Source organism: Ochlerotatus camptorhynchus, unplaced genomic scaffold (genome assembly GCF_037179485.1).
Source record: "Ochlerotatus camptorhynchus isolate MF236.1 unplaced genomic scaffold, CSIRO-AGI_Acam_v1.1 ptg000201l, whole genome shotgun sequence".
Lineage (NCBI taxonomy): Eukaryota > Metazoa > Arthropoda > Insecta > Diptera > Culicidae > Ochlerotatus > Ochlerotatus camptorhynchus.
This window is the reverse complement of record NW_027040691.1, coordinates 925742-997830: the sequence shown is the minus strand read 5'-3', so window position 1 is coordinate 997830 and position 72089 is coordinate 925742. Positions and strand designations below refer to the sequence as shown.

Sequence of the window (72089 nt, the reverse complement as noted above, 5' to 3'; positions counted from 1 at the left end):
TACTTCTGATCGATTGGTGATAAAATTAGTGAAATTGGTCTAGGGGCAGCTGAGTTATAAACGTTCAAAATCTTTCATAACTTTGTTACATGTTCCATTTTCGGTTTTCACAAAGTTTTCCCCCATATAGAAATCACAGACGTAGTCCTTCGTCAAAAATCTTTGATGAAGATGACGACTAATTAGTAAGGGGCTGTTCATAAACTACGTAGACATTTTTTTTGGGATTCTTGACCCCCCCGTCCCCCTACGTGGACAATTGTCCATACAAAAATTTTAAAATTTGTATGGGCCTTGGATAATTGTCAACCCCCCCCCCTAAACTGTCTACGTAGTTTATGAACAGCCCCTAAGGATAATGCTAGTGTTATACAAGACAAAGAATAAAAATATAAATATTTTTGTAAATAAATTCACCTTAACTGAAACCAAAACGATTCTAGTTCTCGAGTTATGCAGAAATTTATGTTTCATTTGGATGGGAGTCCACCCCCCTTACAGAAGGGGGAGGGGTCTCAAACCATCATAAGAACCTTTTCCGACCCCAAAAACCCTGCATACAAATTTTCACGCCGATCGGTTCAGTAGTTTCCGAGTTTATAAGGGTCAGACAGACAGACAGACAGACAGAAATTTCAGGCAGATCTTATTATTTTCCGACGGAACAAGTCTGGGAAATCTAGAGTGTAGAAAGATGATGACCTGGGTCTTTGCCACGTTGATACGTATCTTCCAGCTGTTGAAATATTCCGACAGGACGTCCAGGCCACTCTGAAGTTTGGCAGTCAGAGCTCCGATGACCCTACCCTTGTAGACGATGGATGTGTCATCTGCGAACAGAGACAACGATCCACCATCAGGGAGAGCCGGCATATCGGAGGTGAACAGGTTGAATAGGATGGGGCCAAGGATGCTTCCTTGTGGAACCCCGGAACCGATGTTGAAAGCATCCGATGTGATGCCATTCAGAGAGACTCGGAACGTCCTGCCTGATAGATAGTTGTTAATAATCTTCACTAGGAAGATTGGAAGACCGTAGTGCTGCAATTTGAACACCAGGCCATCATGCCAGACATTTTCGAACGCTTTTTCAACGTCCAACAACGCCATGGCATATGTTTTTGAAACAGACTCGTTCCGTCTGAGAATGTTCGTTACTCGAGTCAGCTGGTGAACGGTCGAACGACCTTTCCGAAAATCAAGCTGTTACTCGAGTAAAAATTTTTTTTTCTTCGGCAGATATTAGGAGCCGGTGGTAGACTGCTCTTTCGAACAGTTTTGATAACTCTGAGAGAAGGTTGATTGGTCGATAACTTCAAGGAGAGGACGGATCCTTCCCAGGTTTCCGGAGGGGTATGACTTTAGCTGACTTCCAGCACGAGGGAAAGTAGCCAAGATTAAAAATCAGTGCCAGATGGTTGTAGAATCTGGAACTCAAGTGTTTGAGTTCCAGATTCAGGATGTTGTCAAAACCTGGGGCCTTCATGTTTTTAGATGATTTGATATAGGCCAACAGTTCGTCAGCCGCAATCCCGGATTCCTCGAAAAAAATATTGGGAATCTGATGGAGGTTGGTTGCGTTTTCAGCAACCTCAGCTTCGTGAGGGCTGGCGATGTTTTGTCCGGCAGCCTTCTCTTCAGGAGTTATGAGATAAACCACTGGGTCGCCGTATGGTGTTACGGAGTCTTATAAGGTCTTTGGTAGATCTGTCAAGGTTCAGAGTAGTACTCACCTGTCTGGATACTGGCACGCGTTGTTCCCTGGCCCGGGATATCGCCTCCTCGATGGAATGCAGGACGAAGAAAACGATTTGGCAAGCGTTTTTATTACCGCTGCTTTTCTCCTCCCTTCCTTTCATTGGTGAAATGGTGAGCGGTCAACCGAGCATAGAGCTCGCGCATGTGAGCATGCGCAATGTGTCGTGTGTTCAATTTGCGCTCTATCGTTACGTCCGTGTTTGGGTTTTTCCGTTACACGTCTGAATTTTGATTTTTTTTATGTGACCCAGTCCTACGTCAAAAGGTGAAAGTTTTCTATTTCAAAATATATTTCAAACTATTGATAATCCAGATACAAACTGTTTGTTTGCCTATCAAAATGTATACATCCTGCATATTTTTTTAAATTTTATTATGGAGATTTTAAGCCGTTGGCTAGTTCATCTCTTAAATTCTGCATAAGGATGAGGTGCCCCGAATCAATATCCATGAAAACCACCAACAATCTGCCTTTTACTGACTATTTGGCGTTTTCAAAGCAATTTTGTGTTTGTAAGACCATTTTTAAGATTATTTTGGAAATTTTGAAAGATATTTTTTCCTTTTTTTTTATGTTGTTTTGACATTCTCTTAAGGGCCATCCTGGAATTTAAAGCTGCTCCGTTGATTTGTTAACCATTTGATCGGCTTGCAGGCACTTATTGAAATTGAATTATCTGTTCAACTCAACAGCATAATTTTCTACTTAACAACCCAAGCACAATCAACCCAAATCGTTTCCCAGAAACGCATCGCACCCGTTCGGCAACGAACAATCGTGATTACGGAAATATGTTTATTTTTTCCGAAGGATATTTATTTGCTCGCTTCGCCCGATTGCTGTTGCACTTGCGAGTAAATTATTGCAACCCATATTCCGTCGTCCGTCGTATGATGGGTCATCAAATCCAGCCAGCAGCGGACAGCGCTGGTTTAGCGCTTGATTTATCTGAACAGACCACTTATTACCGCGTACATGCCCCCTTTTAACATGAAAACAAATCATTGGACAATGAGTTTCGCCACTTTTCTCTCTCTGGCTCGCTGTCTCTCGTCTCGGGCTCCACTTGAAACCCCATCCGAACGCATTACAAGGAACGCAACGGTGAGGCGCGAATGAGCGCGCAAGAAACACAAAACCATTTATTAATTAAAACATCATGGATATAAACTCTGCCTTATTTACAAATAAATCAACGCGTTAACATGAAATATTTATGAAGAAAACTGAAAACCAGCATGATGCTTCTCTGTCTCGCGCGTCTCGTTTCGACCTTTTTTTGCTTCATCTCGCCAGCCTACAACGGAACGGAACGGAACCATCATTTCGGTTCAAGGTGGAGGTGCCTCTGCTTGCGCGGTGCATGGAAGCGTGTAGGGCATTAAGCGGAATGCTGTGCGGGGGTGGTTGGGAAGGGAGGGGGGAGGTGAGGGTTATGCCAACAGCAAATATCGTAGGCGGGGGTGGTGGAAAGGTGATACCGAAATAAATGTTTCACGATTGCCCGCTGCTTTCGCATCTCCTGTACCGATGGTCAACCAACCATCCTTCTTGGGTTTCGAGCAGCAGATCACGCTGATTTGAAGCAGTTTTTTTTTGTTTCGCACTGACGACGACGACGACGACTGGGAGAAAATGTGTTGGCTGAATCGGCTAATTTGGAGAAATGTGGGCCTGTCAGGGGCTGATGGCAGCATGAGTTTTGTTGGTTTACTCATGTTGTTTTTGTGGCCAAACAAATGGAGCCTAATTCAAGCACATTGAAACAAGATGGAAGCGGCGGTTACTGAACCTGGTTTAGCTTTTATTGACCGTTGAATAATCAAGATGTTGGGATTCGCACTAATGACTACCAGTCTTATCGGTGAAGAATTCGCAAATTATCATGCCGCATGAAAAATAATCTGCAGAAATGAACGTGACTCCACCCCGTTAGGAAGTGATACATCATAAATGGTAATTATTTTTCTCACTTTTGACCAGTGGCCGCCGGGAGGACGGTGGTGGTCGTGGCGACGGAGTGGCTGCATTCAGCGCAAACGCACAGCATGAGGACGACGAATTACCCGTATCATCAGCATGAGCGCCTCCTCGTTCAACTGTCCCGGCCGGCACTCTAGGCGGAGAAGAAGAAGGGGAGGGGAGCTCCGTGAACTACATAGCGAGGTAAAACATCAGCAAAAGTGCGAGATAAATTAAGCAGTTTAATGGTGCAAGATTTATATTTATGTGCAATGTCTGACATAACTACCGAACCGCGCGCGCTCATCGCTACCTCTCGTAAAACGAATGCGCCGAGGCTATGCAGCACATCTCAACAGCAGCCCGTGGACATTAGGAGCCTCCTCCCTAGGAGGAATCATTTACTTTTCGCTAGGATACTGCACACTCTGCCGCTAGCTTGGGTAGTTTGTTATGGTCATATTTATTTTTTTAACTAGCAGAGTGATACCCGACCCGGGATGGATGATGATGATCATTGGAACGGTTTTGCATTGCTCTGCTTACTTTGTATATTTGCCCCATCGCCGTCGTCGTCGTCGTCGGGGCGCTGCAGATGGGGATTTTTCAGTTGACCTAGTAATGCTGAGGCTCCGATGATCCTGCTGTGAGGGCATCTGAATGAATTAACACGTTGATTCATCGTGACTGCAGCCGGGAAGGAGGTTAATTTGTCAGCTGAGAAAGCTGATGTGTTGGGTTAATTAAGGTGGTGTAGTGTTTCATGAAGACGTTTTCTTAATGTAAATTTAAAAAGTTGAGTATTTTGTTGCAGAACAGTTACCATCTGACTTCATGCATAGGAAATGCATAGGTGGACTTAAAAGAAAAGAGGAAGGATTGATTACAGTATTCGAACATTTGTTAATCGTAATGAATACGTTTGCAAGTTTTTTGATGAACAACTTCACAAAAGAGAAGAAGAAAAGATTGATACCCAAGAAATCACTTCAGTCTAAGATCTGAAATCCCGGATTATAATTGTTATAAGAACTTGAGTTTTCCTTTAATTAAGAGATGAGATGGCTGAAAGTCTCTTTAATAAAAATAAATCATTTGGAGAGATTTGGAAGGTAAGGTGAGAATTTGCAACACAAATTTGCACATTGGGGACAAAAACGTAAAAACATCACAAAATTCAATTACTCCTGTTCGCGCTGAAGGAAATTGATCGAATATAGTCTTTCTTACAGTAAAAAAATGTGGAGCTGTGTACAAGATACGACCGCATGGTTGACGTAGAGAATGAGTATGGGCATGATTGACCGCCCACGGTTGCTACTCTGTTATTGCCAGGCTAGCTGTAATTACACAGAGAGCCACTAGACGATGCTCTGGACTAGCAATCATCCTCAATGTGTAAAAACTGGTGATTTCAAACTAGGCAATAGCAGCGCCGGCCGCGCCAGAACATCGGTCAAGAAAGGAATGGGTAGGAATGTGTTGACATGACACTCGCTTTGAAGGAAGCCGAGAACACCTCTGCACTTCCACGAAGAATCACTGGGATATTGGGTAAGAGGGTTGGGATTGCAGCAGGGTTAGCTATGGTAAACGATAATTGAATTGACGTCCTAACGATTATATAACGCGAAGGAGCTTGGGATTGAACCCACGATCTTCTGCTCAGTAACAAAAAAACGTTTGCCACTAGGCAAACGAGCTCCTTTTAGATCATTGAGTTATCCATGCAGTTATATTGACAAATAAAGCGGTTGACGAATCTTGAATGTGGATGGGCCTGAGATCAGACTAATGATGCTCTTCTCAGTAAGCAAAAACGATCGCTCTAAGGCCATTGAGCTCCTCATAACACATCATACCTTTACTCGAGCTGTTGTAACCATTGGACCGCGTTCTTCTGCTCAGTAAGCAAGCCACTACAACCGACGATCTTTCAAAACCAAAATCTAAAAGCTACGAAAAAGCACTTGAGCCTTCATTAAGTTTCACTTTCATGCTTCGATTTGCTCTTCACGCATTGTTCAGACTATCGTGGCTGCTACAGTCTGACATCATAATAAACTATTACCGACGTAACGATTGTTAAGGCCATGATTTAACAAGATATTAAAATGAAATTACGTTCTCGAAAGCAGTCAATAAGGCTGGAACAAATATCAAGCTTTGTCTTTTGGGAAATAAAATAAAACTTTCAGTGTATATTATTTTTCGCAAATTCATTTGGGTAAGGATACTCGCTTTGCTAGATTTTATTATGTTGTTGTTGTTGTTGTTGTTGTTGTTGTTGTTGTTGATTGATCTCATAAATTGGTACTTGACGGCATGACAGGTCCTTGAAATCTTGTTTGGCAACTCACTAGGTAAGCCACCTTCAATCAGATCGATCTCTCTTGTTCGTTGCGCACATCTTCGTCTTGTCCCAGTTGGATCACTACAAAGAACCATGTTCAGTGGGTCGTTATCCGACATTATTACGATGTGCCCTGCCCACCGTAGTCGTCAGATTTTTGCATTCGATCTACATTTCTTAACTTACAAACCTTCTGCAATGATACTTAATGATTCACTTCTTTTCTACAGTGATTCAACAATTTCCGAGCTAAATCCAATCTTTTCAAAATTCGTTTAAAATTTTTTGAAGTGAGACCAAATCAGAAACGATTCAGGAAATTCCTTACTGAGGTGACACTTTTCAAAGCAGATTCAAAACTGAGTCTGAACTTTTTTGAAGTGAGTTCAAACTTTCGAATAAGTCATCAATATTTTTCTAACTGAGTCTAAACTTTTCTGTTATGTTATTCAATCCTTTAAAGAATTGGTTTCGCATTTTCTGAAGTGAGGCAACATTAGCTGATTAATCCTTTTCCTAGATGATTCCAAGGTTTCCTGTATTGATTCAACTTTTTCCGAAGAGATACCAAACTAGTCAGAACGGGTTTAATATTTTCCTAAGTGAGCTCTAGATTTTTGTTAACTGCTTTGGCATTTGGCAAGGACACAATCTTGCTTAGTGAAACTGTATAAAGTTTTCCGAAGTGAACCGACAATTAAATTTTCCAAATGGTGTCCAAACTTTTCTGTTGAGTGATTGAATTATATTGAATGTTAGTCTGAGCTTTCCTTAAGTGATTTGCCTAACTTTTAACGTAGATTCCCCTCCCTTAGATCCCTTCGTCGTTCTTGTGCAATTCACATCCTTTGAAAATTAGGCTGAGATTTTAAAGAATGGACCTTCGTGTGTTCATACCTGATGGTAGAATTTTTTTTAAAGCAAGCACAATTGTTGAAGAAACTGGGTTTACATCCACAAAAGTACGTATTTTTATAGAAATTTGGGTTTCTTGATCAGATAAGTTTGACATTGGCTCCGTCCTTTGAAAAACAGGCTTGGATGTTATGGAATAGACCTTTGTTAGTTCATACGTGATGGTAGATTTTTTTGAAGCCAGGTTGGATTTAGGTTCAATCTTTTGAAATTTGTGCTTGGATTTTATAGAATGGAACTTGCTGAATACCGGAAGGACGAACCTGGTTAATATTCACAAAAGAAGGTATTTTCATAGAAAATTAATTTTTCTGTTTTTCCGAACTAAATTTTGGCTTCTACCTTTGAAAAATAGGCTTGTATTTTAATAGAAGAATCCATACTTGAGGGTTGAATTTCTTCAATTTTTGAGAATACCGAGATTAAATTCAGAAAAGTACGTATTTTCATAAAAAATAGGATTTTCTGTTCTGCCAAGTTGAATTTCGGCTCCGATCTTTGAAAATAGACTTGAATTTTATAGAATGGAAACTTGGTTTGAATTTTCACAAGTACTTATTTTTGTAGAAATATTGGTTTCTTGTTCAGCCAAGTTGAATTTCGGCTCCTTCCTTTGAAAAATAGGAGTGGATTTTACCGAATTGCTGAATCCATCCGTATTTTTATAGAAATTTGGTTTTTCGGTTCTGCCAAATTGCATTTTGGCTCATATCTTTGAAAAATAGGCTTGTATTTTTAGAATGGACCTTGCTGAATCCATACGTGAAGGTTGAACTGGGTTTGTAATTCGAAAACAATTTTTTTGTGTTTTCCTTTTCTGCTAAGTTGGATTTTGATACTGTCCTTTGAAAGTTGTGCTTAGATTTTATACAATTGACCTTGCTGGTTTAACTTGACAAAACTACGTATTTTTGTTAAAATTTGGTTTTTATGTTCAGCCAAGATAGATTTTGGCTCCTTTCTTTGAATATTACGCTTGGATTTAGTTGAATAGACCTTCTTGAATCCATACGTCTAGGTAGATTTTTTGAAGCACGAACAATTGTTGAGAAAACTGGGTTATAACTATTTGGATAGGGAGGAAGTATCGAAAACAGAACGTTTTTTTTTTCATAAGAACTGTTGTGTTTGTGGTATTCCGCTTGAAGGTTTATCAATACCCAAAATCAATTGCTTTGATCCTATTCATCTACATTATTACCAATGTTCTTCCTTGAAAGGATACAAAAACTTATGCGCGAAATGTCTTGTTGATAACTCGAGTGTTACACATAATAAAGTCAACATTTCTGGCATTAGTGTGAAAAATCATGCTTCAAAGAAGTATAGGGCTAAAGCGGAGGCTAAGAAAAAATGTAAGCGCTTGAAATGTACGGTTTAGATATAATGTAAAACGAATTTTAAACGTTTTATTTTTAAGTAGAAAAAATGTGGGCTACCGTTCCCCTTACTTCACAAAGTAAACTACGACTGATCCTTGATCCGGCGCAACCGGCATCCCGCCCACGCATGCCAACACCACTACCGCAGGCGAACCATCAGCCACACCAAACACGACCCACAAAAGCACGTCCCCTCGAAAATCTAATCGAGAAATGTATAAGAACAATTTTCAACTGGAACTTACTAACCAAATCAATATATCCGGGAGCGCATTCTCAATGCGTCCACGCATATTTTCCTCTAGTCATTTTTAAAGAATTCCTCCTCCAGCGATACCAACCGCACGATAACTAGATATCACTTTCCTTTATCAATTCACTCTGTGCACAAAAGCAATGCACATCGCAAAAACCTAACAATAGATCTGCACGGTCAAGTCACACCGGCAACAAAGAGAAGCGAGAACACACACAGGACCTAAGCAACACTGGGAAAACATCAGCACAAACCCCTCCAAATCAAACCATCACGCCCGGGACACAAAACCAATCAAATGCGAACACCGAAAACTCCACGTCAGCACCCTTATCGAACAACAGAGCGAGCAAAAACCAAACTGTACTGCTTGACGGTCAAGCAGAGCTGTACAAGACACGACCGCATGGTTGACGTAGACTACGTTAAGCTGTTTAGTGATCTTCTCGTGCATTTTCCATGATATTGATTTAAATTACAGTAGAAGTGACCAAAATATCACTTTGGCTTTCATACTTAGTAATACTCCAAATTCTTAACTTCATAAAAATGCGAATAAAGGTTGAACACGAAAAAATCCGGACTCATTAAAAACGCTGTCATTAGGCATTTTTTGAATATTTTTTTTTTTCAAAATTTCACTTAATCAAGCTAAGAGTGTATAGAATCACATTGGTTGTCAGGATCAGATCATCTGTTTACATCATGGCTTCCTACATGCTCGAAACGTAAAATCCCGGCAGTTTTCGATCAAATTCCTGGCAGGAATTTTGTACCTCGTTTGACCGGAAGAATGTAAAATAAAAAAAAAGTTGAAATTCCCCAAAAAAGTTCCTTATCTGGCAAGCAATCTGCAGTTGTGGACTGTAAAACGAAACTTTCGTTACTTCTAGGATCATGAACCAGCAAAACTTACCAGGAGGAGTGCCTACGAAAAAGACTACTGCCTTTTGTGGAGCAACTTGAGGTGGATTGCTAATTCTGGCCGGACTTGGCAAGCTGCCAATACTCAAATTCCACCAAACAGTGGTACAGCAAAAATGGCGCCACTGTGGTTCCCAAGGAGATGAATCCGGCCAAAACTCCGGAACTAAGGCCAGTTGAGAAACACTGGTCAATAGTGAAGCACAATTGGTGGAACTGCACTTGACCTGAGCGGAAATGTAATTTGGCTCCCAAACAAGTGGGAAAAGGACTCGTGCAAACGATGATGGGCCATGTACGAAGAAAATTTCTAGCAATGGCCCCAAACTTGTTAATTTGGGGCGCAAGTGTTCGAAGGTAAACCTACTTAAGAGCAGTGTATTTATGACGCGTATATTTTTTTGCTTTATTAAAGAGACTTACAGCCTTGGGCTGGTTCGTCAAGGCATAGGGTTTTTTATCTAATTTCCGTTCTACTAAGCACAACCCGCGCTTTAACTCTCTTTTCCGATCGAGTTTAAACTAAAAATGGAATATTTCTGTCGAAGATGGCTTTTAAATTTATTCACCTTTCCATACGTACCGTTGGATTTGATAAAAACTCACATATTGTTGAGATATTGTTTAAAATCTAATACTACTTCTTGATTCTAAATTCGTTCTACAAGTTTCAATTCCGTCCAAACGCATTGAAACGCCATTAGATTTGCATCGTCCTACGGATAAACGTAGAAAAAGGGGATTCGCTAGAAGCGCTTCTTTTGTTTTAAGAACAATGAGCGTAAATATTGATACAATGCGCTCTAACAGGATTTATCTTGTAGTTATTGAACTAACGCATGGGAACAAACCAATTATTGATTTGTGTACGGTGAAATCATTGATATTATTGATCTTTTCTGATCGATAGAACGGAAATGCGCGATTACGACAAAGTAGCGCTCTACCGTGTACATGTTTTTTCTGGTTTGGATTGCTGTATCAGTTTGGACGTAAGTAATAGTCGACTTCCCGCGACTACGCACGACTCAATTTTTTTCATACAGTTCCAGATGTTCCCTGCAATATTGCCGAAGGTACCAAACCGATTGAACAAACATTATTCGAGTAACAGTTTTCTGAAGATAAGCTTCACATTTTTCTATAGGCCCTTGTCAAAATTAAGGCTTGATTTAAAATGGTGATCAGAAGATGCAAAATGACATTTTTGGTCATGAGAAACGATTCGTCTGCAATCGCTCTAAACTTTCTCTGAAAGTGTCGTCCGTCTTTTCCCTAGAGCACTTTGAGTTATCCTGGATGTTGATCGGTAACTTTTCCACCGGATGATTCTTCCAAGTTCTCTGGGAGTTCTTTTAAAATTGATTCCATCAGCATCCACTGGAAATTTCTCGATGCCTGATAAATTTGCAGTGAAAATGTATATCTAGCCTGTCCTTTTAACTTTTTCCCGTTTCAATGTAGATCTCATCTACTTTGAATCGGCCGTTAGCTGGACTGAATAATTTGTTTGGCCCTACTCCTCACATCAATATTTTAAAGAAAACTATGTTTTCCGCCTGCAACAATAACCACAAGCCTAGTTTTCGGAAGAAAAAAACTCATAAACTCAAATCTCACGGATGAGTTTATGCGCCTATGAGTTTTGCCTTGCAAAATTCAACGTCGCAAAATTCCCCGATAATTTTTTTATAGTTTGGCGTTATTCATTGTTATTCCTATTGTTGTAAAACTAACACAACATGCATAAGCAATTGACGTTTGCGTGGTTTTTATGAGTATAACGCTGGCATGATTTTTCGACGTTGTGAGTGTGAGTTTGTGAATATGCATGAGAATCTCAAGCGTGAATTTTGTTAGTCGCATTCGCACGCTTGTCTATTCTCGCAGGAAGGCTCAATCAATGAGATTTGAGCATGATTTTCCAATCACTACTCAAACCTATAAAAACCAATACTACTCTGACTACTCTGCCGTGTGCAAAACAACGCACACAACACAATGGACAATTTTTGCATTTTGAGAAGCAAACTATTTTTATTATGCTCAATATTCCGTCACATTTAGGATTCTGATTGTTAGCTAAGAAAATCAGTTTTTTTTTTTCAAATCTAGATTTCTTGAAAAAATATAATAATGTCCTAAAATGCGACTTGCCCATGATCGTAAGGATTTTGATACTAAGACATTTTTTAAAGAATCTGTATATCCTAAAAATTTCAAAGCCTCAGTCATAATCCAAAAAAATCAGTAGATTGCGAATGTCGCAATTTGGCTCACAATAATGAAAACTTTGGATGTCCCAGAATTATGAAATTTTCTCCTACTCATTGTTTGGGTTTAGATATAATTTTGAGCGCATCCCGCACCTTACCTCTCTTAGTGGAGTGTGGATTTTAACACAAAATGGAATGTATATAATACTATAGATGACTTCTAAATTTATTTACCATACCACAGGGTTGGCATGCTCGTTTTAATTATATTTTTTCCTTGATTTGTTTTCCGTCGGTCTTCATTTTCGTACTGAATACCAATGCTACCAACGCCAGGGAGGCAGCTCTCACATCTGGACCCTACCTATTGACCCATCATCAACTCATGGACCGGGGACCAACAGCTTTACTTCCCGTAAGGCGTGATTAGAGATTGTATGCCACAGAAAATTCCGACGGCGCGAACTGGAATTGAACCCAGTCCCTTTGGGGTGAGAGGCAATCACGCTCACCACTACACCACCGGTGCCGATAGCATGCTCATTTTGTATATGCAAATTCCTCTTTTGTTAAAATATCGAAATACAAACAACTGTATTTTACGCACCTATAGGACCCTCCAGTGTTGGAAAAATATCAAAAAATCAAATATCACCAATGCCCAAGTTCACGTTTGATTTTCGTAGACAAAAATCAACAAGCAAACATCTGCGGTTGATTTTGCAAGCTGTGATATCGCAGCTCGGAAAATCAAGCCAACAAAACTCACCAACTGCAAATCTCACCAAACTGTGGTGAGATTGACTTTAATGATTTTTGCTTTACACCCGAATATAACCGAAACATCCATAACGGCTGGCAGTCCCTTCGTGTCTGCCATCGGTGAAGAGTAAAAAGAGATAGCAAACTATACTTTCTCTTTCTAAGAAAACGATGTGGAACGGAATCATTTTTGTGTCGAGTCAGCTCTCAGCTTGATTTTTGCACGTTGTGAACAGTCTCGCAATATCAAAGGAGCTTGTAAAATCAATATCAAGCATGATATTTTGTTCCAATATCACGCGTGATATTCAGAGCGCATGAGAGCAGAAAAAATTTACTTGGTTTGATGATTTTGCCAACACTGGGATCCTCAAACTCCTTTCTAGCAGATGCTTCAAGAAAATCCATGTTTCGTCAAGTGGGTGCAGAGTTATTAACAAATGAGAAATTTGTGCGAAAAATTGAGCAAGTGAACCCTGCCTTTCCATAGATAAAAGCGTATACCGTTGGATTTGAGTCACAAATTGTTTCTATATTGCTAAAAATACAACACTGCTTGTTAGGGCAGAATCTTGGTATCGACGGGGATTTTTGGGATCACACACGGACACTAGTCACCATCAAATGGAACGGGAAAATTTGGGGGGGAAGGCACTTTCATTAAAATATATTGGGGAAATGGCTCTAATGTTGGCCTATGGATCTAAGATTGGGCCCATCGCAAAAAAAATCTGCCATTTATCAATTTTATCTAGATGAACGCGTCATTGGGACGGTGCTAATATATATTTTTGGTCGTTATTAAAAATTTAGTCGATTGCTGAATTTATTTATTGGCCCAAATTAGGGGAATTTAGGCCGACATTACATCCATTTCCCCTATATAAAACTCCTCAAACTTCCTGGTCATGGCAAAATATGATACATGCTGCTGAAGCATCGTCCTACAAAAAGGTCAGTTTTGTTCACGAAAATCATCAACTGCTATTTTACAATTACGAACGGAAGGAAAGATATCACGCTTCCCACCTAATACCCCCCGATTAGGGTTTTCCACATCGCAGACCATAGCAACATTCCTCTCTGCACGAGTTTCCAGCGGTTTGGTACCAAACGAGATCGCTCCACTTATCGCCAGCGTCTGACGAAGAATATTCAGTAATTCTTTAATGCAGGACAATCTGCAAGGGGTGGTCCTCCTGGATGTGGAGAAAGTGTTCGATTAAGTGTGACATGAAAGCAATTCTTCACTAATGTGGTTTTTGCATATACTCTGGTTCACTAGCGCTAGTGTACTATAGGGTGTCCCAGAATGTCTAAGCACGAGTTTGGAACACTTCTGCTTGTTTCAGATGACGTTTAAACAGCTGATTATCAAGCTGAATCATTGTTTACATTTCGACCAACAGTTTCGTAAATGGCAAATGTCGGTTTTTTTTTACAATTCCGTGGCAAAATGCGAAGTATTTCTCCGCAAAAGCGCCAGCAGATCGTGCACAACTCGCGTACTATCCCCAACATTTATCTGAGTCAGTTAGCGAAATTGGAAGGTGTAAGCATCGATTTGGAAGCATGGTGATGAAGCAACTTTCCAGGACAAGCAAAAATCTGGACGTAAACCGAACCCTGTTGACCGAAATCTGGACCGGAAAATCGTGTAAGCCTTCACTCGCAAGAAAAGAGCTTCGGTTCGAGACGTGGGATCCTCGAAGAGTAACGTCCAGCGGGCCATGACAAGAATGGGTCTAAAGACGTATAAGAAGCAGAAGAAGCCAAAACGGAGTGACAAACAAGCCGCATCCGTCAAACCGAGGGCTCGGAAGCTATACGACCAATTGCTGTGTGGAAAATCGGTGTGCGTAATTATGAACGATGTATCATACACACCAAAAAATTCTGAATTTTACTGGCGATGTAAACATCCATGCATGCAAATATTCATACATGTAAACTTCCTTTTCACTTAAACTAGCAGCTTGCAAGAAATGTTGCAAACAAAAGTGGACAGTTTTATACAATATATGGATTATTCCATGACATGTCTCATAAATTTACACGATCTATAATCTAAACTTGTATGATATATGACGCTCCATTTATGTGCATCATAGTAACGGAAATGTACACTATTTTTTTTTTAGCTAAGTACGTTAAAATTGATAACAGAACTCTTCCTGGTGATCAGTACTATACCGTTCGCGATGGCCGAAGTTTTGACGACGCGGATAAGTGGATTTATATGGAAAAATTCGGTAAAAAGGCTATGGTTTGGCAAGCCATTTGTGAGTGTGGAATGCTTTCCAAACCGTTTGTGACAACCGATGTTTACGTGCGTGAGTGTTTAAACAAGCGTCTGTTACCCATGTAGTGACGCCTCAGTAGTGTTTTGGCCGGATTTGGCGTCGGTTCATTACTCCAAGGACATGGCAGCCTGGTATAAAGCCAACAACAAGGTCCAATTCGTACCCAAGGAGATGAATCCGCCAAACTGTCCCCAGGCCAGACCAATCGAAACTGTTTGGGCGCGGATTTTCTACGTTACAATGTAATAGAATACTACCCTAGCAACACACTTCCGTCATAAAAAGTTGCGGCAACTTAATTGTGACCGGAATAAGTCACATAGGAGTTGCTACAACCACTTTGCGACAAGTGTGCTGCTAGGGTAAAGAGGACATGAATACGAAATCAAAATCGAATTTGCTCGAAACAGAGTTACGTTATCGTTTTTTTTAAATCGTGCTTAGACATTCTGGGACACCCTATAGAACTGTTCTAAAAAGTAGCCAGCATAACGTAAACAGGGCGTCATGAACAACTGCAATTCGTGCTAGTTGGTTGATCTGACTGAACTAGTGAACTAGCGTAAGTGTAAACAGCCCATAAATGAAGCTGGCAGGATTTACTCAATACATATATCCTTACGCTGTGTCCAAATTGCCGAGGTAAATTTAACTCGTGGTTCAAAGTGACATTTCGAAAGTTATTTTCAATGATCGAAAATCCCGGTTATCGACCGATCGGTTTTCAAGCAGAACTTAGCCACGGTTGTCAAAATTTAACTTCTAGTATGTTAGAAAAATACCACGCTCGGATTACAGGATTATTCAATAACTTTCCATCTGTCACTTTTAACCACCAGTTAAATTTAATAATCATGAAATTTCAATCGGTGTCCTGAGTCCAATCCTATATAACATATTCGCTTCGATGTGACGGTAGAAGGTTTCGACTACTATATCTAAGCGGCACCGGTGGTGTAGTGGTGAGCGTGATTGCCTATCACCCCAGTAGGCCTGGGTTCAATCCCATTCGGCGCCGCCGGGATGTTCTGAGGCATAAGATCCCTGATCACGCCTTCCTTCGGAAGGGAAGTAAAGCCGTTGGTCACCGGTTCATGAGTTGATGGGTCGATAGGTAGGGTCCAGATGTTGGGAGCTGCCTCTCTGGCGTCGGTAGCTCAGCACGGAAAGCAAGATCGACGGAAAACAAATCAAGGAAAGAAAAGATTACACAAAAAAAAATAATTTTGATATCACATCAAAGTGGATGCACTACAATCATGTCGAAAATTTCATGTAATTTTTATGACCACATAAATAAACAAATGCAGTAAAAGCAGCGTAATGTCAGTTCATGCATTGTATTAATGATAATTTTGTCCTTTTTAGCAAGTAATATTACACGATATTTTCGACATGATTGTAGTGCATCCACTTTGACGTGATATCAAAATTATTTTTTTGCTGTGTACTATATCTTCGCAAACGTTAGTGGATTCGTCACCGTTAACAGAAACCCAGAGACGACTGTCCGAAAACTACAATCAGCGCTTGACGCCCTCCATGAGCAAGCTTGGGCAGTGAACCGAGGACTTTGCGCAATAAAGTTCGTCATGGTTCTTCGAAACTAATATTTTATTCATGAATCCTATATTTATTCAACTGATAAATGATCAAGAATGGAGAAAAATTTAGAACTATTTACACGAACCATGCTTAATAAACCACGGTTTACGAGTGGTTCATCAAGGTTTTTCAAAACATGGCTTAGGTTAAATGTTCTAAATTCTTTGCCACGCTGGTTCTAGAACATTGTAGCCGTTGGTTTAATATATCCATTTGCATTGACTTTGCCAAGTGCAGTAACATTAAGCTACTCCTTTCCGCACCTTGCATTTGGTAGTCAAGTGCTGATATATGTGTAACAAATCTGTGTTCATTTTCTGAGCAAATTATTATTATTAGAAAAATTAATGTAAATTTAGGTGCTCTGAGCCTGACATACCGTTCCGATTCAAATTTCGGACACTTTCATTTTTAATTAACTATTACATCCAGTTAGAAACAAAGTAATAATGTTAGATGATCGTGGAGGGCACTAGTCAAAAAAATTTAAAATTTACAAGACATGTGAATCATATTCCACCGAGATAATTAACTTTTAAAAGTGTCCGAAATTCGAGTTTAAGTGTCCGAAATTTGAATCGGCACGGTATACGAGCGTCAATTTTGACATAAAATTTAGTCATAATAGATGTGAAATTCAGTTCAATCAAACGTACTTTCGAACTTTTCAGTCTCGGAGCACTTAATTTTACATGACATGTTTGTTTACGTCTCATCCTATATGTCAAAGATGGATCCCGTCACGTGTAAAGGCTGGCGCACAATGGATACGTTTTCAGGTTTTTTGACAGTTAGCCCATGCACACTTAGAAATACCTAATCTTACACGTGGCGGAATCCATCTTTGACATAAAGGATGAGACGTAAACAAACATGTCATGTAATATTAAGTGCTCCAAGACTGAAAAACTCGAAAGTACGTTTGATTGAGTTGAATTTTGTGTCTATTATGACCAATTTCCGTTTTTATCATTTACTATCACACGCAAGGAGTATCGCTTCAACCCAGTGTAGATGAATTGCGTTTTTTTTTAAATCTTCGCTGTTACGTACGAACGAAATGAACAAATGAGTTCATTGTACATCAACGAGTACACGTTTGTTGATATTCTCCAGTGCTTGATTATCCAACCCAAAATTGTCAAAATCAGAAATGATCCTCAAAAGCAAAATAATCAAATTCATTTTAGGCAAAATTATTATTTTAAATATTGTCGACTGCAGAGCCTAAAACCGGGATTTTATCATCAGTTCACCTTGAGGCAATAATTTGCCATCGGTTTGTGTGTAAAAATTAACACGACACGTCCTTCAGCGCTATATTCGAGTAAAATGAAAATAATCATTTTGCATTTGATCCTCAAAATCATCCCCACCAAGATGAAGACGAATATTAATATTGACAACAACGGAGGCGATAATGAACATCCTGGGGGGGGACGTGCTGTCAAATCAGCCTACTGATCATTCTTGTATGAAACTGGTTCCAAACGTAAACAAACGCTGTATGTTTCTTATGGCGTGTTTACGTTTGGAACCAGTTATGCGAGGCATGCGAGGTAGGCGACGATTGTTCGTATTTGACAGCCCCCTCCCCCCCTTGTGAACATCCAGCCACGAATGAAGGAAAACCAATGTTGACTACGATACTCAGAGGTTGCCTTGATCAAGAAAATGTTGTTATGTCAAAATTCAGATTCATGCATGTAGTTGGTCTATCTGTTAAGGTTGTCTTCATTTTCAGCTATGTTGAGTGTAGAAGGAATGATTTTTATCAGAACTGATTATGACTCAATTTTATGTCAAAATTGACGCTCGTATATGTCAGTCTCAGAGCACTTAAATTTACATTAATTTTTCTAAGTGTGTGCATTATCTGTCAAAAAACCCGAAAACGTATGCATTGTGCGCTGGCCTTAATATTAGGTATTTCTAAGTGTGTACTTCAGTATGTCTTACACTGTAAATCCAAACTAGGGAGGAAACATAATTCTCGGGTTGAAAAGTAGGGGGCGAGTGAAAAAATGAACAAGAAAATTGCAGGCTTCCTACAATTCTAGAACTTTCTAGTTACTTCGGTCGGACTGAATCGATCTTTCTGACTCAAGCCTTCAAGGAAGTTAGAAGTGGGCGGCGCGATATTACAATCGAGGTTGTCCGTTGGGTAAAAAGGCACGGCAGATGAGAGATTTTCTCGAGCGGTAAGGTCCACCACATTTCTCCCAGTACGCCATTTTAGTGGTAGTCCGACGGCTAGGACCGACCATTGTTTCGGCCACTCTGGGAGCTACACGTCGCCAGAACAAGGGCTGGGGCCATCCATTGTGTCAGCCATTTTGGGGAGCCTTGCGTCCCCTGGATAAGGCCATTGTTTCGGCCATTTTGGCTGGAAGTCACCACGGAAAGAGGCCTCCCGGTTGACCGGATCGACGGTCAGGTGGCCATTGAAGAGTGGTGGATCCACCACCACCCAGCATTACCAACAACCACCAGCACCGTAGTTCATCAGTAACATGCGTCCGTAAGTCACGACCACCACCACAGCACCCTCCTAAAAAACCGTAAGTCGCGATGGTTATCTTTTTTTTTTTTTTTTGAAAACCGATATGTATGAAAAGTTAGGACATAAGACAAAACACGAAAATTGTAAAAATTGTAAAATTGGTAGTTATACACGATACGTAAACAAGTAAAAAACGTGATCACGTAGTAGTTTGTATTAAAGTTAAATGGGGAAATAAATAATACCCGATGTACGAAGTTTGATTTTCAAACCACAAATTAGTAGCTTTTCTATTAGTAAAAGAAGATAGTCTTCCTTGGGTTTCACACCTTTTATTTGAATTCTGTCTTCTACGTTGAAAACTTCATACAAATTGGAAGTTTCCCACCCCTAGCTTTCTGAACTCTTGCCGTGGTTTCAAAAGGTAAGGGCGGTGTAATTAGGGACTAAGGAAAGTGAAAAAGGAGAGTAACAACATTTATCATTCGAATAAGCATCGGGTTCATGAACAAAAATCACACATTTAAATGAATCTGTCCGGTGTAGCCTCGGTTCACTAAACAAGTCTGCCAGCAACGCTGGAGGATTAAAATCAACGATACAAAACTCAAGCAAAAACAAAATCAATTATCTTAGACTAACATGTTACATCTTCGTTAGATAAAGGCGATGAACTGATCAAATGCTATATCCATTAGTTTGTCGGCGATCACGACTGAGCAAAATGAATAAAATTCTACTGTACAAACTTATATTTCATCCGTCCCATGTAATGTACCATGCTCTCCATTGATTTGTGAAGAGATTTTTCATAGTTGTTGCTTGTTTGCCTCGATTTTGTACCATGAAGGTGTATCTCGATCTTCTTCATTTTCGCATTTCAAGCTTATTGCTTATCGCATATTAGCCTATTGTTCTCTCAACTTAGTGTTGTTAAGTACAATGCCCAGTCGAACTCCAGACGAATCTAGAACCACACTACCGTTCATTCTGGCGACATCGCTCTGATGAGACAACGAAACCCTACCCCAAGCTCCTCCCCTTTTCCTATCCTTCGACAATGTACCCCTCTAACCTCGAGTAAGCCACGAGTATTCAGCCCAACTCCTACTAGACATAGAATTAAGTGAATTTTGTTACAAACAAAGAACAATGAATTATCGGCTCCGTAAAGCTAACGCGATTGAGCCTCACAAATAAACGAACTAGATAAAAAAAGTACAATGCCCAGGGGAATTGGAGAAATTTTCCAACCCGAATTTTTTTTAGAATGGACCGGGAATCGAACCCAGCCTCCTCCAGCTTGGTCTGCGCCTTCACCGACTTAGTTAAGGGAGGGCGTATATATGAATGATTCTTTCAAGATCGTATCATATTGAATTGGTAGTATAACCGATTTATATAACAGCTCTAGGATTTATGCATTTATTTTAGACTTTTTTCTCCTTGATTTGTTTTCCGTGCTGAGCACCAAGGGAGGCAGCTCCCACACCTGGACTCTACCTATCGACCCATCAACTCATGAACCGGGGACCAACGGCTTTACTTCCCTCTGATAGGCGTGATCAGAGATGTTATGCCTTAGAACATCCCGGCGACGCCGACTGGAATTGAATCCAGATCTGGTGGGGTGAGAGTTAATCACGCTTACCACTACACCTCCGATGCCGCTGTCCCAAATCCTAATTTGTAATTATGTTTCGCTCCAGAAGCAAGTAACTATGTGGAACAGCTCCCACTTTAAACGGTTAAATAATCAAATCTTCGATGCTTAAATCAATAAACTTACGGACTTTTTCCTAACAGTATACTTCAGTGGTCTCAAAAATTAATTATGACAAATTTATTCTACACTGCAGACCCCCAAATTGCAACCAATTTTAAAGACCCACACATATTATCACGCGAAAAACTTGACCCGTTTGAAAATAGGACACCAACTTCAACCGCCATGTAACAGGATTCGTTTTGCGTCATCCCCATATTTAATTACCGAACATTATCAAATCAAGTACCGTGGGAATATGGTCCAGTTCGGTTCGCTAATCACCCCAGCAATCTATCACGTAGACTCGAGTAAATTGGTTCCATTTTATCCAACCATCGCGTAATGATAATCGTCGTCGACCCAATGCAGAAGAAAAACCCGAAGCTACCACTTAACCAGTATAACAGCGCATAATTAATCAAACTGGTTGGGAAATGCTCGCTGCTCTTATTACAATCCTATTACTGAAATTCATAATTCACTCTGGTGGACGAGTTAAAAAAAATCCTCCGAAGAAAATGACGACGATGCTCTAGTAATAATCAGACGCGCGAGAGAGAGAGAAAGGGTAAAAAAATCACATCATCCAACTCATCTCGAAACACCATCGCGCGAACAAGCGCACTCACCGTGAGATCGTGAGCGCTTGCGAGCGAGCAAGCAATCATGGGGATGAGAATCAAAGACGAACGAAAAAAAAATAAAATAAAAACACAGATAATAATAATGAAAATAAACACAAATAGGGTACACCAATTATCGAATGGACTTATAACAAGCTCCTAATAATATATAATAAATAAAGTAAACATCCACCACTACCGAAACGGGTTGCTGCGAACGAACGAACTGAAGAAAACGAAGGCAGAAAAAAAGCATAAAACCGGGGCATCTCTCACCTCAAGAAGCTGTGCAAATGGAAAGTACATTAACGCGAACAAAGAGCGCTAAACGGGAGAGACCGTCCATTCAGGGTAATGTTGTTTTTAAATTGATATCGAAAGAGATGGACAATCGGTTGGATTTCGTACGACTCGAGGAAGGTGCGAGCGTGACGGAACGAGCATCATAAACATTTAATTTGCTTTTCCCCCATCAAGTGCCTCCGCTCGCAATAATGTGGGTACGATGCTAGGTGTGTACATAGGGCGTTAAGCTGGGTTTAACTCACACAGGAGACGGGAGACGGAATGGAGACTACTCTAGCTGATGAACTGGTTGAGTAGAAAAGCTTTGTGGCAATAGGCCACGCCTACTGCTCGGGGTTGGCTGAGGGAAGTGTGCGAGCATACTACCAACACAAAGCAAGCGGTTGTGCACGGTTGGCAAATGGGGGATGGAGCACATGCAACATAATACAAAGCTCTTCGGGTGGCGTTGTATTGGTGAGACCGTTCGCCCGTCGTATATGCGGATAGGTTGCGGAAAGTCACCCTACCAGTTTTCATTCCGTGTTCAGCGTTCGTTGAGCGAAGTTCTCGTGTACGTACCTGCATCAGTGAGCTCCGTGTTTGTTCGTTGCTTGATCTTGACTCCAGGTCCCTTCACCGCCGTTGTTCGCGCCACCGCCGCCGTGCTTGTGTGTTCCTCCGCCGTTCGGATACCGTCGTCGTCGTTGTTGAAGAAAGTGTGTTTTCGAACAGCAGTGCTGCAATAACAACAACAACAACAACAACAACGAAAAATTGTGCACGCTAATTGGTGTGGCCCCGGTGATTGATGATCACGCAATCGTGTTAGTGAAGATATAGTTATAGCAAGTTGATTTTGTTCCGGTGCGTTTTTGACTAACTCAAGTGATTTGGGACGAGTTAATCGGCTTGTGAGTGAAAAAAAAAGTTTGTGAAACTGAGTTCAGCCGCGAAACATTCGGCGCCCAAAACGCGGCAAGTGAATTTTATGTGATTGTCGGTGCAAATAAAAGTTACAAAATTTCGACCTACAAAATGCCGACGCTCCAACCGCGGATAGGATTCAGTATTGACTCTATAGTGGGGAACAGTACGCCCAAGTCGCCGCCTCACGCGATCACCAAGGTGGACAATTTGCAGCGATCGCCCAGTCCGCCGCAGTCCTACTCGGTACGGTTGAATCGGTTGCAGAGTCTTTCGCCGCCCCACAACTACAGCATCACCCGGCTTCCAGAATCACCGCAGAGCATCCCGGAGACACAGACCCGTTTGGAACTTCATCATAATACCAGCCCAGCTCTACAGGCCCGGTTAACTCCCGACGATCACCCGTCTGCCAAACGATCACGAAGCTCATCGCCTCCGTCTTCTCCATCTGGGCCGATGCCTACGGTAGGAGCTCCCGGACCTATCGTCGTGCCTGGACTACCGGCCGGACTGATACGACCCTTCCCCGTGAGCCCTCCTCAGCATCAACCTTCTCAGAATCCGGACATCAAGTCCCTGCCGCCGTTCATGCACACTCCGGAGATGGTCCAAGCAGCTCACAATCAGCACTTCCTAGCCGCCCAGTTCCAAGCAGCCGCTCTGGCACATGCCCAAGCCGGACAACCCTTCCCACCGCACCCAGCCGCTCATATGCACAACCCAAATCTGCCACCGCGGGATAGCTACCCTCTGTATCCGTGGCTGCTCAGCCGGCACGGTCGTGGCGTCTTCCCCATCGGATTCCCTGGCAGTAAGTACCACCACTTTAAGAGCTTATCAGCCCATCAAAACCAAATATTGACACTGACCTCGCTGCTTCAGCAGGTCACCGCCGGCCAACGTAAATCATCATCCTATAGTTTGTGGGCCGCAGCCTAGCCTTTGTTAACATTGTAACAATCTCCGATCCACGTCCGCGAGAGATTGACGACCCATTAAATCCGACTAATTTCGTTTCCTTCTATGCGAGTTCCGCCGCCGCCGCTGCCGTGGCCCGTCGGCTCGCATCGAACCCACCCAAATTTTAATAGCCTATTTAACAAATTAATCGCTCTCAACTTGTCCCTCTTCCCCGAATTGTCGTGGGTAGATTATTAATTGCTCAATTCCGACTGGTGGCGGCTAACTTGTTTCACGCTAAATTTTCACAAAACGATCCATGTCCGCCATCCGCCTGACAGAAAAGTTCTCAGGCCTATCCGTATCATGCTGCTGTTCCCGCTTCTTCTTCGTCTTCTAAGCTCGCCCGGAGAGTCATAATTCTCGCTCGGTCGATCGTCGTTGTTAACCCATGCCGCACACATGCTGAGAGCGCGTTTGTTCGATCGGGTGTTAGCATCTCAACTTTCGAAAACGTATAAGAAAGAAGAACCCCGAGCGGCTGCCCCTACAGACTGTTTAAGTAGCCTATTGTGCTGGATTCTTTTGAACGAAAGAAAAGAACAAGAAAAGGAATAACATTTCGTTTCTCATCCCAGAATGTTTGAATTGGCCTTTATAAGTCAGTCTTGCACCTACTTCAACGGACTTAATTGGAAACTGATCATTCCGGGGCGCGCTGCAGCATTTCATTGCCGGCCCAGAGCGAAACAGAGAGTGGCTGGCTCCTCTCTAGCCAAAATCTGTCATAAAACAGCTTGATTGTTGTCGATTTCTGGGAAAGAATGGTTTGTTTTTATGGGATTTCTTTCGCTTCAATGCGAGCGGAAAAAGGGAGAGTGAGGGTTTTTTTTATAGACGCACGCGAGCAAGGATCGGTTGGCTGACCAGCGATCGTAAAGTGATCATATTTGACGCGAGGTGGTGGTTGTTGTTGTTGGTCAGCGCAGCTTGCTGTGACATTTATGCACTCTTTGTGGGACGTCCAGATATGGGGATAATGTAACAATTTATGCCAAAAAAAAGAAGTTGTAGCAAGCTAATAAGTGTGGGTTAAGTAGTACTTAACAACGTTTGGAGGTTCGCTTCAAAGCAAACGCGATCAACAATTATTTAATGTACTAGGGGAAATTGATGTAATGTCGACCTAAATACCCCTAATTTGGGCCCATACATAAATTCAGCAATCGACTAAATTTTCAATAGCGACCAAAAATATCCATTAGTACCGTCCCAATGACGCGTTAATCTAGATAAAATTGATAAATAGCTGAGCCCAATGTTAGATCCCTATGCCAACATTAGAGCCATTTCCCCTATGTAAAGATTGCAAGGATAAAAGGATTTATGGATTGTTAACAGTCGACCACGATATTTTACTGAACTGGCAGAATTCCAAACGTCTCTTAACATACACAGACCATTCGACAACAGCTGTTGAAGAGTTATGCACAGCAAAAAAATAATTTTGATATCACGTCAAAGTGGATGCACTACAATCATGTCGAAAATATGGTGTAATATTACTTGCTAAAAAAGACAAAATTATCATTAATACAATGCATGAACTGACATTACGCTGCTTTTACTGCATTTGTTTATTTATGTGGTCATAAAAATTACATGAAATTTTCGACATGATTGTAGTGCATCCACTTTGATGTGATATCAAAATTATTTTTTTGCTGTGTGAGATAGTAAGTAGTAGAGAATAACAACATCCTTTCCACTTCACATAAGACTTTTTCGAGACTAATCAAATTTCTTCGTATTTAAATTACTTTTGTTTTTTTTTTTTTAATCAATACAATGTATGTGCTGAACGCTCCCAAGCTTAAAGCGCGCAATCACATTTACAGATCCGGGTTTGCAAAACATTGCTTCAAATATAATAACTGATAAGATTAGAGCATCGGCAACAATACGCCTTTTTAATGCACCACCAACGTAGAGTGCGCCACGCGAGTTCGAGAAGAAACGTCAACCAAACCGTTTGTTTACATCAGAATAAGTATTTTCCCCAACGCAAATAACAGCATTTTTCATTCAAAATCTTGCCAATTTCCATCGGTAATTGTCTTATTGTACGATTTTCCACAAATCTGAACTGATTTGCACCTTAACTATTCGCACACAAGAAATCCGGAAGATCATAACCACTAAGGCACTTTTATAATTTTCCATTTTTCTCAACAAAAATATTCCTGATATTTTCAGACACGTTACAGAATTAAATTTTTCAATTGAAGATTAAGTTTTGCAGCATCTCAGATGAATCAATTTATCAGGAAAAGTAAAAAAGTGTTCCACTTCCTATGTCTCAAGGCAAACATTTATGCTCACAACACTCTTTTTTGACGTTCTCCTATTCACCACCAAAGGTTGAATCGATCGTTTAGTTTCTATTAAAAAGGCCTATTATCGGCCTAGGTACCCATTTTGGAGCCATCGGTAGAACACTGGATCTAAATAACAAGGGTTTAAATTGTCTAAGCAAATGGAACTGAATTAGCCAAATTAGAGGCGATCCATTAAGTACGTCACGCTCTAAGAGACGAGGGAGGGTTCAGAAAGTTGTGGCAAACAATGTATAAGGTAAAGGAAAAATGTAACGAAAGGTGGGAACTGGGTTGATTTGTCTAAAATTTCGCGTGACGCACTAAATGGATGCTCCCTTAGAAAGAAGTTGCACCAATATAGGTTTTGTTTGCCTGGAACGAGACTACTGTAAACCCCCGTGATCAAACGTCATTTAGCACATGGTATGGAGTAAAGTGGCATTTCACTTTACTCCATCCCATGTGCTAAATGACGTTTAGAACGGAGGTCCACGTTAGTCTTGTTTCAGGCAGGGGTTGAAACAGTTGACGTTTCTTACTACACTTGCTTCGTTGTCGTGCGCGACAGTCTGTTTGTATTCGTACTCTCATACTCTATCGTCGTCTCTCTCACACAACACAACCGGTAGAACGAAATTCGAGCAAAATGAAAATTATCAAATAACTAAAAATATGACATGTGTGATTTCATTCTAATTCCTCAATTTGGTGTAAATTAAACCATTTCTGATACGAAATGTTATTACTAGAACATCGTTGCTTGCTATTTTCAGAATTCACACAAGCCATCAGCAGATCTTATTATGAGAAAAACTCAAATACATACATTCGAGACGATCTTCGGTGCCAGTGTCGTATGACAGAGCCTGTCAAATGACATTTTAGGTTGGTACTGTACTATGATAGCTTGTTTCGTAAGTGTCGTGGGCAAAGGCAGTCGATTATCACAGAAAATGTGTCGACTACCGTGACCGCTTACAAGACTGGTTTCAGGCAAATAAAAACCTATATTGATGCAACTTCTTTCTAAGGGAGCATCCATTTAGTACGTCACGTGAAATTCTACACCAATCAATCCCCTCCTCCCTTTCGTCACGTTTTTTCCTATACCTTATACATTATTTGTCACAGATTTCTGAACCCTTCCTCGCCCCTTAGAGCGTGACGTAGAGTAAAGTGGGGCAAGAGTACGCAGGCGGCAAAAGTACGCACCGATCCGAAAGGATGGATCAATTATTATGAGTTGGATTGAAACCTTTACTGAGAACAAGCTTACTAGAAAAATATGGTTTATTTTGAATAATCCACCTAAAAGGATTTTTTTCGATGTTTGCATTTGGATATAAAATTACAATTTTTTTGGACGCGGTATTACCATAGAGGTAACTCTAAGACTAGAAGGTCCCGAAGAATAGTGCTCAACTTTTTGGCTCAGCTCTGGTACTCTCTTCGGTCCCGAGAAATTTGATTCACCCCTCGAAACATAGGAAAATCCACGAACCCCTCATTTTATCTGTCAAACTTTCATAGCGATTCAAAACAAACATAGTTTAGTGGTAGAATTTTGACAAGAATGGGGTACGTTAATCGATTTGCTTGGGACCAATAGGCTAGTCAAGTAGTGAGCCAATTTTAAATCGTTAGTTTCCAACCGGTGGTATTGCGATATCATACACACTACGAAAATGAAATGTAAATTTCAGTGCCCTGAGACCGACACATGCAAGCGGACCTTTTGACATAAGAATCAGTTGAAAAGGATGAGAAAATCAATTCAATCAAACGCACTTTTCGTCGAGTTGCATATGTTTCAGTTTCAGGACACTTAATTTTACATGCCATGTTTGTTTACGTTCCATGATTTACGTCTCGTGTAAAAATAATAACTTCTAAGTGTGTAGATGAAGATTATAACCACAAACGAAGTGACAGACGGAGCGGCTCGAAAACTTTGGTGACTAACCTGCTATTTCAATTTTTCAGTGTACCACATGGCAACACTACTACTAGATTGAACTAGAATTTTCACCAAATGTACCAGAATGTTTTGGTTCTATCTCTTTCACTCTACTCAAAACTGAAATGCATAAAAAAATGACAAAATGATACGCACTCTTTGCACACTGTCAAAGAATCATTGTACACAAAATCAACTTTGTTCAAATCAAAACAAAAAAATTAACCCATCTGGTGGATGATGGCACAAGCTTCCAAGAAAATTCTATTACAGTGAACCACATTATTTAAATGGATTTCTTCGCCAGTTAGTCGTCTGTCACTTCGTTTGTGTTATAACCTACATACTTAGAAAAATTCATGTAAATTAAGGTGCTCTGAGACTGACATATACGAACGTCAATTTTGACATAAAATTGAGTCATAATAGATGCAAAGTTCAGTTCAATCAAACGTACTTTTCGTCAAGTGACGAACTCGGAGCACTTAATTTTACATGACATGTTTGTTTACGTCTCATCCTTTATGTCAAAGATGGATTCCGTGTGTAAGTATTCCAGCATTATGATTGATCTATATGATTCGCATTTAATCGAAGACAATATATCAAGAAGACTGGCAACTCTCCCATTTTCTCATACGTCCGGTATGAGACAGGCAAAATCGCGTCATCTGCCGCTCAAAAGCCGAACGAATTGGATAGCAAAGGTTCCATCCTCAGAATAAAGGTTTGTGTATTTGCTCATTTTTTCGTTGCTTCCACCTTTGCTCGAGCGCAGCGCTACTGTGTCTGTCGCTTGGATTCAGGCAAAGTTGCCAGTCTACTGTTGTCTTCGATTTTATGGCATATATCAGCAGACGACATAAGAAAGACGTAATTTATGGGAGACCCTTTGTCATTATTGACTTCAAGTAGGGCAAGAGTACGAATGGCTTAGAATGGCGCTCAAATCGTTTCGATTTTTAAAAATGTTGATAGGATCTGTTTGTTATCTTTAATTAGTATGCTTTAGTACAATAATATTACCGAATATATTTATTACATCAGATTTGTTCGATTTAATGCTACTTTCCACCACCAAAGAAGTGCAAACATTTAACATAATATAATGAAAACAGATGGGTGAATACAAATAATATGCGCGTAAAGATATCGAACTGAGGTCCTATTTTGTACTGTTGTTTATTTAGTAAGCAATAATTCAATTAAAATAGACATTTTTGCAGTGGCGTCGCCTTAACCTCAATCTACCGGTGCACCAACTCTCAAAATATAAACAATTATCAAATACTTGCAATTGATAGATATCGAGTTAACTAGAAGATTAAGTGTATTTTTCAACCGATTCGAGTATGAATATGGCATTAAATCTGTTTTTGAAAGTTGGTGCACAGGTAAAAAGTGAGGTTACGCGACGCCACTGGATTTTTGAATCATTTAATAAAATGCGCACTCTTGTCCAAAAACCGGTGGAGTAAAGGTACGCAGTCGGAACAGCTAATCAATAATTTAGGAAAAATGTCATAATTTTTCAAATAGCAAACCATAATGGATTGTGTGATGGTCAAATAATTTACTCTCGTTTTTAAACTTTTTATCTTTCTTTATCAAAGAGACTTTCAGCCGTCGGCTGGTTCAACTCCGCTTATAAACTAAAATTTGCTGATACGGTAAAAGAGATACATTACTTTTAAAACTAAGAGCATACTATTGCCCCACTTTACTCTACTTCAGGGTGTCGACTACCTGGAAAATCAGGGAATTCCTTTTTGGACCTGGAAAATCAGCGATTGTCAAGGAATTTCATTCAAAGTCAGGGAAATATTTCTTTATCACAGAAACATATTAATAAGCATGACTGACTTTGCTAGTTTCAAACAACTCAATTACTCGTTGTAGTTTAAGGATGGTTTTCAATTTCAAATTTTAAATAGATTTACGAAAATGTGGTTGTTGAACCCTTCATGTTGCAGTTTTGCAAGTGGAGCAAAAGATACTGAAATAAAAGGGTATTTCGATACCCTCCCCTTGGCTAGTTTTTAACCTGGACGTTGGTGGGCGGGCCTAATCTTATGCTTCATAGTGGAGCGTTGGAGACGGTTGGTTTAGGTCCGGCATCGTTGGCTCATGCCGTGACAGAATAGCGTCATGAGCATGCGATGAGGTTTACTGAGCTTCTCCTCTCTGATGAACCATTGCATAAGAGAACCAAAGTTCTAGCCTGAAGTGATAGTATCACACTTGTTACTCCTTTATTTGAAAGCCGCGTTGTAGTACGCTTACGTATAGGCACTGACGTTGGGTGTGATACTGGCGGGTTTTGCCGCAAATCACTCTTATTTTTTACGCAGATAGATTTATTTGGGTTTGCAAGGGAATTATACTATTGAAATATTTCAGAAAGTACCCAACAGTGCTCCTTCTACTTGCGTGACAAACTTTCGTTGTTGTTTTCATTGAGGTATTACTCAGGGAACAATGTTAAACACCATTTTTGTACATGGTATTGCAACTAATTTTATATGTGCTTCATTTTGATTTGGGATAAGTGTTTGAACTATGGTTCGGGATTTCCACTGTGTTGTGCTTCTATTGTGACATATCCATACGTAATTTTGTGGGACGACATAGTGGAAACGTGTGAGTGTAGTTGGAGCATGTACCTTATATAATTTAAAAATCAGCTAGGGAACTAATTTCAAAGTGAAGCAGTTTAGTCACTTGAAGGTGTCACCTGGGTCGATCTAGGATATAATAAATATAGATCAAAGTCAAAATTACTTGAAACACGTTAAATTTTAGATTACATAGCAGTTTAGGTACTTAATAAAGCATGAGTTATGATTGATTAGGTAAATTAGAGATTTCAATTATTTATTAAATTAGACTAATGAGATATCATAATCATCAAACGAACTTAAATAAGAAAAATTAGACAGCCTAATAACATTAAGTAGATTAACAAAAGAGTTAGGATGCGGGGGGTCCGCTTAGGGAGGCAACTAGCCTATTCATATATTGTCTGTTTATTTTGATGGTTGCTTTAAAATATCAATTTGGTATATATGTGAAAGGATGAATCAGTGGGAGATGGATTTTCGGTTTCTTTACATTTTGCAACACAAATCTAGTACTATGTGTCATTTCCTCAAAACCCCCCAATAACCGACCTCTTCAATCCATTCCTTTTCCCATGGCGTTCAAGTGGTCCGCATAGACTATTCAGCCATTACCCTTCCTTTATCCTCGGCTTTGGATTGACTTGCGCTCCCATTGCCCCACCAAACGCTGCAAAATGAAAATGAAAATGAAATAAAAGGGTATTTCGATGATTTTGAGCCTATTAAAAATTCAGCTCCCACAAAATTCAGTTCCGTAGAGACGCTAACCGTTGTTCGTTGTTGCAAAATTAAGCTGCTCATGGGAATGTGCGTCTCTTAAAAGATGTTATACCTAATTGCGTCTGACAAAATTCAACCTTCAAGTAGATTCTGCGTCTGCGCGATCCAGCTGTGTCCAACAAAAATCAATCCCTTGAGCGCATTGGAGCGCTTTTGAGTAAATGCAAGAATGATTAAGAGTTAAGCTGGGCTTAGATAAGGCAAGTCATTGATCAACTCAGCTGAATTCAATTGGCTTGAAAAGTTGAGCATAGTTTACACGCTCAAGCCAGTTGAATTCAACTGAGTTGATCAATTGACTTGCCTTATCTAAACCCAGCTTTAAGAGAAGATAATGATTTTTTTTTGGAATACTTCTAGTTCTTGTTCTTTGTTGTGTTCTTAACAGCTTGATTCGCTCAGAGAATTAACTAAATGAGAATTTAGGATAATGGTCTTGCTTGGAAGTTTTTTTTGTATTGCTTGGAGTAGCACTTTTATGATTGAATAATGATTCAAAGATACTGTAGTAAGTATTCTAGGTCTTCATTGTAAACCTGGTTAGCTCGTAAAATTAGCTGCACAGTAAAGTTTTAGTATGGTAACTGGTTGTATGGTTGCTGCTATTGCAATTAAGTTGGAATTAACTTACAGAACTTTGGAGATTTAAGCGTTGTTTCTACTTTTTCCCACCGGAGGAATCCACCCGTGAATTAGCTTTTGGTTAAGCATATTATCCGGAATAATTTTCTTACCGAGCTGGGTCTCAAAATGTGCTCAAGGCAAAACAAATATAATGGGATTAAAAACAAATGTTTCATATGTGAAATGCAGAGTGACCAGTGAACCGGAAAAAGCAGGAATTGAAAGTCACCGAGAAAATCCCATGAATTTAGTTGACAAATCTGGAAAAATATACCTCGCCCTCTCTTCGAAAACAATAAGATTTCAAGACCCTTGAACTGGTCTAGATTTTCAGGATAACTGCAGTCACTTTGAAGAACAATTAAGTGAATTTTAGAATTTTTTTCCAAAGCAAATTTGAGCTGATCTAAGAATGAGTTCTAGAGATAACACCTACACTCCCGATCATAAGTTTAAGGACACCCCCAAAAAAACATGACAAATTTGTTATGTTCATATCTCTGTCATGTTACGTCCAATTTTCGTTCTGTTTAGATCATTTGAAAGGTATTAAATGGAACTTTCCTCGTAGGCAAAATTTTCAAAATTTGTATGCTAAAATTTCACCCAAAGTTACAATATTTTTCAAAATTTACTCCGAAGAATCGTGACTGATTTTCTCAGAATTGGGTTGGCCAAATTTTGAAATAAAAGTAGTAGTAGAAAACTTATGCTATACCATTCATACCATTCAAATAACCTTTGGAGATCGAAAATTGAACGTAAAATGAGAGATCATTGAACAAAACATATTTGCATGGTTTTTTGGGGGTGTCCTTAAACTTATGATCGGTAGTGGAGGTATTTCAGAAAATATTATCTAGGTAGCTTTAGGAAAAACCTCTAGGAGAGTTTTTACTAGATCTCCCAAGAGTGAAGAGGTCCAAAATTCCGGGAGAAAAACGAGAAAATTGCTAATGAAGATTTGCTGGTCACCATGAAGATGATTTGGAGATTTGGATGAATTTATGCCCCTTGGGTAGAATGCGGATCCTTTCCGTTTTTGGCAACATGAGATTTCTGTCTTTTTTGCAATCTATAAAATGTATGGAACGCTTTTAGTTAATTTGTATTGTATTTAAGTTGTACTGGACCGCTCTTCATGGGTTAGAGGTCCGTGTGGTATTTTTGAAAAAAGAAAAAGGACATGATGCACTAATATATTCTGAGGAAAGTTATAGCTGATTGGGTTGTGTTGCCAAAAAAGGGTAGGTACTTCACCTGGAAATTTTTTGAAAATTACTGGAAAATCAGGGAATATCAGGAAATTTTGTTTTCTTCGTTGAGTAGACACCCTGTACTTAATTCCGTTTTAACTATCCGAAACTGAACGCAGAATCAAAACAGAACAGCGAATAAGGTTACCGGAAACCAGCGTTGCCATATATATCGATTTATCGGTATTTATACAGATTTCCGAAACTTGAAACCGAAATATGGTTTCTCAATTTATATATTTATACCGATTTTTTTTAAAACAAAATGATTATTTCATTCTTGCAATTTATTGTCAGAGGAAACTAATATGAGAGACTTTTATCTTTTTGAATATCTCAAATTTGTTGGGGCTGCTCAAATTATTCTTCAATAAAAATGTCTTAAGCGTGATACTCTTTCGACTTATAACTTCATTTCCTCGTTATTTTTGGCTAACTTCTTCTTCTTATTCGCATTTCAAGCTTATCGCTTATCGCATGTTAGCTTATGGCGTGCTATCAATTTAGTGTTCTAGATGCACTTCCACAGTTATTAATTTAGAGCTTTCGATGCATGTACCATTTCTGCATTACTACAATTGCGTGGCACGTACAATCATACTCTATGCTCAGGGAAGTCGAGAAATATTCCAACCCGAAAAATTCCTAGACCGGACCGGGAATCGAACCCAGCCACCTCCAGCATGGTCTTGCTTTGTAGCTGCGTCTTTACCGACTGAGCTAAGGGAGGTCCTTGGCTACTTAGGACGCAGTCGGTAAAGACGCAGCTACAAAGCAAGACCATGCTGGAGGTGGCTGGGTTCAATTCCCGGTCCGATCTAGGAATCGGGTTGGAAAATTTCTCGACTTCCCTGGGCATAGAAGTATGATTGGACTTGCCACACAATTATACCAATGCAAAAACGGTACAGGCATCAAAAGCTCTCAATTAAAAACTGTGGAAGTGCATCTCGAACACTAAGTTGAGAGCCCGCAATAAGCTAATATGCGATATGCAATAAGCTTGAAATGCGAAGAAGAAGAAGAAGGTTCATCAAAATGTTAATTTTTTAACTTCCTGAAGTTTGTTTAATCTTCCCTAGAAAGTTTCTTTCAACTTTTCCATGGAATTTTCTTCCACCTTACCCCGTATTTTATTATCCAATGCCTCTTTTGAGTAAGTTTAAAGATCTGTATGATCTGATTTTCCATTAATTTCAAGACAGTTTGGAGAGCAAGTTCCGAAATCTCCAAGATAGTTCAGAAGATTTGATACCTTCCGGTGGTTTCATTATATAAACAGCGAGATTCCAAGTACTTCAAGGATGATCAGAGAACTACCGTAGACCCTCTTTAATCTGAACCACTGTTCGTGCATATCAACGAGGCGCTTTTTTAATTTGAACTTCTAGTAACCTATCTTAAAAGCGAGTCTCTGGTAACCTTATTTGCTGTCTTGTTTTGATTCAGCATTCCATTTCACTTTACTGAGGATTTTTGGGATTTTCCGAAGTGCATTTAAGGAATTTTCGGAAAACTTCAGGGACATTTGGTGAATATCAGGAAAATTGTTGGATCATTAGAACATGTAAGGAAGTTCAGAGAATATTATGCAAACATCCTCAAGAAATCCCTTTCTTCCGGATATGAAGAGCTTTGAGTGTGTTGGTTTATTTCCTTTAAATTCCGTTATAATTGCTTATCTTTTGACAGATACGCGTATTTCGTCTACTACTTGCAGACTTCATCAGTGCCAAGTGGTGTTGAGTACTTGGCACTGATGAAGTCTGAAAGTAGTAGACGAAATACGCATATCTGTCAAAAGATTAGCAATTATAACGGAATTTAAAGGAAATAAACCAACACACTCAAAGCTCTTCATAAAGGGATTCCGTTAAGAGGTTCGATAAATTTAAAAGTTTCGGCCGAATTTTTTCCCAAACTTCTCCTTGAAGTTTCTTTCTACTGGAACAGTAAGCGCTGTGGCTTCCGACTTGCTCTAGATTTTTTTTTTCAATCTACATTAGGAAGTTTTTTCCAGCGTCTCCAGGAAGTTTCGTTCGTCTTCTCCAGGAAGATCAATTAAACATCTACCGAATATGTCTTTAGAATTCTATAAGAAGTGTCTTTCGTCTTCTTCGGGAAGTTTCTCCATAAGCCATAAAAACATGTTTGCCAAAGGAAAAAAAATGTTACAGAAGGAAAGGATTGGATCGACGCGTAAACAAACTATACAGATGCGACATTTTCAATTTTGAAGAGGGTACGTGAAACTCGGAGGCTGTTCAAACCCTGCCATCGCTCCACCCCTTTAATCTCAACTTTTAAAAAATTGCGACAAACGACGGAATTTTTTTGGATCGAGTTGAAGAATTTTCCTAACACATAAATTGTCTGATCCTTATTAGGATTTATCGTTTTTTTCTTCAACATGGTTTTTCAAAAATACCTGGTAGCCCTTATTATTGATTCAAATGGCTAAGTAAATTTTGTTTCACCCGCAAGAACATCGTTTCCGTCTGGTAAATTTGCTGATCAATTATAGTGTTTTACCGGTTGTTTTTTTTTCTAGCTCCTTTTGATAATATTTAGCAATTTGGAAATGAGATTTGTCATTCCTTGTAGAGAAACCTCGAAAAAACATTTAAAATGGTCCTATCTGATTTGATCGATTGTCTTCATCGACTTTCTCTTTTCATAACCACTACTATGCAAACAGATTTTGCGCTAATTCTACCAAATAGTTTGATAAATGAGGTTCCTATCTAGCGTCCAAAACGTCAAATACAACAGGGAAAGGTTTTGCAGCTGAGTTATTGACGAAAGAGAAAGTCGATGAAGAGAATCGGTCAATGCAGATAGGACCTTTTGAAATTTTTATCTAGAAACGATGTAAAATTACTTTTAAATTTTGTCTCATATCATCAGTTTGTGTACGAACTGCGAGCTGTCACTGGGGCTCTAAATTAATGCGCCCTCAGTGATGTTAGCTTCTGAAAAAGGATCTGCTCAAATGTAACATCTGTAGATTTTGTCGGAATTCCCTTTAGATACTCATCAGTGAATATTTGAAATTATTATACGAACTTTTTTTATAACGCCCTTTGAATTCTGCTTTCCATCCGTTGAAATTGCCCTTCAACATAAATCTGGATTTTTTTTCCGAATAGTGTTGGAATTCCTCCCTATAAATTTTATGGAATTAGCATAGCATAGCATAAACAAGGTTGCACAATGTCGTAGATGGTACGAGCTCCAAACTGTTGTTAAGAAGGAGACCCACCTTCATCCGTTGCTGTTACATAGTAATTTGTGATTAATTACTACCTCTTAGATAAAGGATGTGTCTCCCTCCAACAGACCAGAGCTGTCCTGGCCACGTTCTTGCATCTGGTGGGGAAAGGGGAGGAACGTTAGTCCGACACTTACTTAAGAGAGATGCAGAGAACTCTACGACCCCTCATAAATGTCACCGGAAGGGTGGATTTTTGTTAGTAGAAAGGGGAAAGCCATAAGTTACGCCCAGCCGGCTTTGCTGGCAATCGTTATTTCAAGCATTTAATAAACAGAAGCTGTAAGTAGTTTATCTGTCCGTTGTTGCTGCCCATTACCTAAACATATTATTCAAAACAGTCTTCAGATCTTGGAATTAAGAAACGTTATCAGCTCGATCCTGTTGCTCCTTTGCGCCTGAAAATGTTTGTTGATCCTAATCTTCTAAACTTGATCTCATGTGTAAAAAGTTATTAATAGTATGTGGAATCGTGGATTAGAATGAAGATTCGCCCTTGGCCTAACTTCCACTGTCTGGCAGCATGGTTGGTCTTATAATTCGTGAGCGTTCACTCTGAGTAAGCGCTCACGAGTCGTAAAATAGCCGATTGTGACGCACTGGAAGCAATATTGACAGATTTTATGTTTCAAACATAAACTTCATGACCTCTTCTTGTAACTTACAAGTACTAATGGGCATTATACTATTTCATGATTTCATAATTCCCAAAAACATCTTATTATGGCAAGTGAGTGGAAGCAACCCTGTCTGGCAGTGGCCTTATGGATAAAAACTGCCTGCAATCATTTCTTATGAATGCAAGAAGCTTGAACCCGGGAGTTAGAAGGTGACAGCTCTACCGCAGCTACAACAGCTCATTTCAAGAACGCAAGCATTCCCAAGCAATGTTCACACATGATAAGCCCCGTTCCAATACATTATCGATGCAAATATACACCAATAATGTACTGAAACTTTCAATCAAGCAGTAGTGCAATACCTGATTGACGCGTATTTAGTCAGTTTTGAAATGATCGTCTTGCATTAAATGGATATTTCCTATCCGAAAAGGTAAATAAATTAGCTGAACGTAACTACGCGTAGGTTAGAACAGTCGGCACCACATGCAACGGATAGGAATTTGAAAATTTTTACTTAGTGCCCTTTTCAATATCACTTCTGTACTTTCAAATTAAGAAGTGATCAAACTTGCACCAGTTCTAGATAGAGCTGGAATTAGGGCGCAACAGCTTTTGTAAACAATGACTTCTTTCGATGATTTCTAGACAGTTAAGGCTCGCCAACGCAAATCAACAACACCAACGGGTAAAAGAAGACTTCCCCTACCCGACGGTTATGTTGGTTTACGTGGGCGTGCCTTGAGTTCCTGGAAATCGTCGATAGAAGTCATTGTTTACAAAAGCTGTTACGCCCTAATTCCAGCTCTATCTAGAGTTGTTCTCTGTAGAAGTGTAAACAATCCACTGTCAAAGATTTTTGATTCCCAACACTAGAGGCGTCCTAGCGGCGCGAGGGGCGTACCAATTTACTTTTAGTCAGCCTTTAGCTCAGTCGATAAAGGCGCAGCTATAAAGCAAGACATGTGTCGGTCTCAGTGAACTGACTTTTTCGTAGTTTGTAGAGTATGATTGACTCTCGCAATGCAATTATACTAATGCATATAACTGTAGAAAAGCATCAACACTAAGCTGAGAGCACGCAATAAGCTAATATGCGATAAGCAATAAGCTTGAAATACGAAGAAGTCGAAGAGGGACATTTTACTTCGATCGCTTTTGAACAGTTGAATCAACTGAGATCATCTCCAGTGTCGTAGTGAGGGGGTTACAAAAACGGCTCCTGCCAAGGGCGACAAGCTAAGGGGGAGTATTTAAACAGTCTCTGCTTAGCGACCCCTTCTATTCCAGCGACAAAGTAAGTTTTCCTAATCTTGTGCTTCAGAATGGCATCGAACTTTTTCAGGGATTTTTTTTTCCAGGGAAAGAAATACCTATGTTCAAGAGTAAAAGAAATATTGAAGTCTATGGACTTTGAAAATCACTCTATGAGAATTCTTAAAAAATAAATCCAAGAGAATAATACATACATAATTACAAGAATTCTTCAGAGATGAACCAGCTGATGGCTAAAAGTCTCTTTAATAAAGAAAGTGAAAGAAAATCGGAATCATTCTGACATTAATTCTAAGAGAATTTTGATAATTATTCCAAGGGAATCTGAATCTGAAGATAGTTCCAGAGGGTGAATTCTAATAAGGCCAATTAGCGCGGGGAGATTACTTAGGGAATGCTGAGTAGTATTTATTTTATTAGTAGAATTAGTAGAATTGCAAGGTGGTTCTGGTTCACAATTTTAAGGATAATTCCTAGGGGATTTTAAGGAGAATTCGTTTTTGTATTAGTGAAAATGTTATAAATTTACAATTTCATTTTGAAAAAGTGTTAATTTGAAAGTACAGAAGTAGTCGATCGCGTTCAGAAATAACGTCAAATGGAACTCGAAACAAGAAACAAATATTGTGCACAAACACCAGGAAAATCCGGAGTGGTCCGGTTCCAAGCTGGCTAAAGTGCTGAAAATGCCGAAAACAACAGTTTGTCGAGTGCTCAAAACCGACAAGGAAACCCTGAGTGTGGAAAGGAATCATTGGACCTACGAAAAAAACTGGAACCAGGGATCGTTAGCTGTGCAGCAAGGTGTTGAGGTGCGTTAAAGTCAACCCCGGTTTTTCGATCCGAAATGTGGCCAGATGGTACAACGCCAACTTTCAAACGGTGCGGAACTTCCTTGCCATGGAACGATACAAGTCGTACAAAGCCAGTTAACATCCGAACCGGCACATGAAGCAGAATTCCGTGGCCAAAAAGCGTGCAAGGCTCTTGTACGACCGTGTTTTGACGAAACACAAGGGCTGCACTTTGATCGATGACAAAACATGCATCAAACTCGATTTTAAGCAGCTTTCCGATCAAAAGTCTTACATCGCGACTGGACGTGGGGATGTGCCGGAAAGATTCAAGTTCGCGAAGAAGGCCATGATTTGGCTAGCGATTTGCAGTTGTGGCCTGAAAACGGAACCATTCCTCACATCCTCGGCGATGACATCCCAAGTTTACATCGAAGAATGTCTGAAAAAGCGTGTATTTGTCGTTCATCCGCAAGAATAGGGGCAAAGTCATCTTTTGGCCCGATTTGGCCAGCTGCCACTACTCCAAGGTGGTTCTGGAGTGGTATGCTTCCAACAAGATCGATTTTTTCCCCAAGCTAATGAATCCTCCGAATTGCTCGGAATTTCCTCCAATCGAAAAATACTGGGCAATTTCAAAGCAGCGACTTTGACGAAGCGGCGGGGCAGTCAAGGACACCCAGCAAATGCGGGCAACATGGAAGAAATGCGCTGATTCCGTGTCCGTTTCCACTGTGCGGGCACTTTTAATAAAAGTACTGTAAAGCAACCATTAATGGACTTTTTAAACTTATTGAATCACGAATTACGGGTATTTTGTGCGTACCAACTCACTTTTAGTCAGCCTTTAGAAACGATCCCTTGTAAAAGATCGCCAAATTCGAACAGAACTTCAGTGCCCGTCAAACGTCCAACGTTTAACAAATTCCAAACACATCGATGAAGTGATCAACAACACAACACGATCACGATTGGTCTCCTCATCCTTAGAATCGTCGAAACTGATTCCACAACACGTTCACTGAAAGTCTGCCTAATGCATGCAAATCTTTTTACAAAAGGTAACCTCGCACCAACCAGGTGGATCAATCCGGCCCGATTCTGCCGCATCTTCCCGCGACGCACTACGAACGGAAAGATTCAGCAGACCCGCATGCGCATTTGTTTTGTTTCTTCTCGGAAGCGTCGGATTGCTCGTATAACACGCGGTCCAACGCGCGCTCGAGCAGCCAGGGAAGCTCGGAAAGAGAGGAAGCAGCAAACCATATATAAAATCTTATTAATTTATATCATCGCCACAAGGTGATTTTGAGTTGTTTTAAATATTTCGTTCTACCACCGTCCGCCATCGTCTTGTCCGGCACACAGCCTCTCGCTCCCTCTGTCTTGTCTTGTCTTCCACTTTTATCCGGCTGCTCTCTCTCTCATTGCTATTTGTTTCGTTCTCGAGGGCCCTTTTCATCGGCTCGTTCGCCCCCTTGTTAGGGCTCGTCATTTCGTGTAAAATCTCCTAAATTAAAATACTAAATCATATAATTTATGCTGCAGTCAAATATGTTATGAATTGTTAAATCTGCTGAGCCCTGTGGAGCTCTGGTGGGCAAACGAATTGAACGAAACGAATTTGAGAGAGCCGGACGCAAGAATGTGAGAAAAGCCCGATTTGGCCCAATGGTGGTGGTGATGGTGGTAATAACTACCGCGGGGGTTTTTGAGATCCCGAGTAATTTGCACACCCCTCGGCTACGAATGCGAATTTTCGCTGCACATTCTTTCGGCAGACTCGGCTGACTCCGAGAAGGAAGGATGCTGCGCGCGGAGAACAACAGGGCAGAGCGAAACGAAAACAAAAACCGGGGGTACCAAGGTATAATCACATCTTCACGATTTTCTACGCTTGCCTCCATTATGTCCTAATGTTTATGAGTTTACTTTTTGCGCGATGTGATAATTTACTAACAAGCTTATGATGGACGACGGTCTTGGTGGCTTGGTACTTGGCTAAAGCACTGCCCATCACGCGATCATAACCCGGGCCGGGCAGCTGAAACCGACGAGATGATGGGCTACGGAGCCCGGAGAGCAACACAAAGGAGCATGGCTTCTTCTTATTCTTCTTCTTCTGCCAGCAGAGGTTCATCGACTCTCCAATTTGGCGACGACGTGATGCAATTACGTTGTTTCGAGCCTAATTACGTACTTAAAATTCTTGCGCATTAGCAACTCGCAACTTCGCAGCGAGGAGGACCTCGGTGAGCGGAAATCGCACCTCCACCCCCAAACCCCCTCCCCTTTTTTTCTGAATTCTTCATCTAGGATTCTCTTCTGCCCTTCATCATTCGAATCACACGTGTTCTCGGAAAAAAAAGGATCAAGGGATGGGTGGGGGGAGGGCTGCATAAATTATCGCTTGGTAGACTCGTTAAAAACGCGTATAAATTCGTTCGTGTCCCAGAAGAGACCCCGGCCGGCCGTCGTCGGTAGCGCTTCTTCGCATGGGTGTTAATCATCCACCGAGCAAGCGATCGATCGCTCGATCGGCAGCAGTGTGTGTGCAAGTGATAAATTAGCGATAAATGGGCTTTTATTACACACTATAAGCAGGGCGCATTGAGAGGCAGCCGATCTTCATCTGTTGAAAGAAGGCAGAGAGGTGATTACGGGCAAGGGGTTTCACTGCGCGCACTTTTAATTAACTTTCCAAGGTGAAGATCGTCACGTCGAGACAACGACGGCGAAGTTGCGCAGAAGGCTAGCTTTCTGGGGTGACAGAAATTAGCGTCGGCATGGTAAGCAAAGAAGACGGTGCTTTGGAGTTAATTAGCTGACTCTGCAAGCGTTACTTGGATTCAAGAATGTCTGACCCCGTGTACCGCAGCTATCGACGACAAAAAAGCTCGCTGAGCTTCAACCCAGGCAGGCGAGCTTTCCCTTTGGTAGATGTCCAAAATCAAAGGCAATTTAGATTTTCTCAGATTAATTTCCAAACAAAACTCTCACTAATTACCCATTAATCACAGCTCACCAGAGCCATAGACATGCCGATTGCCAATAGTGACGTTGATTATGTGTTACATGCAAAAAGGTACGTTGTTTGCACGCATGCAAACACAATCGAGCCATCCTCAGCTCACACATCCACCACCACCACCGCCGGCCGAAGGTATTACCATATTGACGAACGCCGCCGACGACGACGACGTCGTTGAGCTGCTGGTCAGTCAGTCGGCTCATTTTATGCGTTTTTAATTGTATCTCTAATGTCTGCTCCATCACCATCATGTAGCCGGGTCGGACCGTGCGCAAAAGCAAACAGACCATAGCGAAATCAATCATTTTAGAGCTGCCTAGTACCTACGGTTTTCCAGCCTAGGTTCTGCGTGGCTCATTCGGTCGTAATTAACCTGACATGTTTTGTATTCACAATAACAACAACACAAACATGCGATCATCGAGTCGGCTGAGCGCGTGGCGGCATCTTACACACTCAGACACTTACTCTGGTTGTTGTCGGCGTGGCGACGGCAACGGCGACGGCGTCGGCGTTTCTCTCTATTCCAAACAACCGCCCACAAGTGCGATCGCACTCCACTTCCACGGTTGACAGTGTGCATAATTAGCGTTCTCCTAGCAGCCCAGAAAAGCCGCGCACCAATCAGCAGGGAACCGATCAAACGCTCACATGCATCACTCAGAGTTCAATGCCTACAAACGGAACGACTAAAAAAAAAACCTAGAAGCAGAAGCAAATCCATTTTATGGCCAACCAATTTCACACGCCTGGTAAGCTGCTTACGGAATTTTAATCACCAACGCTGCTGAACACATTCAAAAGCATATCTACTTGTACGCAACTTGCTACTGCCAAATAACCAACCTGATGGCTCCAACGGTATCCCCTCGCCCGTCGTCGGCTCCATTGTGGAGCTATAAACACAAACGAGCACGCAGACACACAAACACACGTACTGGCACTCAAGCATTCATAGAGTGGTGGTGAAACATAATTGAATTGAATTATCTAAATGAAGTAAACTTTTTCGCCTTCGTTTTCCACCCACCAACCCCCACCACTCGTAAGCGATTGCAATTCGAAGCTGATGTTGTTTTTTATTTTTATTGCCGTTTTATACCATGGACGTGCGTAGGAAGGGGGCGATTCTGGTATAATTTGGTCAAGAATGTTTGAACGATTCTTGTACAAAGGTATATTTAGAGCAACGAGTTTAAAATTACACTAGCTCAATTTTTTGAAGTATTTTAAATCACTTGAATTTTTTGTTAACACTCCGAACACGATACCTCCGGTGATATGTGTAACGGAAAACTTGCTATGTTTGAAAAATCATAACTCAGCCATTTATTGATGAATTTCAAATCTATTGCTGTTATTTGAAACTTTATACTTTCAAGATTTATTCAGTATCAATAAATTCAAAATCTATTCATAAATTGCTGAGCAATAATTTTTCAAACATTGCCAAATTGCCGTTACACGTTTTACCGGCGGCATCGTGTTCGGAGTGTTAACAGAGCAATATGGAAAAAGGCTAGAAGTCACTGAAAAAATAGTTTGGTTTTCCAAAAATGGTTTGTGCCAAGTCAATTTCTTACCAAATGAGTTCAAGTGTTAAGTATAAAGTGTTAACATGTTTATTAGATAGTTACGCTCCACTGTGCTCAAGTGGTTCCAAATCGGGTCCTGATTAGCGTCCTAGAATTTGAACTCATTTGTTAAGCAACTGACTTGGCACAAACCATTTTTGGAAAACCAAACTCTTTTTTCGTTGATTTCTAGCCTTTTCCATATTGCTCTGTTAACACTCCGAACACGTTGCCTCCGGTAAAATGTGTAACGAAAATATGGCAAGGTTTGAAAAATCATTACTCAGCAATTTATCAATGGATTTCAGATTTATTGAAACCGGATGAATCTTTAAAGTATAAAGTTTCAAATAGCAGCAAAAGATTTGACGTTCGTTAATAAATAGCTGAGTAATGATTTTACAAACATAGCAAGTTTTCCGTTACACATTTTACCGGAGGCATTGTGTTTGAAGTGTTAAAAAGTTCTACAACTATTCATATGGTACATTTTCTCACCTACAGGGCTGGTAGCAGGTCACTTGTTAGTGGCTACGTTACTATTTTGAAGTCAGTCACTTAAAAGTCCCTTTTTGCACCCAAACTAAAGTCACTATTTCTTAAAATCATTCAAGTCACTTTTTTACGACCAATAAATGTTTTGCTCTTCAAAAATCCCATCAAAACACATTGTAAAAAACATTCAGCGTGTCAAGCCTGATAAGAAGAGCTGCGAACAAACCAGAACTCTATAATTGGTGAGGATGGAATCACTAATATTTTAAATTTTCAGCGTAGACTACGTCTTATGAGAAGGTGCAGGGGGTGAATCGAAAATCCAAAATAGCGACTGTCATAAAAAGGTGTTAGGATTTGAACGCCCATAACTTTGTCATTTTTCAATGAAATTGAAATCTAAATACACCAATCGATAGGAAATAACTCTACAAATCTGTTGCACTGTCACTTTTAAGTGACTTGGTCACTGTTTTCAAGCCAGTCACTAAAAAGTCTCTTTTTTAAAGACCAAGTCACTAAGTCACTATTTCAAACTTTTTTAAACGTGAATTTATTTCAAGATAGATTATTCTTCTTGCAGTGTGTAGGATCTGATAGTCCAATCGATGCCTACATGTTGTTCTAATTCTCGAACAATTCGAAGGTGTTGTTCTTCTATAGAGTTATTTGACGTTTAATCGTCTTTCTCGATATACTCATTTGGCTAAATAGAATTCCCTGAGTTTTTCATGCTCTCCAAAACTTTAACGGATAATTTCCATGTTTATAATAAGAAAGCTATTTTTTATACATGACAGTCAGTTGTTAAGAAACAGCTTTACAATAAAATTCATTAAATGTTGAAGTTTAACACTTTCATAATTTTAGTGAGTCTAAGATCGTATTCCATGCACAAGTTCAAGATATTGAAAATAGCAGCAAACTGCGGGAACATAAGGGAAGTTTACATTCTGAAAATATGGGCAACTTTCTGGGAGCTTTATGAACATCAAAGCGGTTCCATTAGCTTCTGGAAAAATGCTGGAACTTTAAACAAGTTCCTAGAATTTTAGAGAACTTCACCGGTAAGAGAACTTCAGAAATATATAGAATTCGAGGAAAAGTGTGGAAACTTTAAAGAAGCTCTAGGTACCTCAGAAGAGCTAGAACTAGAGAGGTAATTCAGAGATCCTAAGGGCAGTTCCCGTTACTTTATTTCAGAGTTTTGGAGCAGTTTAAAGGTTTATTGGCGTGACTTTAGAGAAACTCAGAAAGTTCCATGATACGCAGACAATCATCAGATAATTGATGAAGTTATCAATTAGTGTCGATAATTTAAGGGCAGTTTCATGATCTTCAGAAAAATCTTGAGAACTACAGTGAAAGCCGTAGAACTATAATCGATACCCAGAAAAATGCAGGAGCTACTTATTTACCAGAAGTGCAGAGATCTTCAGAAACATTCCAAGAACTTTATATAAGTCTATAGAACTTTAAGAAAGATCTGAGAACTTATGTAACTTTAGTAAAAAGATGTTTATTAAGCTCCAAAAATAGAGGGCAATACTGTTAATTTTCATATCATTCGATTGAAGATGAACCAATACAACCATTCAATCAATTCTGTGAAAACGAATTCTCACATGACCATAATTTGAGGAGCCCTTTTCTCATTCGAAGCTTATCGTCACTGTCAATTGAGTCACTAACTATCATATGATATACGACAGTGAAGTATGGAAGAAACCTAGCAAAATGGTCCCAAACAGACAACTCGACACGATGTCGGATCAATGTAAGGCAAATTTAAGGTCGATGTCTACCCAATGCCGTGTTGTTTTCGGGTCAATTTTGGGTTTAGGTCGTGTCAATGTCGGGTGAACATCGGGTTGGGGTTTGGTAGAAGTTAGGTTGGTGTCGGGTTGGATTAGCTTTTTCGCCGGAATGTCGACCAGAGCTCCGTTTATGTGTATGTATGTGTGTGTACTCAATGGAATGATATCAAGCATTTCTCAAATGAGAATGGTCCATGCCTTTGTCAAATAACTAAGCAACTGATATCACCCATTCAAAGGAGGTCCCCTTTAATAGCGGATAGTTGCTTTTCTCATTTTCATCAAAAATGTTCAGTTGATTTTGAGAATTTACAGCACTGATAGGGGGAGGAGTTCAGTTCCATTAGTTTCAAAAAAACAAATTAGCGGAAAATTTTAAGAAGTTCAGGACTTCATAAATGGGAGGAAAACTATTGAGGTCTTCACATAAGTTCAGAAGCTCGCGGAAGCTTAACCATTTTTAGGATACTCCAATTAAATTCAGGGCATTACAACAAGCTTCATGAGAACTTCAAAAATTGTAGAGAAGTTTTGAAAACTTCAGTACAGAGCAGAGAACCTCAGAGCAGTTCCGTTCACATTACAAAATGCATAAATTTTAAAGAAGTTGCGAGAACCTCAGCGAATTGTTAAAACTTAAGAGAAGATCCATGATCGTTAGAAAAATTAAGCAAACTTTGGGAAGTCTGAAAAAGTGCAGGGAAGTTTATACATATGATGAGAAGTATTGTGAGTATCAGGCTAGTTTTAAAACTACAAAAGAGCTTTAAAGAAGTTTTGTTAACTCCTGGAAAATTTTGGAAGATTTCAAGTAGAAGACTATTATTCCATATTCATCGAAGATTTATCGTGAAAATTCACTTGGAGTTCTCCTCAGCATTTCGATGAAACTATCTTCCGAATTCAATTTTCTTTTTATTTTTTTTGAAGTTCTCCTCAGTAATAAACCCTTTGGAAAGATAATCTGAATTTTCATTGAACTCATTTCAGATTTCCGTTTGAATCTCACTCGTTCCCTTGAAATTCTACTCACATTGAAAGTCTTCTAAAAATTAATTTGCATTTCTCCACAAAAATTCCTTACATTTCTCCTCATAATTTGTGCGGCCATTATTTTTCGAATTCCATTTAAGATAACCTGGAGTTATTCTCAGATTTTATTGTTATCCTCCTTTTAACATCCCCTCAACCCCTTAAGTATTCTCCAAAATTTCCAAGTACTTATACTCCGGATCCGTTTTCTCCAACCAACTACCTACATCAGAGCGGCAATAGCTGGCAAAAGCACAAAGCAAACACAGCGAAGTTAAGTATCCTCAGAAATTCTAGTTAAATTTCATTAAAATTTACTTTGAGTTCAATACAGAGTTTTCATGAAATTGTACTCAAAGCTATCTCAGGCTTCACATGAAAGTCACTATTTGGTCACTTATTTCTTCAACATGGTAACTAAAATCACTATTTGTGATATTTGTGATGAATACTTCTCGCAATTTCCATAAAATACTTGCCAATAAAAAGTGATACTTTAATCACTGTATTCATGAAAAAACGATTTCTATAACCCAGTCGTCATAACCGAGAACCACTTGGTTGCGCATCGTTCTGCTTGCTTCCTCTACTCATTTTCCTCATTTTCGCATCGGACAGCGTAGTGAGTGGATCGCTGGACGTGGCATTTTCCCCTCTCTCTGCCGTCGTGCAGAACAACTTCCTCGCAGCAGAGTGGATTACCTGTGGTAGGGTGGAAGGAGACTCACCGCTGCAACGAACTGTTTTTGCATTGAGCTCAATTCCAGGGTGTCCATCATACCGGAAAACCGGGAATTCGGTTTTACCGGGAAAAATCACATCTCATCCCAAGTAATAATTTTGGTTTTATCATAGTCTTGTAGGCCATAATTTGGTCTTGAAAAATCCTTTAAACATTTAAACTTGCAATGTTACTTGGAGTCAATCAACTTTATATCACATACACCATAATTCTCTTGTATCTACATCTGTTTAGAACTTTCAAAGGTCAAAGAATCCTAAAAAATACAAATACTCTATTCTTTTCTCTCACTCGCAATCCGTTCGCGCCCGGTACCAACAGCGATGATCATCGCTTTTTGCCGGTGGTGGCGGGGGAATACCCCTCACCATCCCTCTTTAACGGGAGAGTTTGGTAAAGAGAGATGATCAACCCGATTCGTACCTTTCTCAAAGTTGTCCTTGCTCGCTTTCTACTCTCTATATACAATTTTCACACTGCCGTACTCTAACGGAACTAACAACTCTATACTTTCATCTATCGTATACAAATTACCACTTTAGTCTGTTATTTGAAATTAGCATCTTTAACTATGTAATTTTTTAACTTTGTGCTAACCAAAGTCATGAGTTCAAATCACACTCGAATAAAGCACAAATGATCCGCAAGTGTTAAAGTCACTAAAATTTAAAAAAAAAATAAGCGTCTAAACTCTAGAAACTTTGGATATCCTAATAAACCAATGAGCTAATAAACCAACCCAACGATATTATGGGGCTTCACGAAGGTTTACTGATTCTATCATTAAATCCAATCATGGTATACCAGTTCAGTGCAGAACTTCAAGATCAGATATCGGAGATGATCTGAATAATCTAACAATGTTATTTTTAAACACAATTGATAATTTTATGTCTTAGTGAAGTACAAATGCTCAAAAATTCTGAGTGAAAATCGAACAAGATTTCGATTAACCTGTAAAAATTCTCCAGGACATTTTGGAGAATGATGACTATTTTGGTAACACAGCTTTGTCTTCCACAAAATGTTGCTTGGCTAACTTCAAGATCTAACTGCAGTAAGATTTGAAGAACTGTTATTACTGTGTTTGTCTTGCTCAGGCCTATTGTATTGATATATGCTTTTTGCGACATACCAAAACAATATTGAGACTCATTTTTTACGATGAGATTCGTTGATTTTATATGAATTCATGATTCCATGAGATTTTGGAGATCTAGATCATTAACATGTTAAATAATGCAAATCTCATCTTATATTTTGACATAGGATTACGTCTTTCGGTAACATATTGTGGGTGCAATTTCAAAAAAACGAAAATCGACCGCGCTAAAATGAACACTTTATCAATTTTCAATAGGTCACTATTGAAAATTACACAAATGTCCAACTGTTGCAATGGTGATCAAAATTATCACCGATTGCCTGAAAAAAGCGCTTTCCCTAACACAGATTTCAAAATCGAATTCCATTCGGTCTCGCCGTACGGTGATTTTTTTTTCCTCTGTTCGGGACCTAACACCACTGCGACCAGTAATTTGATTTATTGTAGTATATACCGTGTTCTTAGTTTAGTGCATGTCGTATTACTCCATCACTATTGAGAAATGATGAAGTATTCAATTTTTTTACAGTTGTCATTCTTGCATTTATCGCAAGGATCCGACTCTAATTGAAAGGTTCCGCTATTTATACCCTTCGGAGTGTTGGAATACCCTCCAAAGGTGCGCCCCTTTGTCAGTCCAAATTTGATTCCTTAGCAACAAAATTAAGGAATGACACCAATAATGACCATGCACTAGTCTTAACCACTTCAAACTAGAGCACAACGAATAAAAGATTAGGAACCACATAGATGAAGACTAACTAACTCATTTTTCCTTGTTGCAAGATCATCCTCGGTGGGCAAAGCCGAGTCTTGTCACTACCAACAAGGCATAAAAAGTAACAAGGACTAAGATGTGTTCCTTGGATTACTGAAAAATCCTGTTCCCCTAGTAGTCGGGACTAGGAATCGGTGGTAGATCTTACATCCCGTAACTTACCACGAAAAGGTGATCCACCCACGTTACGGTGCTTCAGTACACAACGAAAGGCTTCTCGCAAGCAGCTATCCAGGCTGCCCTCAATTCACCGAAGAAGGAGGAAGAAGTCGCACCGCTACTGACCGGATTCAGTAGCTCTTCGTGAGTCGCTGTGGGCCATCTATGCCAAGCGCGCCGATGCCCTCATTCTATGTTGTTTGGAACGAGGGCGACGAGCTCGACAGCCTCATCCGTGTTGTTTACCCTAATAGCTCAGCATTACTCAACCATCACGACAAAACAGTCCTTTTCAAGACCACCATAAATTATTGTTATTTAAGAGTTAATTTTGATTGAACGTTCACTCGTCTTGTTGCCAGCCACATCACCCCCAAAGCTAGTTGATAATGTACCCACCAACCAAACGTTTGTGGTCAAATGCGTAACAGTATTGTCAATTAACCAGAAGAAGTCTGCACATTGTAGACGAAATACGCGTATCTGTCAAGGATAAGCAAATAAAGTAGTGGAATTAAATGGAAAATACTAATCCTTCTCTCTATCTCATTATAACCAGAAACATTTCGAATTAAGGTAAGGTTTGCTCCAAGACACAAGAAAAAAAGCAAACAAATCTCGAATGTAGGGGAAATGCATTTAATTTCGGCCTAAATGTCCCTAATTTGGGCCCATACATAAATTCAGCAATCGACTATAATTTTTAATCGTGACCAAAATATCCATTAGTACCGTCCCAATGACGCGTTCATTTAGATAAAATTAATAAATAGCAGATTTTTAGCGATGGGCCCAATCTTAGATCCATAGGCCAACATTAGAGCCATTTCCCCTATGTGATTGATCGCGAATATCTCGCGATTGGAAACGAGGCGTTTTCGTGATGTGGAAAAGTGGTTTCCCTAACACAGTCGCCGAATATTGATACCGTGCACGCAATCCTACGTCAAATCTACGGTCGTGTCTTGGGTACAACCATAGAGGTAACTCTAAGACCACTGGGTCCCGAAGAAAATCATTATTATTTTTGGCTCACTCAGTACCAGAACAACGGTCCCAAGCAGTCCCAAGCTATTTCACTCACCCCTGCATGTTCTGCATGAATCCACACACCCCTGATGTTATCTGTCAAACTTTCATAGCGAATCAAAACAAACATAGTGTAGTAATAGAATTTCAACTAGAATAGGGTACGTTAATCGTTTGCTTGGGACCAATAGGCTACTAAAGTGGTGAGCCAATTTAAAATCGTTAGTTTCGTATTGATTGTTGGTACAACCTCTTACTTTTTCATTAAAACGACTGGAAATCCTGTTAGGAGCGTGGTATAGAAAGCATTTTTTAAGCAGAATGTGCAATGTGAATGAGGTACCAGACATATTTTACACTGCACTGTCATCTATGACAAACAACAGTAGTGACACCTGATGGCCGATTCTAAATCAATTTCCTTCGGTTAATTATAAGCAACTTTGCTGAAGAAATGTTTTCTCTAATCTAATCTACTCTAACACCAAAACAGCCAGTGTTTGAAAGCATCCTGGAAAATGATGGATATACCAACAATCAATACGAAACTAACGATTTTAAATTGGCTCACCACTTTAGTAGCCTATTGGTCCCAAGCAAACGATTAACGTACCCTATTCTAGTTGAAATTCTATTACTACACTATGTTTGTTTTGATTCGCTATGAAAGTTTGACAGATAACATCAGGGGTGTGTGGATTCATGCAGAACATGCAGGTGTGAGTGAAATAGCTTGGGACTGCTTGGGACCGTTGTTCTGGTACTGAGTGAGCCAAAAATAATAATGATTTTCTTCGGGACCCAGTGGTCTTAGAGTTACCTCTATGGATATACCTCCATAAGTTTTCTTGTCTATTTGATATATGTTTCACATCGAAGATGCGTCACACATATCAAAACGGCCAGGCCTACTGTGCAGCATTTAAGGGGTAAGATGATTCACAAAACATCCGGCCTGTTCAAATCGAAGATTTAAACACGATGCTTCAGAATCCAATACTTGGATGAAACGTGGACATCTCGTACCGTACGTTCCGATTTTGGTAATTATATGATTGGTTGGTCATTGGAAGCATCAAAGCTAGAAAGGTTAAGTGATGCTCCATTTTCTTTTGACGGTTGGGACATGAGCACTAACTCTTGTCCTAGCCTTTTATGACTTATGGCTATAGCGCCATTACTCGCTTTCTGAATAGAGAAGAGAGAAAGGAAAAGGAGAAGGACAAAGGGAAACGGATTATGTGAAATCTGTGAACATGAATAATATTTTTGATTTGAAATATACAATATAAAAATGGTGGTCACTACCCGAGTCTTGTTACTATTTTCAAGTCATAAAAAGTAACAAGGACTAAAAGGTGATCCTTTAATTACTGGAAAATCCTTATTCCCTAGTTTGAAGTTGTCACGACTAGGGTTCGCTGGTAGATCTTATACTAGTAACGCACCACAAGAAGGTGATCTCCCAACGTTACTGGTTTGAAAAGATAAAAATTTACAAAATAGAACCAACTCACTAAGTTTAGCCAATTGAACCTGAAGGCTGCCTGACATGTGTTGATGTAGAAGCCCAAATTGTAGACGAAGCTTGACGAAGATCATTATGAACTAGTCCGGTTTATGGTAGTTACGCGGAATGTCTTCCTTCACATCCTTTAACCCTATTAGTTTTTTATATCCAGAAATTCGAATAAGTTTAGTCTCAGAATCGTTCTAAAAGCTAAAACCTCACTCTGAGTGAACGCTCACGAGTCATAAATTCGCTGATTGTGACGCACTGAAAGCAATAATGACAGGTTTTATGTGTCAAACACGTACTTTACAACCTTATCTTGTGACTTACAACTACTAACTATCATTATAATATCTAATGATTTCATAATTCCGAAAAACAATTTTTTATAGCGAAGTGAGTGGAAGTAACCCTGCTTTCCAGTCAGAATTCAGAACAGGAAAAGCACGACAGTAGCCATTGCCGGTCAGCCCCATCTTCTCCGTTACGGGGAAAGCAAGGATATTGTTGGGGTACTACTTAACGAGAGGCCAGCGACTCACCGACTCCCGGCGTTGGGTCAAGATTCGTTTAAGCAGGCGGAATTGTTTTATTTTGGAGGAGCTTGGGAGTAAACCCACGATCTTCTACTCAGTAAGCAAAAGCGGCAGCCACCAAGCTAGCCGAGCTCCTCAATTTAAACCCTGAGACATAATTTGGTAAAGTTTTTATGAATACTAATAGAATTATAATGAAAACAAATGAAATAAAAAGGAAGGATCTCACCCGAATGATTTGTAACTAGCCCACTTCTACGTGATTCTTAAGATCAATTGTTCTCACAAATGGAGCTCCTTGATCCTGATAATAACAAAACCAGTTTCCCTTTGCTCTGGCCTCGTGAAGAAGTGCATCGGAATAAACACACCGTCATTGCAGCATCGTCGATGAACCTCCAGATGTTGGCTCACGATCCCCGTTCCGATCAGCTCTAACTGTTCCACTCTCAGATTCAAACATTGCAATACGCAAAAACACCTGTTCGCAAAAAACTTCACAATTTGTTAAACACGGTAGCAAAATTCAAACACGTCACTTCTTCAGCGTGACCTACTTCGATCTCATCGTTTGCTGAAGAAATATTTTCTATCTCTAGAACGTTTACTCAGTTTAGAGCAACTTTTCAGAATTGAAGTAGGGTTAACCATAGTTTTTTTAACACCTTCTTTAAACTAAAATTTCTCATGAAAGTCATCTATAAAAAAGTTGTTACAAAAACATTTTCTGTATATCTTTTTATTATGAAGGTATATTCAATTATATGTTTAAAAATGCACAAAGTAAAATTGATTTTATAGAATTTAAAAACATATATATGTCAAATGTTATGTTTGCCCCAATTAGAGGTACAAATTTTTAAGAACGACGTAGGGTTAATTACCCCATTTTCGGCCTATTAAGCACAACCCGCACTTACTCTTTCTTAATCTAACGCAGTTTAGCACCAAACGCAATGTTATTGTTACTGATGGCTTCCAAATTTATTTACCTTTCCGAACGTACCGTAAGATTTGATAAAGAGAAACCAATCGTTGAGATATTGTCAAAAGTCTAACACTGCTTCTTGACGCCAAACTTGGCCTACGGATTCTAAACTCGGCCTAACGCATTGAAACGCCATTAAAACGCCAATGAATTCACTTCGGCCTTTAGGATGACGATAAAAATTGATTCGGTCGGAGCGCTTCTTATTGACGCATAACGCATAAAACGCATAATTGACTTGTTTACTCTGAAATCATGGATTTATTTGAAGTTTTCTTCTCGATAGGCCTAAAATGGGCGATTAGGCCGAAGTTATTCTCTACCCTATTTACTTTTAAAAAAGCCAATAACTATTGATCGGCAAAATATCTAAAAATTATCTCTAGACAGCTGTGCTGAGAAATTTTCCATATAAAAAATAGAGCAAACACGCAAACCAAAAATTTATTGTATTGAATGTTAGTTGCATTTCCTATCATCCTCCACAGCGAATACCGCAGGGAATGATATAAGTTGACTTTGCAGACGATGCAAAGATTTTTTATTTCGTGCTCTGTCTACGCATTCGACTATACCAGTATGCTATTTATTTATAACATTGTAGAACGACGCACACACTTGCCTCGATTCTTTCCAATTCCCGTTCAGTAGAAAAAGCATACAGTGTTCACTCGGCTGTCGACAAAAGCAGACCACTCTCGATGTGTGCTACGCGATCGTCTGTTTTCTCGGCAGCAACCATTGTGTGGTCCTCCTCATTGTTCTTCATCAGCAGTTCTTTCGGTCGATGCATCGTCGACTTTGGAAAGCAACCGTTTCGTGATGAGTGTGTGAGTGCTGACCACGTTTTGCGTCCATTGCTGCAATGGACGCGCTCTGACCCTCGTTGGCGTACAACAATTTGCCATACAATAAAACTACTGGAAGCGGCTCCAGTTCTGATGGAGGAGGCTTTTTGGATAGCGGAAGATAAAGTGTTTATTGTGTTGTTCCTTTTGACTATATATTTAAGATGTATTGTATAGTGACCAAGAATCCTCGGCTCTGTAAAGTTAATTCGGTTGAGCCTTATCAAATAAATTAATAAACAAAAAAAAAAAAGAAAAAGCATACGAAATAGAGTACGAGAGGAAATGAGCGCTTTTTATACGCTTTTAGCTTATCCATATTCCGAAGCATGGAGAAATCACAGGTCTGCTAATCGCAACGTTCGGGGTTTGAGTCTACTTTTTTATTTTGTATAATTCATTTAACGAACTCAACACTTTGGTCTCCAATTTCCTTAAGTTGGACTGCAGCAGCTCGGTATATCTCATCCTCCGTTCATGCTATCTCCACTAAAATCCTGCGATGATGAATCACTCATAGTTGTAAGCAAATCTTCCATCCGCCGGTCGGGTGAAAAAAAACTGTTGTTTTAGACTCTAAGTAAATGACTCTAAATCAGTCAATTAAAGAGACTCAAAAAAATTAAACAAGGTTGCTGAGCTACAACTTTGAGGAAGAATGTATGCCTTTATTTCTGCAAATAAAAAGCAATTTTTATTTCAATGATAATAAGAACCACCCTAGTATTAATTAACACGACAATGAGGGCTTATCTGTTAGGAACAACTTTGTAGAAGAAACGTTTTTCTTAAGTTTAAATTTCAGGCTCTAAATTGATCCTTCCTGCACGCTGTTCTCAAATTCCAAAACTCTTGAAAATACATTTAAGTCCCAGTGACTTGAAATTTCTTCAATGTTGATAATTTGTCTTGTAAAGTTGTATTCAGATATTGCTAACTAAATACATCAGCACAATAAGAATTCTCCTTAATAAAGACATCATTTCCAGACGTCTGGAACACGTCCAAGTCAAGCCGGCACCGCTGTTCATTATCACCATCGAATTTCAGCTCTACCACGAACCTCCCTTCTGAATCAAAGGTGTGTTATTATTCCCCGTGAGTAACCCTCTCCTAGTGCACGCCTCTGGCAATCACGCCACACCATCGACAACCGTGCACGGTCGAACCGCCATCACCTCTCCTCTATACGGACCCCATGGGGCAGGAAATGATAGGAAAATTGGCAGAAAATAACAGACCCATCAACGTAAACACAATACAAAAACTGAAATCGGCAAACAAGAGGAAAAACGCCGAGCCGCGCCAAGCGATTCATCAGCGCGCCCGCAGATGATATGATTATTTTAATTGAATTAACTGTTGCCATTTTCACATGGCTCCACCGCGCTTTTTTGCAATGCTCGATTACTCCCAAGTCTCCTCTATACATAAATATATATATATAGCAAGTTGGAGTAAACGTGCTAATTCCTATCGACTTAATTAAAACGTAATTAGTGTGAACTTTGCCTGGGTCTACGAAAGAGACTATACGGGTTTCGCGTACCGTAACACAACGGAAATGGGCGTAAAGGTCAACCGGAGTCTTGGTTGATCCGGCTTTGGCCAGAAAAGCCCTAAACCCTGCCATCAAGCGAGGAGATGTGTTGATTGCCTTTTAATTGGATCGTTCTACTACTACTACTACACACGACTACTATTACTAACCGAAGAGCTGCTGCTGCAGTGGTACTAGCGTGTTCACACTTCAACGCTATCGCCCCGAACGCTACCACCGTCGAAGACGATGACGAAGACGACGGGTGGATTTGATTGAGCGAACGATTCATGAAAGTTGTAAATTATCTAGAAAATGAACTTCCATTAAAAAATCATTTACGCATGCAACCCTTTTGGGTGGCGTTGGTACCGAGGGAGGCAGGGTCGCCATAGTCGTCGTCATCAGCGCCGTATATCGTTATATTATTACCATTAATAAGGAGCTTTCGCTTGTTTTATGCCCCGACATCCAATCGACTTGACTTGACTACACACTTGTCCGGCTGCATAGTAGGGGCATGCACTTACATCACTCACATCACCAGGGTTGCCGATTAATCTAAAAATGTATCTGTATTTAAACAAATTCTTCATTCTTATATAAATTTAAGTTTAATACAGATTATTGATTTTTTGTTTTTAAATCATGAGTTTAAGCTTTTAATTAAGGTTGATAATTCTAAAAGAAAACTTTTTTGGTTAAAAACACAACTTTTGTACTCGCTTCAGTGCTATTTTCGTATCACCCTCTTTGATCTACCTTCTATTGAATATGCCTTGGTATAAAAAGGGAAAATGAGAACTGTCAGACGCATTCTCTTTTACTATGCCATTGAAGCATAGTGCAATAAGAAACATCTCTCAATCACTTTTCTAAGAACATATTTATTGGAAGTGATTATATATTTATTAATACAGCCAGCATCACAGATTTAGAAAAAAGCAAAGCTTTTTCTGAGCAAAACCTCAGATTTCAATTTGGCAACCCTGCCCACCACAAACTCGGCTTGGCGGAAAACTGTGCTCGCTAGCACACTAGCACACCACCTCGCTGCCATTTCGTCGTTGTGCCGTATAGAGCTGTAATATATTTGCCGTAATGATATATAATTATTTAATTACGGGTACCTTTAGCAGAATGTGGAAGGAAGCAAAGCGCGCGGAAAACGTGGCTTCAAATGCTGCTGTTAACCATCGATTACATCGTTTTCACCGATGTTTTTCTCGATTTTCAGTTTGCCTCTTTAGCTTGATTTTCCAAATCGGAGGGTAATTCGCAACCTTAATTGCACTTTCGGTCCTCAGCCGATCTCCCGGCAATCCAACACCTGCCGTTGACAACCATCGCACAACATCGTCACTTCACTAACCGAAATCTTATACCCTTTTTTTCCATTTGTGTGTGTTTTCAGACTACCTTATCCCGTTCCGCAAATCGAAACGCGTCCGGACGGCATTCTCGCCCTCGCAACTGCTGAAACTGGAACACGCCTTCGAGAACAACCATTACGTGGTCGGTGCGGAGCGCAAGCAGTTGGCCCAGAATCTCAACCTCTCCGAAACGCAGGTAATTATCGGGGCATTTGGTTTTGGTGTTGAATTACCCCTTGGGATTGGGTACAGACGAAATCCCTCCACCCACTGTCAGCCTGATCGTCACCGTTCGTGGCACTTAATCGGATTGTTATGGTTTTAAATTGTGGGTGTTGCCAGCTACTAGCAGGGCAATCCGTTCTGTAGCTATCCTTTACTTACTCTGAAATACAGTGACGAAGCAGGGGGTTGTCAAACAAACAGTTTAACTAGCTGATTATGGTTATCTTCAGTGCGAGCTTCAGTGCACTCAAATCCAAACTGACATCACAAGAAATCCAAAACAGATTTATTGTTTAATCTTCAAAATGCACATAATTCGCATCATGATACACTGACCCCACAATTATGGATCACTTCCATTTGATTAACACGCTAGACTGACTGATCCATGATTGTGGGGTCAGTGTAATCGATTCTCAAAATGAAGGAACAGCTGATCATCATCACTCAAGGAATCTCTGGGAATTTTCTTTAAATTCAAGGGAATATTTTTCAATCCTTATTCATAACTGCAATTGAAAATTTAATTAGGGTTACGGGATTTAATGTCAGCCTAGCCTTTCACTTCGGCCTATCAAGCAAATAACTCATTAATTCAGCAATAATACACAATCCACATCTGCCGAAAAATTGTAATCTGTCAATTAATTGCTCCTTTTTGGGACACATTTTGAGCATTTATTGCCCTTTTTCAAAGAAAAAGTTTAGTTAAGTTTACTTGATTTTCGATTTCTTGCCGCCATGATCTTGCCGCACTATTGCACCAACGAAAATCTACAGAGCTGTGGTCATCATAAAACCTGATAATTTCATGAATTGAAAGGACTTGTCATATGCTAGAATAGTAAATCAATATCACACTTTTCACTCTTACTACTAACATAAAAGCTTTAACGCTTTTAGCGCTTTATAACTATGGACCGAACATAAGGGACGTAATTTTGATGCTTGTTCCTAATCATGGCCTACGAACTTTATAAGATAGCTTTGTTTTTGTATTGGTGAAACCATTCGCGTAGTCGACGACTCTGCAACTGTTCACTCCTAAATATAGGAAACCCCCATAAGCACATGTCCAATTTCGTGAAACATAGCGGACCGTTTCTTATCCTTTAACTCCACTGAAAAATCCCATAGGCAAAATGTTAATCTTTAGAGCATCCGCACCATTGGGTTGCTAAAGCTATTTTAGCAACCTCCACCATAACGCTGTAACCGCACTGGGGGTTGCTATTCAAGTGCGTGAAATAACAATCTGTCTCTCGGTGAACAGCGGGTTGACAAATATAGTAGCGCGATAGCAACCGGCCCAAGCGTTGCTATCTATGAAATGTTTGTTTTATTTTCCATTTGAACATTGTGATATACGAATAAATTTGGATTTGGGACAAAAATGTGGACCCAAGGGACAGCAAAGCATCCCTCTGGAAGACCCGGAACATCCGTAAATGTGGAAAATTATTAAAAAAGGATTTAGATTTTTTTTAATCATCTTGTTATTATGGTGCATGAACGAATTTGGATTTGAAACCAGTATGTGCACTCTGGTAGCCATGGAACATCCGTAAAGAGGGCCAATTCGTAGAAAAGATCATACACACTTAGTTTTTTTTTGCCGAGATGGGCACCACCGAGCAGCTCGGCATTTTATTTTGCTGGAAATTCAGTAAAAAATATGTTTGTTAGCTGAGATTTCGGCAAAATTCCCGTTTGTTAGCTGAATCTCGGCAAGTTTTTCACTGAGATCCAGCAAAATAAAATGCCAAGCTGCTCGGTGGTGCCCATCTCGGTGAAAAAATCTAAGTGTGTAGAGCTCCGTATTTGTTAAATCACTTATGTTGATGCTACATTAATGAATTTGGATCTGGGACCAGCATGCGAACTTTGCTGGCCACAACCCGGTCTTTCGGGAGGTCCGGACCATGCGTAAAAGCGAAGACAACAAATCAAGAAGACTGGCAACTCTTCCATTTTCTCATACGAACGCTATGAGACAGGTACAATCGCGTCATCTGCCTTCGTATTTCAGGCTTATTGCATATCGCATATTAGCTTATTGCGTGCTCTCAACTGAGTGTTCTAGATGCACTTCCACAGTTATTAATTGAGAGCTTTCGATGCCTGTACCATTTGTGCATTGGTATAATTGTGTGGCAAGTCTAATCAGGGAAGTCCATTTTCCAACCCGAAAAATTCCTAGACCGGACCGGGAATCGAACCCAACCACCTCCAGCATGGTCATGCTTTGTAGCTACGCCTTTACCGACTGAGCTAAGGGAGACCCCATCTGCCGCTCAAAGGTAAATGCTTCGAACGAATTCGATAGCAAAGATTACATCCTCAGAAGAAAGGTTTGTCTATTTGCTCATTTTTCTATGCGTTGCTTTCACCTTCACTCAAGCGCAGCGCTATTATATCTGTTGTTTGGATTCTGGCAAAGTTGTCAGTCTTCTTGATATGATGTCTTTGGTAAAAGAGATAAAAAAGATTCAAGAGCTTCACGATTCACTTATTCTGAAGCTACATGCATGAATTAGGATCTAGGACTAGCACATGCAATCAGGTAGCGGTGTGGTTCTCTGAAATGATTTTGAACATCCACGAAAGTAGTCAATTCGTTTAAAAATCCTAGTGTTATTTGAACTTCCCCGAGGTTTTGAAACTTTCCTGAAGTTCATTAATTGTTCTACTCTTCCGGAAATTTTAATCATATTCATAAATTTGTCTGAAAGCCTTGCATTGTTTCTGAAGCATCGCAAAATACATGAAATTATTGAAATATCCCATAATTCCTTTGAATTCCTTGAAATATCCTGCAATTTTCGTTAAATAAATTAAACTGATATGAAGATCTCTAATCATCTACAAAGTTCCGGGAACTTCCCAAAATATAATGAAACTTCCAAAAAATCTTTATACTTCTCTGAAGGTTTAGATTTCTGAACATCTTAAAAGATCTCGCGATTTTCTTGAACATAATCTGATCGTCGCTGAAGTTCCTGCATATTTTTTTTGCCATGAAACTTCCTAAAAATGATCTCACATTTTCCTGATGCCCAGATCCAGATCTATTATGTGTCAGAAATTTAAATAAAGGTCTTGGTACTTTGATGAAGCTTCGAAAATTCCCTGAGTTTCTTGGAACTTCTTACAGGGTGGCAAGTGAACCAGGAAAACCAGGAAAACCAGGAAAACCGGCAAAAGTCGGGAATTTATTTTCACCAGGAAAAACCGGGAAAAAACCAGGAATTCCATAAGTCCACCAGGAAAATAATCTTGTTTGTATGATATAGGGTAAATGTTGGCTTCGGCACCCATTGACTGTTTTCGGCAACCAAAATTTAAACGTTAATTTCACTATGTTTTCCCATCAACGCACTTCCCTGAATGTGTCCAAACGATTGTTTAGCCTTTCAGCTTCAATCTGATTATATTTGAACGATCGAGCAATCCAGTAATGCTACATTTTTCTTCAAATAAAGCATACGCACTACAAAATGGGGTTGATTTCGAGTTGCCGATAATAGAACAGCTGGTTAACACGCAGTTCTAATGGGAAGGTTGCCGAAGAAAAAGAGGCTGCCGACAATAGTCACACTCACCTGAGAAGTTTGGAGCGTTGTAAAAACGCTTTCAAAACGTTTTTAAAAATTCTGTCGATTGGAATGGATAGAGAAGCAAGCAGCAGATGAATGTAAACAAACAGACACATCATATATGTGCGTGACGCTGAGAAAATGCTAGTAGAAGTGCAGACGCTGCTTAGATTGACGAGAATACGTAAATTCCCCTAAATAGGTTTTAAATTTTATGCATGTAAAAGTTTCTTTTTATAATCAGGTTAAAACTAACCATTTTGTTCAAGCTAAATCTTTCACAGAATTAAACATTGATGATCAAAATTTACCCTGAGAATTTAGTAAATATATTTTGTATTTATTTTTAATTTATTTTTTTTTCTCGAATCAATTGCATGTATGAGCAGTGCCGACACGTAACTACTTAGAAGTTGCTGTTCAACATGTTCAATAAAAAAAGTTCTATTTCTTAAAACTTCAGATAAGGCCTTCGAACTTCATGCAAGTTCTACAAAATTCGGGAAAGTCTTACAAGTTTCAGGAAAATCCTGTGAACTACTGTGATGACCTACGACGGTCAGGAAATGTCTCCGAACCTTCAGAGAAGTTCTACAAATTTCAGAGAAGTCTTACGAACTTCAGGGAAGTCCTTTAATCTTTGGGGAATAACTACGAATTTACCAAAATTTTCTACAGATTTAATGTCACTTGTACGACATTTAGGCTTTGCTAAAAACTTAAGGATAATCCTATGCAGGGTTGAAAAAATCATGAAAAAATCACCAGTATTCACTATGAAATGAATTTTTCATCCATAGTGAACTTTGATGAATTTTAATGATTTTTTCAGCCCTGATCCTATGACCCTTATGGATATTTTCCCGAGCTTCAGAGAAATCTTCAATACTCGTGGGAAGTCCTCTGAACTTGGCATAGTTCTCAAAGCTCAAAAAAGTTCCTAGAACTTCCGAGAAGTCGATTGAACTACAGGTAGTCCTACGAAATTCTTGGCAGCTCTCCAAACTTCAGGGGATTTCCAAGAAATTCAGGAAAGACCCACAAACTTTTGGAAAACCCTTCGATATTTAAAGCCTTATGAACTTCAGGGAAGCTCTTCTAAATTTAGGGTCCTCATATATTCAGTTAAGTCCTTCAAACTTCAGGAAAGTCCTCAGATCTTCGAGAAAGTTCTTCGAACTTGAAGGAAGTGTTACGAACTTCTGAGAATTTCTACGAACTTCTTGGTACTTATACGATATTTAAGAAATTCCCATGAATTCCAAAAAAAAAACTCCGAACTTCAGGGAAGTTCTAAGATCTTAAAAAAAAAGTCCTTTGAACTTCGGGGAAGTCCCATGAAATTCAGGCAATACAAACTTCAATGAACCCTACGAACTTTAGGGAGTTTCTATGAACTTCAGCAGTCAGTATTTTTAATAATAAGAGCTATTAAACCAGCGTTGTTTATGAAATCATTTATTCAAATGTTTTTGAGATCATGTTGTAATCAAAATTCCGCTAAATAAGATCCTTAATCGTTGACAATTTGCGGAAAATTTAAACAAACTGGAAATCCGTAAAGTTGTTAGAAGCAAAGGTTTGTTTAAAGAGTCCTCATTCATATCACAGTTCGCAATTTCACCTTGAGATAAACTAGCCCGTTGGCTAAAAAACTCAATAATTAAGTTAAAAAAATCTCAGTTTCAAAAACAGAAATCTCAAGATTTATGGGGCTTATAGATCTCTAAATTTCAGACATTACATAGGGCTCCGCACTAGTCCGTCTTATCTCAGCTTTTCTTCGTCATACACCTATTAAATCGCTCATTTTACGGGTTATCGCAAATGTTTCAGTGTAAATCGTAATTAATCTTGTAAGCAAAGATGTTTTTGCGAAAACCTGAGTGGAAACGCTTTGCTATTATTGCTCAAATGGTTTGTACCAAGTCAGTTTCTCATTAAATGAGTTCAAGTTTTGGGAGGCTAATCAGGGCCCAATTTGGAACCGTTTGAGCACTGTGGAGCGAAAATTTCAAATTTTGCATCAGTCTAATAAACACGTTCACTTCAATTCTGCTCCACATGACGTTTCTTGACACATCATCCCCGTTCCGTTCTGCGCTAGATATCAGACAGACGGTTTGAGGAGCACGTTCTCGATGACTGTCGAATGCCCAGCGGATTTCGTAAAATTCCCCCTCCCGTGTAGTTCCGGAGCTTCTTAATTTCCACCAGAAGTGTCTTCAAAAACTACGCTTCAGTGCAGACCACTTAATGAACCCGTGAACCGTACGAACTGTAGCACTACGAACTTGACCATCCTTTGCCTCCGATACTTCGACGACTCTGCATTTGACCCATCCATTCCGCTTAGTCACATCAACCACTAAGACGACATCTCCTGGTTGCGAAGGCTTGACTGGTTGATACTACTTCGTCCGTCTAGGCAAATCTGGTAGGTATTCCCGTACCCATCGCTGTCAGAAGCTATTCGGCAGGTGTTGTGCCAGCTTCCAGCTATCTCTTAGAGCTCCAACTACATCCGATAGTGGTCAAGTTGACTGTTGTACACCTTTCGTGCCATACAAGAGGAAGTAGTTGCGTGTAAGTGCTTCCCCTTCTGCAGAACTTCACTGGGGTGATGCGGGAGATCCGAAATCACTGCCATAGCTACCTTGACAGATCTCACCATTCGTTTCCATGGACCACCCATGTGCGGTGCCAAAGGAGGATTGAATCAGCAGCTCGTCCTTGCGTTCGTGAATGTCACGACGACGGGCGATAAATCGGCGAATGGCCATCACGCAGGACTGCTTCGTAATACTGTAGGCAACATTCCGATGTACTGCTCTGACAGTGAGACAGGTGAATTGCACAGTCCAGTTCCCACTTCGAAAATCGGTTGACATCGATCAAATGTTCCACTACCGCATGATGATGCAGGTAGGATGCGCGCAAATCCTCCGTTGTTGTCGATATTTTCCCCTCTGTCGGCAAGGCTTCTTCGGGTTTCCACAGAAATTAAGGTCCCCTATACCATCGACTATCTTTACTGAACTCTGGACCAGTACCCCATTTGGTCGACACGTCAGCAACGTTCTGGCTCGATCGAACTTTCCGCCACTCGTCAACGTTTGTCAAGCTGAGAATCTCTCCTATTCTGAATACATACAGCGAAGCGATGGTAGCGACGACCATCGGATTTCAACCAGGCTAAAACAGTTGCGGAATCCACCCACAGTAAACGCTGTTTTATAGGGAGGCTTAAATATGTGTTTTTGAAGCAACCAATGCACACCGCGGAGTACCCACATCTACTATGCGAAGATAGGCGACGCATGAATATGCTGTATCACTGGCGTCGACAAAAACATGGATTTGCATGTCATCCAGCGCCTCGCTGCTAGCTCCACTGAAAAAACATCTTGGAACTTCTACAGCTCCCGTGCAACAACTGACTCCATCTATACCACTGCTCTTGAAGTAAATACTTCTCCGATAGGCTCGTCTCAATCAGTGCCGGACCTCCAAATATCCTGCATGAGGATCTTCCCTTGGACTATGTAGTGCACCAATAGTCATGAGCATCCCAACTAACAATTTTAGCTGCAGCTAAGCTTATACAGCCAAAATTTGCCTTGTGCAGCTAATTTTTGCTTGTATAAGCTGATCGGCAGCTAAAATTGTTTGTTGGGATGTTGTATTAGTTTTCCAACCCCTGCTGCACAAACAAGCGCCGACATATAAAGAAATGAATGTGTTTTTGAGTTTTTTAAGATATAAGCGGAGGTGAAGGAATCGATCCATAGGTGATCTTCTCTAGTAAAATCAAGCATTTTACTTATTGCCATTATTCCCGAACCGGAGCTACTCCACTTTCCCGGGTCCAATTACACACGTCGTCAAATCGGCAACCACTTGGAACAAGGAACACCTAACCTCGATTCCAACCGCTCACTCTAGTAATTATTCTTCGCCTCCAACCTCTTGTCCCCCCAAGCAATGGCCATTAGAAGGGGGAGGCAGAGCGAATTATGACACCACTACTGTCACGCTCGCTTTTCGGTTTTTATCTAGCGCTTTCAAGTGTGACGGTACGACAAGCGCGCTGACACTCGTGTGACATGATTACGACAAATGGCGGCTTGCCGTCGCCACTTCAGCTTGTTCTCCGTCGGTCTCTACGGTTCTGTGTCCCACAATAAGTGTTTCTTCGCCATCAGAACACGATTTCCACGACCTCCATTTGGGTGGGGGATGATAAAGATCAAACGAACCGTCGTCGTCCTACTGACTGCTTTACAATTTTTCTGAGCATGATCGTTATCGTTCTCCCTTATGGGTGATGACGAAATCAAATTCATAAAAATTATGGCGATGATAAACGATCAAGATGGCCGGATCCGATTGTGATTTTTACCGCGTGTAATTTCCTGGCGAACCGAGTGCAAGGGGACCGACAATTGCCGAATTTCATCACGTTCTTCCCCCTTCAAAGTTTTCCTCGCACGCACAGAATGATAAATCATGCCAATCATAGGGCGGCGAAAAAATCGGGAGGGCTGCTGCGACGACATTGTCACCACTTTGTTATACAAATATTGGGTTTCCCTCATCAGCTTTACTTCCCCTTAGAATCCTTGCCCGAATCTAACGAACTTTTTTTCCCTTCATATCTTTTTTCCCAGGTCAAAGTCTGGTTCCAGAACCGGCGCACCAAGCACAAGCGCATGCAGCAGGAGGAGGGCAAATCGGGCGAGTCCAGCGATCAGAACCGTTCGACCTCGAGTCCGGCGTCCGGCGGAAGCTGTCCGACGGAAGACGACGAGGATGAGTTCATCGATATGGACGACTGCCCGAGCGACGAGGAAAACATGCAGCACAATGCGTGAGGGAGAGCCACTCCGGATTTGTTGTCGTCGCTGTAAGCTGTGCCAAATAGACTACCACTACCTACTTACCCAAGGGAGCTCCATGTGTACACACTTCAGTACTCCTACGGGCTCGATGATGATGATGATTGATTGCCGGAGTGCGTGTCCCCGTGGATGGCTGTGTGCGCCGTTGTAGATCTTAAATCGTTCAATTAAGGAAATCAGACAGCAGAGAGAGAGAAAGAGAAATAGCATTTGTTTAAAAACCGTTCCAGGAGCTGCAATTTGTACCAGTGATTGTTTTCTAGCTATGTAGGCATATTTGTTTAATTTTCAATTCAAATATAAGCGAGAGATTTTATTTTATCATTGTTCTCAGTAAACATTTCCCGTTGGCGCCGAGATAGGAAGCAGATAGTGAGACAAACCGATGTATGTAACGATAGGAAATCTGTATTAAATGTGTATATAATGAGTACTTAATAGCTAAATAATAACAGGAGGCTTAAATTGACTGTAATTTAATTTTTATTCTGCTCATTTCGAACAACGATCGGTGGAACCCTCTTCCGCACCCTTCTGGATGAGATAGTAGTTTAATTTATGTAAACGTCGCCGGGCGGTCGGTCGGCCACAATCTGGAAGCTGGCCAGCAGATGATGATGAATGTGTTGTAGATTTAAGCGTATCGTATATCATAAGTGGCGCGATGTCATGATGAATAAATGGAAGAAAATCGTTTGTAAAGCAATTACCTACTACCATTCTTGTAGAATTTTCATTGATGATGACCGGGCAGATGAATAGTTACATTGAAATAAACACAGTATTCTATATGAAATCGAATTCTGATTACTTTTGTTTGTGCTATGCGATGACAATCCATGAGAGAATGTGGCATCTTGTTGTTTTTTTGTGATTTTATAGTACGATAAACACGACAATAAGAAGCGATTTTGAGCGATAAAGAGAATCGATCAATGTTACAAAGTTCCGGTTGATTTTCAGCTATTGACGTTGATGACATCATTTGATTTTAGAAAGTTCAGGGAACGTTGTAGAGCTTCAAAGAACTCCATCGATCTTCAAGAAACATCGTCGAAGTTCAGGTACCTACGTTAATTTTCTGTAAAATTTCTCAAAGTTGAGAAAATTCCATAGGAATTTAATTAACTTTGCAAAAGCTTCACAAACTTTGTACAAAGAACATCAGAACAACATCGCGGAGAATTTTTTTTAAACTTCAGATTTTTTTTTAGATGTTCCTTAACTTTGCAGAATTTCATCAATTTTCAAGGGGATCTCAACTCTGCACATCTCAATCTGTGCCTAATACGTTATCTATGCCGACAGCTGTGCCCAGCGTTGCGCCGAACGCGCCGCATTGTGGCAATCAAGCTGTCGGTCTCAGTACCCCATGACAGAGTTGATAATAGAAGAGTTACGCAGAGTGAAGCTTGCTGCAACACTGATGTCGATCAATGGACATTTTTTTGATTTTGGCAACCTTTGTTTTTGTTTACACCTCGGATGACATCACCTGGGTTGTGAAAGTTTCCTCTAGTTTCGATAACAATACTTCCCGCGCAACAGAGTCAGTTTGTCTACTATCCTCGATAGGTAGACGGTTTGACAGTTCGATAGGTAGATTTGGGTTTCAGTCTGCGTAACTCTTCTATTATCAACTCTGCCCCATGAACTTGGCAACCCTGCAGTTATGACTTTTGAGATTGTTTGTTTACTACTTCAAATTGTTTTTTCAAATGTTCTAAATTTGCTCCCTAATTTCAAAAGATGGTTAGGCTATTATCGATCACGTTGATAATGCTGATGATAATGGTGTTGTTGCTATTGAAATATATTTCTGAACAAGAAACAATTACATTAGAAGCTGTGTTTAAGATTTATCTTCAATAAATAATGTTTGCAAATAGACTAGGGCGTTGCTTGACAAAAATAGTTTGTTTTTTCGGCGACTCTATAAGTGAAATGTAAGCACAAATGTTTGCTTGTCGAGATGACTATCATTCGATAAGGTTAGTTCCCCAGTTGACTCAATGGTGTAAAAGTTACCCAAAACCATGATGCCTCTAAAATGTTTGCCTTCAGGGTGTAATCAAGGGGCAAGACAGCTCCTAATCATGAGCAATTTCAGAGTTGCTTTTGAGGCACCTCGAGTAACTCACATTGCTCAGTGAGCAAGATCACTGTCATTTGCTTTCACACTTTTCGCATCCCAGCAACAATTGGATATGTGAAGCCGAAAAGCTGCTGTCAAACAAAAAAGGAAACACCCGGCTTGATGTGGTAATATATGGTAAATATATGTACCCCGCATGTCCTCCGATACTAGTCGAAACGATCCCGTTCCCATCGCTTGACAATCTGCCTCTGGACGTAATTGTGAACCGAGCTCTGGATTAACATGGTACCGTTCTGCTGCCAGCGGACATCCTCCCACTTCTTGGAGCTACTCTTGTGCCTCCTGGATGATCGTGATATGGTCCAGTTTATGTGATACACCACCGAGATTCTTTGGCGGTCGTCGACGCGCGTTCACTTACGACTAAGCGGTGTAAAGCTAAAATGGGATTTTTTTTCTATTATTAATTATATATGCTCCAATCGTCACAGAAGTCCATAGCGATGTTCCTGTACTTGGTCGGATCGGATTTCCTTGCACTCTCTCATGGGCAGGAGCTTGGAGCGAAAGCAGAATATTTGTTCTTCGGCTTCCTCTCCGGTTTTCACTTCGATTTTATCTGGAAGATCTATGATGGGTTTGAAGTCCGGATGAGGATCGAGGATCGTACTCACCGGTTTTGGAAGTGGTGACTACACTGGATGCTCTGGTTGAACATTCCGGGGTAATGGTTGGCAGCGTTGCCTTCGAAGCTAAAATTATGAATTGGGGGTTAATCAGTTGTTGCATAACAAGGAAGATATTTTTTATACCGATGATTTCCCGCATCAATTGGAAATCCTTAGTAGATATCTGAACACGAATCCTCTGGTTATTTTACGAGATAGACTGTATCCAACTACCTTCAGTTAATTCACATACAACTTTTCGAGACGCTTTTCGAGACGGAGGAATACGAACATAAAGCACAAAAAAATTCTTTGTATACGAACAAAACTGACGTCTAATATGCATAATCTCAAAAGGAGTAAACGGCGTTAACAGAGATAAAAACTACAAGGGACAGTCCTATGGGGTTGTACGTAATGGCGACGTAGGACTACGTGGTCTTATATAATAATTCTCTCTGTTTATACTCTTTAGTATGACTCGCTTGACATAGATGGCCCCCAGCGACTCAAGAAGAGCTACTGATTCCGATCAATAGCGGTGCGGCTTCTTCTTCCTTCTATGGATGCTCATGTGGGCTGCAACTCGCTGCTTTCAGGCAGCTTTTCGTTGTGTACTGGAGAACAATGTTCAACGCCACGTGCCGAAAGCACTGCTGCTGCTGTTGCTGATGATGCCGACGAACGGACATCACCACACACGATAGTTGGAACCGAATCCGATCAGCGGTTGTGGTCAGCCTTGATCGCAAGCTGCTTGCGAGGAGCCTTTCGTTGTGTACCGGAAAACACCACCACTCACCACACGGTGATTGAATAAACACCGTTTGGTGAGACCGGATGCAATTCAACTTTCAAATCTGTGTTAGCGAAATCGCTTTTCGCAGGCAATCGGTGATAATCTTAATTATCATAGCAAGACAATTTTAATTATCATAGCAGCAGTTGCACATTCGGGCATTTTTCAATGGTGAAATTTAAAAAAATGATAATGTCTTAAATTGAGCAGATGCGTAGGAATATTTCTGATCGATTGGTGATAACATTATTGAAATTGGTGCAGGGGCAGCTGATTTATCAACGTTCAAAATATTTCATAATTTTGTTACATGTTCCATTTTTGGTTTTCACAAAGTGTGCCCCCATATAGAAATCAAAGGCGTAGTCCTACTTAAAAAAAATCGATAAACGTAGATTTAATTTTGAGGTACATTGAGTTACTCGTGGCAACTCAAAAACGAGCTTATAGTAAAGCTGTCTCACCCCTTGGTTGTAATAGAGGAACAGATGTGAGTGGACAAAATTTTGATCGACCTGAAGATTATAATTATTAAAGTTTATGATATTGATATCTCCTTTAAACTTCATTTGCAATGGGCCGGGGTCAGTATCGGTCTAGCCGGAAACATCACACCAAGCAGCTGCAGTTTACCGCCGTAATGTTCTGTCTTCTTTGCTGAAGCTGCTACCATCTTTATCGCTGCTACAACGCCCTTGGACCGACCAATCCTGGTCCTCACGGATTCGCACAGCGTCAAACAAGACCTGACATCCGAAGGCCCGACTCATCCCTGGGTACAAGCGCCGATGAAGTCCGGGTTACCAAATACGGTATTCTGCTGGGTTCAGGGGCACTGCGGAATACCAGGCAACTCTGAAGCTGACTTTCTGGCTGGTGCAGAACCATCTGCCCCTCGCTATACCAACGAAGTACTGTTACACGGGCCTCCCTTAGCTCAGTCGGTAAAGGCGCAGCTACAAAGCAAGACCATGCTGGAGGTGGCTGGGTTCAATTCCCGGTCCGGTCTTGGAATTTTTCGGGTTGGAAAATTTCTCGACTTCCCTTGGGCATAAAAGTATTATTGGACTTGCCACACAATTATACCAATGCAAAAATGATACAGGCATCGAAAGCTCTCAATTAATAACTGTGGAAGTGCATCTAGAACACTAAGTTGAGAGCACGCTATAAGCTAATATGCGATATGCAATAAGCTAGAAATGCGAAGAAGAAGAAGAAGACCGTTACACGATGTCAAGCGCTGGATCGTGAGCTTTTGACGTGCAGTGGGCCCAAAACCGCTCTCCTTTCATCAAATCAAATGCATTTCATGTAATTTATTAATTATTTTTAAACCTATTGTCTTCAAAACCAAGACAAATCAAATCACATTCCAATCCAACAGTTGGGTCAAACCTTCCTCCTCTGATATATCCACACTTTTGAATAGATTATTCATAGAATACTTCGAGAAGTCTGTTAATACTTCCATCACTGCTAGATCAATATTTTTATTGTGGTTCTCTTGATACATCCTCTTCAGTTTTCGTTTGATCATTCCAAAGCACCATCAAGAATCCAAACAGAATGGAACCCAGGGTAGCACTGAACCGTTCAAGATTCCAAAGCCAATTTTCTACAGCATTCGAAAAATTTTGCTTTGTTAAAAGTCCCTTCTGTCGAGAATGCTTCAGTTAACCCTTCTTGTCCAATGAAGCATAACAGTGACATTCTGGGTTGTCTGACAAACTCACCCCTACAAATGAAACGTTCACCTCTTACTCAGTATCCTCTAGATCTAAGCATTGATCTTAGCTTAGCTTAGCTTAGCTTAGTCTGACTGCACGTATCGATAGTTGCACTCCGTGATTGATCTGAACCAGTGAAATTGTACAAAGAATCAACTGAATGGGGCTTGGGAGTAACCTGCCATTCCCAGTGTACATGTTCCAGTGACTCCTACCTTTAAAGATCAATAACGTCACCGGCCACGTCCTTGCAATCAGGTGGGAGAGGGAAGGAATGTTAGTGTGTGACTTTTGTTGTTTTGGGACCGTGTTTACCTCTGCATCCCACAAAAGTCACAGGAAGGAGGTTTTGTTAGTGGGTTAGGTTCGTTGGATCAGGATTCACCTTGATAAGTGATGCGATCTTTTGTTTTGTGTAGTTATTTATAAGTGTTTTCGATTTATGCTCTAAACAGCCGGCTGTCTAGAGATGTAGATCATTATTAGATGT

The 72089-nt window shown here is 40.2% G+C and overlaps 1 protein-coding gene across 1 annotated transcript; it reads left to right on the top strand.

The window, feature by feature from the left end:
• The first annotated feature begins 22167 nt into the window (after positions 1 to 22167).
• Positions 22168 to 67105, top strand: LOC135702837 (homeotic protein empty spiracles-like). Its single transcript, XM_065223877.1, has 3 exons — positions 22168 to 23357; positions 57624 to 57778; positions 66074 to 67105. Exons 1-3 carry the CDS (start codon positions 22655 to 22657, stop codon positions 66275 to 66277), a joined length of 1062 nt encoding a protein of 353 aa, XP_065079949.1. The 5' UTR covers positions 22168 to 22654; the 3' UTR covers positions 66278 to 67105.
• The last annotated feature ends 4984 nt before the right edge of the window (positions 67106 to 72089 follow it).

What these genes read in the sequence shown, in the direction of transcription:
- LOC135702837 (XM_065223877.1), top strand. Translation starts at nt 22,655, where the DNA reads ATGCCGACGCTCCAACCGCGGATAGGATTCAGTATTGACTCTATAGTG. An exon ending in CCCCATCGGATTCCCTGGCA is followed by an intron (nt 23,358 to 57,623) that starts GTAAGTACCACC and finishes GTGTGTTTTCAG; the next exon opens with ACTACCTTATCCCGTTCCGC. An exon ending in TCAACCTCTCCGAAACGCAG is followed by an intron (nt 57,779 to 66,073) that starts GTAATTATCGGG and finishes CTTTTTTCCCAG; the next exon opens with GTCAAAGTCTGGTTCCAGAA.